General features: G+C 34.8%; 3 protein-coding genes across 3 annotated transcripts in view; 1 reads left to right on the top strand and 2 right to left on the bottom strand.

The window, feature by feature from the left end:
* Positions 1-5,327, bottom strand: part of LOC133325486 (serine protease inhibitor 88Ea-like) — a 9,097-nt gene extending 3,770 nt beyond the window's left edge. The window contains exon 1 of the mRNA XM_061534229.1: positions 5,250-5,327. Within this exon, the coding sequence (XP_061390213.1) occupies positions 5,250-5,327 (78 nt within the window). The remainder of the gene's footprint in view (positions 1-5,249) is intronic.
* Positions 5,328-19,506: 14,179 nt separating this feature from the next.
* On the bottom strand, positions 19,507-25,034 carry LOC133325485 (kelch domain-containing protein 10 homolog). Its single transcript, XM_061534228.1, has 3 exons — positions 24,221-25,034; positions 20,138-20,680; positions 19,507-20,075 (listed from the first exon to the last, which is right to left on the bottom strand). Exons 1-3 carry the CDS (start codon positions 25,001-25,003, stop codon positions 19,638-19,640), a joined length of 1,764 nt encoding a protein of 587 aa, XP_061390212.1. The 5' UTR covers positions 25,004-25,034; the 3' UTR covers positions 19,507-19,637.
* A 4,397-nt stretch (positions 25,035-29,431) lies between these two features.
* LOC133325490 (TRPL translocation defect protein 14) lies at positions 29,432-43,838 on the top strand. The gene is made up of 10 exons (XM_061534233.1): positions 29,432-29,513; positions 33,618-33,685; positions 34,881-34,918; positions 34,989-35,026; positions 41,868-41,996; positions 42,062-42,198; positions 42,479-42,692; positions 42,757-43,087; positions 43,155-43,336; positions 43,746-43,838. The coding sequence occupies exons 1-10, from the start codon at positions 29,462-29,464 to the stop codon at positions 43,826-43,828; spliced, it is 1,272 nt and encodes a 423-aa protein (XP_061390217.1). The 5' UTR covers positions 29,432-29,461; the 3' UTR covers positions 43,829-43,838.
* The last annotated feature ends 28,251 nt before the right edge of the window (positions 43,839-72,089 follow it).

The raw sequence follows: 72,089 nt of genomic DNA, 5'->3' as shown, positions 1-72,089 counted from the left end.
AAACATTAATATAATTAAGAAGATCCTGAAGAAAAATGATTTTCCGGACAAAACTATTGACAATCTCATGATACGAGCAAGAAAAGAAAAGACAAAGAAAACAAGCGACAACAGCGAGAAAATTTACAAAACTATGACATATACACGTGGGTTTTCAGAAAGATTAAAACATTCTAACATTTACGACAACACAAAATTTGAGCTGGCATTTAAAACTACAAACACGCTGAATAATCTTTTCAGCAAATTAAAAAGTAAAATACAAGACGAGGAGAAATCCAACGTAGTATACTGCATTAAATGTAAGGGAGACAAGTCCAACGTATGCCAAAAGGTATATGTTGGCACTACTAAGACAAAATTAAAGACAAGAATATCCGCACATAAATCGGATCAAAAAGCTCTGTACAAACCCATAGAGCAAAAAACAGCCCTTGCAGCACACTGCACAAAAACAGGACATACCCCAGATTTTAATGACATAAAAATTCTAACTCAAGAAAGTAATTATCAAAAAAGGTTTACTCTTGAGATGTTGCACATAATCAACACTCCACTTGACACTCGACTCAATTATAAAACCGACACAGACAACTGCGCTCAAATCTATAGACACACAGTAAACAAATACAAATCTGGTAGACTTTAGTTGAAGTAAGAACGTTGACTTAAAGAAAACATAACTTTCTTCAAGTAAGTTTATTTACATATTGTTATTGTTGTTTCAAAATCTGTTAAAATATATGTAATTGTAGTTCCCTGAGGATGATTGGAGAATCCAATAGAAATATTGGAAACAATAAACATTAAAAATCAAAATTAGAAACGATTTTTACTTTTAAAAAGCCTACAGCCGAACTAATACAACAAAGATAAAAAAAACATTTTTAATTTTTGCAATTTATATAATAGAATATATAAAAATAAAAAAAAATATATTAAAAAAATCTTTAAAATGCAAACACTTTTGACTTTTATTTTCTTTCTTTTGTATTTTGATTCGCAAATTTGGCAAAGAAAAATTTGCTAATGGAAAAGCAAGCGAAAATTTCAAAAGAAAAAACAAAAAATTTGCCAAATAAAAATCTGCCTGTGGAAAAGCAGACTAATGGAAAAGCAAGCGAAAATTTCAAAAGAGAAAACAAAAAATTTGCCAATTAAAAATCTGCCTGTGGAAAAGCAGACTAAAGGCTCTATTTGGTTTTAATACGCCACACAATGTTTGAATTATAGGGTTTTATTTTCTAGCGGTGGAAACTATTTTACTAAACGATTTTATCCCATAAATGATGTGTAATATCAGCTCTGCCCAGGTGTACCATGACCTATGCTGTGCAAAAATTTGGAGTTGAGACGATCTTGATTTTTTTATGGTTTGTTGGAACAACTAAATGAAATATTATATTCCATTGTTGTAGTATAGGAGTAAATACACAAAATAAAAATAAATGTTTTAAATTTTGTAAATTATTTTTTGAGTAATAACTGAATATTTTTTTTTATTTGTATGGGGTACCATGACTTTTGCTGCTCATTATATATAGGGGAGACTGGGGCACCTTCGGCAATCGCGTTTTCGATATGAAGCTCTCACCGTACATTACTAGTTTCGATACATAGGTATCAAATATCGAAATAAATAACTGACACAAAGTTTGAAATTTCAAGCTAATAAGCTTATTTAGATACATAGGTTTTTGTATATTTATAGATGTTTCTGTAATATTTTAATTCCATTTTGTAAGTATTTCGTGTATAAAACTTTTAAAATGTTTAAGACAGACAAAATGTTATTGACAGAGAGAATAGGGCAAATGTCGTAGTATTAGCAGCAGCAGTAGAAATTAAACTAAAAAAATTCTAGCTAATAAGCTTATTTAGACACATAGGTTTTTTGTATTTTTATAGATGTTTCTGTAATATTTCAATTCCATTTCGTAAGTATTTCGTGTATAAAGCTTTTAAAATGTTTAAGACAATATTATTAAAAAGTGGTTAACTACGATGTGTATTATTATAAAAATATTTAAAATATAATTTTTTCACAAATCTGATCGAAAAAATTAAAAAAAACTATAAAAAGTACATTCGGGGTGCATTCGGCATTTTAAAGTGGGGCACATTCGGCCATATACAGATTGTTCAATATTATTTCCTTAAAATGTTTTTGAAACTAATCCTTTAATATGGCTCGAAATTGCATATATAAGATCAAACGTGCTTGTATTGACGAAAATGCGATAGAAAACCCCTATTTCTGATGGTGTGTGCGACCTTGAGATGTAAACTCCCGCCGCTAGAAAATAAAAACCCTATAATTCAAACATTGTGTGGCGTATTAAAACCAATTAGAGCCTTTAGAGGATTAGAATTTCAACCAGACTGATAGTGATGACAATTACCCGGCTATGACTATGGTGCCGAATGTGCCCCATCAAATGCCGAAGCTACCCCGGGTTGGGGCACATTCGGCGAATTTGACGTTTTTTACAAAACTGTAAAATTTTTTAACTAATACTATTTTTTTATATCTTTTTGGTACTATATACTACTTTTTTATATCAGCCATAAAGTTGTTATATATAGAGATATAGAGCTCTAAAAAAGTGCCGAAGGTGTCCCAGTCTCCCCTATACACTGTCTCAAACAATTGTCCGTACTCCATACAACTGAAAATATATTTCATTATAATTCGAAAAATACTTACCCAAGTTAAATGTCGTAAATTTTTTTTATAAAGCCCAGCAAGTAGTTATAAAAATGCCAATTAATAGTAAATTAAAAAAAAAGATTCACTTTTATTTTGAACAAAAAAACTTAAAAATACTTCAATATATCAACTCAAAAAATTGTCCGTACTCCATAAAAAATTTACATATGTATTAATGAAATGTGTATTATATTGATGTATGATGTCCTTTATATTTAGTGTGGTATCCTTTAGCAGCGATTACGTCTCTTAAGCAATTTTTCATCGATAAGGCCAGTTTTTCTGTGGTTTCTGCACAAATAGCCCGCTATTCTTCAACGATAACATCTTTCAGCATTTTCTTATTAGTTATTTTATGTTGCCCAATTTTTTTTCTCAAATACCCCATAGATGTTCTATGGGATTTAAATCTGGGCTCTGGGGAACAAAAAACTTAAAAATAGCTCAATATATCAATCAAAAAATTGTCCGTACTCTATAAAAAAATGTACATATGTATTAATGAAATGTGTATTATATTGATGTATGATGTCCTTTATATTTAGTGTGGTATCCTTTAGCAGCGATTACGTCTCTTAAGCAATTTTCCATCGATAAGGCCAGTTTTTCTGTGGTTTCTGCACAAATAGTCCGCCATTCTTGAACGATAACATTTTTCAGCATTTTCTTATTAGTTATTTTATGTTGCCCAATTTTTTTTCTCAAATACCCCATAGATGTTCTATGGGATTTAAATCTGGGCTCTGGGGAACAAAAAACTTAAAAATAGCTCAATATATCAACTCAAAAAATTGTCCGTACTCTATAAAAAAATGTACATATGTATTAATGAAATGTGTATTATATTGATGTATGATGTCCTTTATATTTAGTGTGGTATCCTTTAGCAGCGATTACGTCTCTTAAGCAATTTTTCATCGATAAGGCCAGTTTTTCTGTGGTTTCTGCACAAATAGCCCGCTATTCTTCAACGATAACATCTTTCAGCATTTTCTTATTAGTTATTTTATGTTGCCCAATTTTTTTCTAAAAAAATAGATGTTCTATGGGATTTAAATCTGGGCTCTGGGGAGGATGAAATACCACTTCCTTGACGTTGTAGAGCACCATTCTCGCACAACCATGGAAGTGTGCTTTGGGTCGTTATCGTGCAGGAATCGATAATCGTCTGGTAAACCCAAATTAGTGGCGCTAGCTTTTAAATTTACTTTTAATATATTCAAATACCCAAATTAGTGGCACTACCTTTTAAATTTTCTTTTAAAATATTCAAATACCCACATTTGTCCATCGTGGTTTCCACAAACACGAGATTTCCCACACCTCCAGCTGCCATTGCTCCCCACACCATCACCGAGCCACCACCGTGCTTCTCTGTTGCTTTTATGTGCTTTAACTGCAACGCGATGTTTTTTCTTCTCCTCTTCCTGGGGCAATTAAGAGTGAACTTGTTTTTTTTTTATAATTTTGTATCACATATTGTACCGATGATTTTGGCCTAGAAATATTTTTAGCGATGTCAAGATAGCTTTTGCCTTCATTGTGCAGTTTAATAATCAATTCTTTGATGGCAATAGGAATCTTAGTATGATTTTTATTACTTGAACTCATATTAAAAAATTCTTAAAACGCACTATTCAGACAAACCACTTTACAAGTCTGGACAATTGTCTAATTTTACCTCAACTTCAAAAATTAATGATCCGTTATATTAGAGAAATCTATATTTCTCTATAGACAATGATCCGATTTCATAAAAACAACAAAAATGAAAGACTCGTTATATTAGATTGTGCCGTACGGACAAATTTTTGAATTTATTTTTGGACTTTTTTGTTTGTATTTTGTATAAAAAAGTAAACAATTGATATGGTTAAAAAACATATTTTTTTTTAAATTATAATGAAATATATTTTCAACTGTATGGGGTATGGACAATTGTTTGAGACAGTGTAATTTGGTTTAAGGAGAATGTACAAAACATTTCAAAATATGTAAACATCACTAGAATAAGACCTTTTGTGAGTGAGCTAAATATCGTATATAAGAAAACTGCCTTCAACTGGTCTATAGAAGATCGCAAATTCTTCTATAAAGACCTTTATACGTTTATCTGGTATATAAACAAAACCTTCAGTTAGTCCTTCAGATCCTTTGAAAGAAAGCCACCAGTTCTTTTTTATGAACACTTCCATCAATTGTATAAACGCTGTCGTCTCTTTTATAAGACCTTAAAGATGTATAAAAACACCGAGAATAACAAAAAAATTAGTAACATGAATGTTCATATCTTCATTTTTATGATGTTGAACGTCGTTGTAGGTTGAGGTCTTAATTGCTTCCAAAAAAAAATTAATTAATATTAAATGAAATTAATAATTATTCAGGTCTTACATTTATGTGCCAGTTTCCAGAAGATAATGAACGTTCGAGATTATATTCAGCTTCCGCACACTTGCAAAGAAGAAACCTTTGTTTACAATTTGGGAAATTATTTTTTTAATGACAAATTTGTATATTTGTTTTAACAAACACATACATATACGGTTCCTAGGGGAGTTGTCAATCTCCTACTAGGCGCGTCTTCCCGGGTGGCGGATGGGAAGGGGGTCTCCATGATGTGCAGAGAGAAACTGACCTAGGTATCCTAGATCAACTTCTCTCTGTGCCTTGTGGAAACCCTGGGGATCTTCGGATCCCCCGTGGACCAAAATGGATCGGGGTAGTGCCCTTAAATAAATTAACTAAGATGGGAAAACGTAGTAAAAAGAATAAAGTTACGGTGCAGGGAGTTAATAACCCAGTACCGGCGGCAATCGTTGGTGAGGTCACAAGCCACGTGTCGTCGAGATCAAGCGATTGTGATCCGGCTGTTCTAGGTGTGGATGCCTTGGCACCTACAGCCGTATCTGCTACAAGTGCATCAATTCCAAAACAAAACGTTGACGAACCGGCAATTCATTTGGCTAACGATAATGTCAAGACTGATGAAAATCAGTCCTTGGCTGACAGGACTGCAGTTCTGGGAGGGGACGACCTACACGGGACTCTACGCGCTATCCGCGATAGTCTAGAGGAACAAAGTAAGGAACTCTTCGACCAGCTAGACAAACTGGTACCGGAAGAGCAATGTGGGGACACTCTTCCGGAGGAGCTGCTATTAAATCTTACCCTAACTGATGATGAGCTGGACACCACGGTGATCCCAGCCAAGTCTACACAGGGGGATGGCCATAGCAGCAATGAAGGAAATGTGGACCCTATTGTCCAACCGACCTCCAGTCTGTCTTCAACAGGTCCTGTGTCTGCACCTGCCGACAGACTTCAGAGGCAATCCGCTACAGAGGTGATGTCCGACGATGGGGAATCTGTTGATCCCCCGGAAACGGACAGTGGCTCGAAGGTTGGGAAGGCCCGAGAAGTGACGGATGTGAAGCACTACAAACGTGCTGTTTCGTATCTTCGCAAATTCGTGGGGCGAGACACGAATTTGATCTCGGAGAGGGAGGTTCACCTCATCAAGGGTAAGATGAGATTTGTGAGGAAATTCGAGTGAATTTACCCTCACGCTCTCCATCGTGAACTCGAGATGGACAAGATCTCCCTCCCAAATAACACAGCTCGCACAAAAGTAGTAGAATCGGCGAAGCCCACTGTCTCTGACAAAGGTGCTAAGCCGATTTCTGACCCGAAGCCCAGTGCTGATCCGAACCCGAGTAAGAAAGCACAGGAAAAGGTTTCTGAGAGTATCCCCAAACAGAATGTCACCCATAAGGGTGATCAACCTGCAGAGGGCTCTGTCTCAAAACCCGATTCTGCGCCTAACGACAAGGGGGAGGCAAAGGCGCTGGCTGGATCCAATAGTGGTCGAAAAAGGAAGAAGGGAAAACCAGCGAAGGAACCATCGTCTCCTGGGAGAGCAGATGTCGCCCCACAGAATAAATCTGTGAAGCGTATCCGCTCCTCGGAGGGTCCTCAACCCTCACCCAAGAAGACGATGACTTCTCGTCTGGTATATCCATCTACCTCTTATGCGGCTTGTGTTGGACTACAAACTGCAGAGAAACGACCGAGTACGGAGAAGGCTTCAACCTCCTCTGGAAAGGCGACCTCCAAGGCTCGTAGTCAACAACGTAAGCCGTATGAAAGACCAACTAAGGTAGCCACCGATGAAGACCTTCTTGTGGCAATCATAGACAAAGCTGATCCTCAGGGTAGAATCAGTGAGAGTCATTGGTTGCTGTTTGAAGGAGCCCTTCGGTCGGCTATCGTCTGCGGGACGGACCAAGGGGACCGACAGTTTGGTAGTGCCTTCATGCAGAAGGGCGCCAAAGTCATTAACTGTTTAAACAAAAAATCCAAGGATTTCCTTGTGGAAACCGTTAGTGGCTTTGGCGCGCTCTGGGAAGGAGCTAACCTTGCAGCGGTCTCCCTAGCAGAAATCCCGACAAGACGGATCCTTTCGGCCTGGGTTCCCCCACCTTCTGTGGATAAGGAGCTCTTGCTGAAGATGCTGGCGCTACAAAACCCCAGCCTCACTACATCGAGTTGGATTGTGGTCAATCTAACTCCCTGTAACGAGGATGGTGGTATGGTGGCGAGAGTGGCGGTTGACCCACCAGGGGAGAAGTATCTCAGGGAGCGTGAGGGGAAACTGAACTTCGGTTCAGGATGGGTTCGGTTTCGACTGAACACATCCACCGAAACTCAGTAGGAGTGGGGAAGCGGCATAGGCTGCGCATAATGCAGATCAATCTACATCATTGCAAGGCCGCAGCCGCCGAACTACTCCTGTCCCTCACGAACTCGGAAGTGGACATTGCCTTAGTTCAGGAGCCATATATTTATAAAAATATGGTTTCTGGACTAAGGAATGCCAACTTTGATATCTTCGCCACGTCCACGGGGGACAAGGTGAGAACATGCATAGTAGGTAGGAAGAGCTTAAATTTAATCTTTCTGTCTAATTACAGCAATGGTGACATGTGCACTGTGAGGCTGGAGCACAAGACGGGGAAGGCCACCCTGCTCTCCTCAGTCTATATGCCCTTTGAGGAGAGGGACCCACCAGGCACATGTGTACGGAAGATGCTCGATGAAATGACGAGCACCTGCAATGTTATCTTAGGATGCGACGCAAATGCTCACCATTTTCAATGGGGTAGCAAGGACACAAACATACGAGGTGAGTCCGTTTTTGATTTCATTTTATCCTATGATTTACGTATATGTAATATGGGTAGTGATCCGACTTTTAAAGTTAGGGGTAGAGAGGAGGTCATTGACTTAACCCTCTCAAATCTAGACGACTCCGTCATCAGGAACTGGAGGGTATCTGATGAATGTTCCTTCTCGGATCATTTAAAGATTCTCTTCGAATACTCTTTTGACGGAGATAGACAACAGCTTTATCGGAATCCAAGGAGAACAAACTGGGAGAAATTCACGGGGCTAACGAACTCCCAGCTGACTCTTAACACAAACTTAGGAACAGCTGTGGAACTCAACGGGGCCGTGAAAAATCTAACGGACGTTCTCTTATGTTGCCATAAGGAATCCTGTCCGCTCACACATCCTGGGAAGAAATCTCGGCCAGTGTGGTGGAACAAAGAACTTGGTGAGCTCAGGAAAGCGACCAGACGACTGTATAACAGGGCGCATAAGTCTAAACTCGACACTGATTGGAACTCCTACAGAGTTAGTTTCAATAAATACAAGAGTGAGATAAAACGCGCGAAGAAAAAGTCATGGGTAAATTTCTGTGAGTCGATAGAAGGGGTCAACGACGCTGCTAGGTTTCGAAAACTACTATCCAAGGACCTGAAGTCCATCGGTAGTATTAAGAAGCAAGATGGAGTGTGGACGGACTCAGGTTCTGAGACTCTTAATCTCCTAGCCGAGACTCATTTCCCGGGTTGCAAAGACATGGGTACCATCGACGGTGATCGTGATGACACTCGGTCTTTTGCCACCCCGGATCTGGATCACATTAGCAGGGTGGTTAACAGAAATAAGATACGATGGGCGGTCAACACATTTAAGCCGTATAAATCGCCAGGACCGGATGGTATTCTTCCGGCGATGCTTCAATATGCCTCGCCAAGTATTTTTCTGATCCTTGAGAAGATTTACACTGCGTGTCTGAAACTCTCGTGTGTTCCGGATCTATGGAACGAGGTAAAGGTCACTTATATTCCCAAAGCAGGGAAACCAAGCCACTCTGCACCAAAAGACTATAGACCCATTAGCCTATCATCCTTTCTCCTCAAGACTCTCGAAAGACTGATCGACCTGGAGATAAGGAGTCGTATTAACACCACTTCTCTCAGCAACTCACAACACGCATACATAAAGGGCAAGTCTGTGGAATCTGCACTGCACGAAGTGGTGGGATATATTGAGAGGAACATGGAAAACTCAAATTTTACGCTGGACGCCTTCTTAGATATAGAGGGAGCCTTCAACAACGTTAAACTTGAATCCATAAACCACTCACTCAGGGAAGTCGGCATTCCTGATACTCTGACATATTGGATAAATAAAATGCTTAACGGCAGAATTATAAAGTGTGGGGGATACAAGAATCAGGAAAACAGTAACTAGAGGCACGCCTCAAGGAGGGGTGCTTTCACCGTTACTATGGCTACTGGTAATTAATATCATTTTGAGGGAATTGGACGGGGAATGTATCAAAGTTGTAGCTTACGCGGACGACGTTGTGATATTGATTTCCGGAAAATTTCCGTCTACAATCTCTGAGCTTATGCAAAGGGCCTTACTGACGCTGTCACGCTGGGCCAAGGCAAATGGTCTTGGTGTAAATCCAACGAAAACGGAACTGGTAATGTTTACTAGGAAGCGTAAGCTCGGTGTCTTTGTTCCACCAACATTGGATGGGGTGCAACTTCACCTATCTCCCGAAGCAAAGTACCTCGGCACAATCCTGGACTGTCAACTACGATGGAAAAGGAACGTTGAGGAGCGGGCGAAGAGAGGAAGGATTGCACTCTATGCATGCAAGAACTCTATTGGGAAAAGCTGGGGGCTTAAACCATCGACGATACACTGGTTGTATAACACTGTGGTGAAGCCCATCTTGTCCTATGGCTCTCTTGTTTGGTGGAATTGTCTGAGCCTCAAGTCGACATCTAGTAAACTAGACAAGGTACAAAGAGCTGCCGCAATTTTAGTTACAGGAGCCAGAAGGAGTACGCCACAAGCAGCTCTGAACGCAATGCTGTACTTCAAGCCCCTGGGCCTCAGCATTAAGTGTCAGGCTGCGCGTAGCGCCTTAAGGCTACACGAACAAAAACTCTGGCGGAACTGTACCTTTGGACATAGTAGTGTTCTAAACGAACCAGGTATAGCATTGGACCAACGTGCTAAACTAAGCGACTATATATCACCAATCCTTAGATTCGACGATGTAGATGTCGTTATCCCTAGTAGAGACGACTGGAAAAGAAGTAACCCTCCTCTGGACGGTCTGGCCTTCTATACAGACGGATCCAAGATGGAAGAAGGTACTGGGGCAGGCGTCTACTGTGAAAGGCTAGGCCTTGAGTTGACCTACAAGCTGGATAGTAATTGTAGTGTTTTCCAAGCTGAAATCTTCGCGATCTGGAAGGCAGCGGAATTGATAAAAAACCTGGATGCTGAGGTCGTTGAACCGGTGACTATCTTTGTGGATAGTCAAGCGGCTCTTAAAGCCATCAAATCTTGCTACATCAAATCCGAAGCCGTCCTCAAGTGTAGAACAGCTCTGGAAGAACTTAACCATAGCTATCGGTTGTGTTGGGTACCAGGACATTGTGGCATCTTGGGTAATGAAAGAGCGGACGAACTAGCTAGACGAGGATCTCAATCCACCGATCTAGAAACTGATGACTCACTTAAACCACCCATATGTCTTTTCTATAGAAACTTTGAGGCATTCTTTGACGAAACAGCCCGCGAACTTTGGCACAACGAACCTAGGTGCAACGTGTCAAGATCAATCTGGCCGACTCTGTCTACTAAAAGAACGCACTCACTATTGAACCTGAACAAAGCTGAAATTAGAGTGATGACGGGAATTATCACTGGTCACTGCAACATCAGGGCCCTTACTAGTAAATGGGATCTTGATGCAACTGATTACTGCAGACTCTGTGTTGACGAGGAGGAGACGGAGACAATTGAGCATCTCCTGTGTCACTGCCCAGCCTTGGCTTACAGGCGACACAGACTCATACTCTTCCGTCTCTCAGTTTCTTCTCATCAACCGAACCTGCTCTAATCTACAGCATAATTAGAAACATAAAATGGTTAGGAGCACATAACCTTGGCACGTAATGCTTTTTTCTGTCTGACTCATAGGACCATCGACCTTCAATCTTTCTCCATCCCCTTTAATTTACTACTCTTCTCTGTATCTTTTCTTGTGGATGATCACAACGGACCTAACCGGTCTTAGAGTGTTGCAGTCAAAATAAAAGTGAAGGGTTGTCAAAATAAAAAAATTGGTCATATGTGAGCATGAGGTTACCTTATTTGTTGTACCATGTATACGAACATGAAATGACAATTTTTTAAAACTATTTTTATATAAAATAAAAAAGAAGTAATGATAAATTGTGCTTTAAAAATATCTTTTTTTTTAATCTGAAAATTTTGTAACTGAATACAAAAATATGATTTTCAAATAACCTTAATTCCTATGATCTTGTTTTAGAATTTCCATTGTTTCATTTCCATATTGCATATTTTTTCTTTAAAAAATGTTTAATAAAATAAAAAAATAAATTTTATTTTGTAATGAAGTTCTTTACAATTGGTCTGTTCCCGTACTGCAAGAATCTACTAGTTTTTACTACGATAACGAATTTTCCTTTCTGATATCGAAGAAAATAGTAAAATCGAGTAGATTCTTGCAGTACGGGAACAGACCAATTGTAAAGAACTTCATTACAAAATAAAATTTATTTTTTTTTTATTTTATTAACTATTTTTTAAAGAAAAAATATGCAATATGGAAATGAAACAATGGAAATTCTAAAACAAGATCATAGGAATTAAGGTTATTTGAAAATCATATTTTTTTATTCAGTTACAAAATTTTCAGATTAAAAAAAAAGATATTTTTAAAGCACAATTTAAGAAGCTTCGATTGACTTTTTTATCTATCCATTGCCTTGGTGATTTGAATCTTTTAGTTCACTTTAAAATTCCGAATGTACCCCGAATGTACTTTTTATAGTTTTTTTCATTTTTTTCGATCAGATTTGTAAAAACTGTATATTTTTAAATATTTTTATAATAATACACATCGTATTTATCCACTTTTTAATAATATTGTCTTAAACGTTTTAAAAGATTTATACACGAAATACTTACGAAATGGAATTGAAATATTACAGAAACATCTATAAAAATACAAAAACCTATGTATCTAAATAAGCTTATTAGCTAGGAATTTCAAACTTTGTGTCAGTTATTTATTTCGATATTTGATACCTATGTATCGAAACTAGTGATGTACGGTGAGAGCTTCATATCGAAAACGCGATTGCCGAAGGTGCCCCAGTCTCCCCTATATATAGTGAGCAGCAAAAGTCATGGTACCCCATACAAATGAAAAATATTCAGCTATTACTCAAAAAATAATTTACAAAATTTAAAACATTTATTTTTATTTTGTGTATTCACTCCTATACTACAACAATGGTACACCTGGGCAGAGCTGATATTACACATCATTTATGGGATAAAATCGTTTAGTAAAATAGGTGGCAACTATTTAGAGTTTTGTCAGAGTTTTGTGTTAATTCGAATCTACACTAATTCAAGAATGTCCCTACAAAATTTCAAGTGAAAATCTCAAGAACTCTTGAAGATATAGCCGATTTATTGTGTCAGCATCAAGTGACGGCTAAAGGGCTTCTCAAACTTTAAAAGCGTTTTTCTCTTTTGCGAATGGCGGGCACGATAACTCAATAACTAATAACCCAATCGGTTCCAAATTTTTACACGTTTCTCTGTGAGTGTATTGCTATCGTATGAACTAGGATAAAGCCAATCGGTGAAGATCTTCCTTATTATTTAACCTGGTTTTTGGTCAAAAATCGGCGATTTTCCAAAAATAATTTTTCAAAGGTCCGCCATTTTGTTAATTTTAGAGCGAAGTCAATAATCCTAGTTCAGACATGTACTCTTTCTAACACCGTTGGAATTTTCGGATTCCGATGTTCCAGTGAGGAGTTATCATGTTCGCCATAAAAAATGAGGACTTTTCTTTGATCACAAAGAACAACAACAAAAAATTTTTGTAAATTATTTTTTTTCCTTTTTAAATCTTCAAATATATATGTGCAACGTCACAAATCTTAACAAGCATTGGTATCGATTTACCAGCTCGTTGAAAATCTTGAAAAATTAAAATCGAGAATGTCCGCCTACGGGGAGCAAAGCTGAATGCTATCGGACGCGTCCACAGGTTGCGGATAGTGGGAAGCCCAACACCATTCGTTGGGTAACTGTTAATAACCAATAAACAGTCGCGGACAATCAGCGGGCTCAGGGGGAGAGTCTCGGAGGAAATGACCGAGTGCCAATGATCCCTGAGTCGACGAGGCGAGAATGGCGCCCCCTCCCATATATCCATCTCAAGGTTTGGGACACTACCTTCTTAAAGTGTCCCCCCTAACGCTGGGATGTCATGCGACCTCGTGCCTATCAGCGTTCCACGGTTTGCAGTCAGGGTACCGACTGTATTAGAACGGAGCCTTGTTGATACCTGGGCGCCTCAACAAGTGTTTCAGGCTTAGTTGCCAAGTCCTTGCCATGGTAAGAGGCTATGCCATGGTCGACCTCAAATCCTCACATACAGCACTTTTTTATGGAGCCAATTTTTAAAACCCCCCCCCAAAAAAACAAAACAATGAATGCGATTTTTCGACTGATGTTGGTGTGGCTGCCTTGGCACCCTCAGTCCCGAATTCTACAAGGTCAGACATCAATGATTCCCCCCAAGTGTTGACGACCCAAGCAATCCCCCTGGACCTCTCTTTAGCCAATTGTCCATCTCTCGACGACGTAAATGCGAGCCTGGAGAGGCAGTCGAATCTTCTCCTCGACCTTCTAGAGGAAACCGGCTCCTTCCGCCTCAGTCAGGAGAGCATCCCAAATCAGCTCTGGGATGACTCTCTCTTGTCGGACGAGGATGACATCATGGAAACCACTGTGATTAGAACCACGGTGATAAACACGGTAGAAACCAGGCAAACCCTGGCGAGGTTGAAGACATCGACTCAACCTCCACGGCCTGCGGTGACGTCGCGAGGCTTCTCAGGCAGTTGGCTGTCGAGACAGATGCTGGCACCGATGAGGCTCCCATCGTTAAGATGGATGATTCATCGGTACCATTATCTGATAGACAAGCTGACGCTAAGGAGATCGCTGCCAAGAAAATGTATCGGAGAGCAGTAAATTTCTGCAAACGGTACCTTGGACGGGACAGCGACTCCATCACGGGGAAGGAGTTCCTGTTAATCAAGAGGAACCTCAAACTCATTAGGAAGTTCTCTAGGAACTATCCTGATGACATTGAGAGGGACTTCTTGATTGACAGGATCCCCCGACCCAGTACTAAGACCACGGCGGTAGTCCCTTCTAAGAAGGAGAAACCTGCTGATGGCCCCGGTACATCCAGGAAGCTGATGCCTGAGACGTCTAAGCCCTCAGCACCCCAAAGGGTAAACTGAGTACTGAGACGTCTCAGGCATCAGAATCCACAAAGACAGAAGGCAGGGGACTGTCGAAGTCGGCCCGAAAGAGAGCCCGTAAAAAGGCCTCCAAGAAGACCGATAAGGCACAACCGCCCTCTGTCAATCCACCTTCTGCCGAATTGCCAAAGCTGACAGCCAAGGCGGTGACAATTGGGCAGTCGCTAGTGGTCAAGCAGAAGGTAGCAAACGTGAAGCAGGTGCCTGCGTCTGCTGGGCATACCTCTGCAGTAGCTGCTACCCCGGGTGCCAAATCTCGGCCACAGCCCACGGCTGTCAAGAGAATGAGGTCCTCGGAGGAGCAACAACCTGCTGCAAAGAGGCCCACGCAGTCGTTGGCCGTACAGAGCTCTGCTTCTTTTGCTTCGGTGGTAGCGTCGAAGGAGAAACCTGCCAAGAGCAGCGATTTTGGGGTGAAACCCAAACACGCTGTCTCGAAGCAGGTAGCCCAGACACCTACAACTGAGCAAAGCGACTCTGCTGATCCGAAAGAGGTTCCGGAAGATCTGCGGGTAGCGATCATCTGTCAATCTTCACAGACGGGTCCAAGATGGAGGAAGGCACTTTACGTAGATAGTCAGGCGGCCCTGAAAGCGGTGAAGTCGCATACTATAAACTCGAAAGCAGTTCATGATTGTAAAACCGCTCTGAATGATATACGTCAAATAGTTGGGTTATGCTGGGTTCCAGGACATAACGATATTGAAGGGAATGAGATAGCCGACGAGCTTGCTCGAGGGGGTCACAGTCGTCCAGTCTTCTGATTGAGAGATCTGTGAAACCCCCTATTAGCTATTTCATTGGCAGAATCCGCGCGTTCCATTGCGAGGTAGTCGGCAACAGATGGCTAAGGGAACCTGCATGCAGAATCTCTAAATCTATCTGGCCAGAATTCTCTCGTAAAAGAACGTCTTCGCTGCTGGATCACAACAAGAGGGAGATTAAGATCGTTGTGGGGATCATTACTGGTCACTGCAAAGTTAGATCTCTCACTTCTAAGTGGGACTCCAGTGGAGAGGATTACTGTCGTCTATGTGAGGATGAAGAAGAAGTGGAAACAATTGAGCACATCTTTTGCAAATGTCCATCGCTGATCAGCAGAAGACATAAACAGTTTGGATGTTATGAAATTGATAATCTAGTCTTCTTCTCCAAAATAGACCCTAACCTAATTCTAGGCTTTGTCAAAAAATTGACTTGGCTAAAATAATGTCTCTTCCGCTCCCACCCATTCTGACTACCTCTCTCTCTACTCTTCACTATCTTTTCTTCTTTCTCTTTATAGGTACACCTATACATAAAGGATGTTCACAATGGACATAGTTTCCGAGTGGACGGTTGTTACAACAGCCGTACATCCCTAACCTAACCTATGGGGGGGTTCCCTTAAAACAATAATGGTACTTTCCACATTTCCAAAAGCATTTGCTTAGTGCAACAAGTGAAAGCGAAAATTTTTTAAATGCCTAGAAAAGAACTAAGTATTGAAGAGCGAAAAATAATAAATAATAACCATTAAATGGGAAAATCCTATTCCGAAATTGGTAAAATGATAAACAGAACCAAATCAGCAGTCCAAAAAGTGGTTAATTGATAAAAAAATACTCGCATTGTCCGCAAATAAACACTTGTTAACAAAACAAACAGAAAGAAGCGTGTCGATTTTGCAAATGATTATAAAAACAAGACGAATGAGTTCTGTGAAAAAGTTGTTTTCTCAATAGTATACATATTCAAATGCAATCGAAAGAAGCAAGAATTCTCATATTATTACCATCAGAAAGATACACTATGTGATATCTTGAAAATCGAATGAAACTGAATAAAACGTGCCCCAATCCTCCAAGCATCGAAAAATATGGAACACTATTATATATGTAATCAGATTTTCTGCTCAATAATTATCGCTAATATTAAACGGCATATACATTAGAACTTTTTTACCCGGTTAACCTACTTTATGAAGATTTATTTGACAAATATGCAAAGGAAATGACAATTGAAACCCACTGGGTTAACGAAATCCGGTTATGTGTAAACGTAGCCTTAAATTAGAATCAATTGTTTTAAATATCGTGCGTACCGTACCGTCAAAGCTCTATCTTAAAGAGTGGAGGGAAAAAAAGCTAAATTAACATTGGGCTACCGTTATGAGAAAGTCTTATAAATACAGTATTTTTCGGTTAATTGCACATCAAAATTTGCACAAATTTTTGTTCAATTAACCGAGGAACCAATTATCCGAACCCGCTTACTTTGAAATGCAATATTTTTGACCCATCATGTGGTTCAATTAAGCGTGGAAACCAATTAACCGTAGGTTCAATTAACCGAAAAATACTGTAAATATTGGGAAAAATGTATCAAATTCGAAAAACAATTTTTTTCCACGAATTCAAATATTAATAATTGTATAACCACTGAAACTTTAGAATGCAAAAATAGCAGGAAGACTCGCTAATGCCGCTTTATGTGTGCTCTAATAAAGGTACCAAGGTATTACAAAGATCTGTACATTCCACCTTATGGTGTAGGATAAAAATATTGCTAGGCAAGACAACGTTTGCCGGGCCCGCTAGTTCCTTGTATATTTTTAGGCAAGTTCCAGATAGAGGGCAATGTATTGATGCAGGAAGCTTAAATGTTCCCGGGGAACTTACCAAATCAATTTTTCTTTTATTATTCATTTTATTTTTAATATTAATTGTAATAAAAATAATTGTGTTCGTCCTTTGTTTGTTGTTTATTTTGGGGCAAATCAAATGTGTTCTTGAATCAGTTGTTTATTTGCTAAATCTTACTAAATATTGTCTGTTTACTTTTCTCAATATTATCGCAAAAGAGAGTAAAAGCGGCTAACTCTCTAAACTATAACTTACTGAATAAATGTTACTGGAAAAGTAACCAGACACACCTATTATGAAATCCCCAGTCAGTAAAATTTCCTTGTAACAACGTTACCTAAATCCGAGGGGGCGTAAAAAATATTCAACTTCCCAACTTTTGCAAAATGTTGTGTACGGCCGTATTACCCAAATACGTCGAATTCATATCTTCAAGCAAATAATACAAACACCAAAACAAAATAGAAAATGTATTAAATTAATCCTCGTATTTTTAGTTTCCATTCGAAATTTCAAATTTCCAGAATGTTTTGTTTTTGTTTGCAACGAAAGAAAAAAAACTAAAAATACGTTCTGTCAAAGTTGAAATTGTTCAACTTGAAATTTTGTACGTTCGACGTATTTTGGTAATATTTATACAAATACATGTATTCTACTTTTGTGGTGAAAAACGTCGAACGTATTTTTCCTTTTTAAATCTTCAAATATATATGTGCAACGTTACAAATCTTAACAAGCATTGGTATCGATTTACCAGCTCGTTGAAAATCTTGAAAAATTAAAATCAGGAATGGGGGGGGGGGTTCCCTTAAAACAATAATGGTACTTTCCACATTTCCAAAAGCATTTGCTTAGCGCAACAAGTGAAAGCAAAAATTTTTTAAATGCCTAGAAAAGAACTAAGTATTGAAGAGCGAAAAATAATAAATAATAACCATTAAATGGGAAAATCCTATTCCGAAATTGGTAAAATGATAAACAGAACCAAATCAGCAGTCCAAAAAGTGGTTAATTGATAAAAAAAAATACTCGCATTGTCCGCAAATAAACACTTGTTAACCAAACAAACAGAAAGAAGCGTGTCGATTTTGCAAATGATTATACAAAACAAGACGAATGAGTTCTGTGAAAAAGTTATTTTCTCAATAGTATACATATTCAAATGCAATCGAAAGAAGCAATAATTCTCATATTATTACCATCAGAAAGATACACTAAGTGATATCTTGAAAATCTAATGAAACTGAATAAAACGTGCCCCAATCCTCCAAGCATCGAAAAATATGGAACACTATTATATATGTAATCAGATTTTCTGCTCAATAATTTCAGTAAAATTTCCTTGTAACAACGTTACCTAAATCCGAGGGGGCGTAAAAAATATTCAACTTCGCCACTTTTGCAAAATGTTGTGTACGGCCGTATTACCCAAATACGTCGAATTCATATCTTCAAGCAAATAATACAAACACCAAAACAAAATAGAAAATGTATTAAATTAATCCACGTATTTTTAGTTTCCATTCGAAATTTCAAATTTCCAGAATGTTTTGTTTTTGTTTGCAACGAAAGAAAAAAACTAAAAATACGTTCTGTCAAAGTTGAAATTGTTCAACTTGAAATTTTGTACGTTCGACGTATTTTGGTAATATTTATACAAATACATGTATTCTACTTTTGTGGTGAAAAACGTCGAACGAGCTAGTTGAATTTTAGGTAAGGCTGTTAGAATTGGTAAACTCTCAGTACACAACTGTCAAATCTGCTCTCTTTGGTTGGTCTTTCGAGTAAACGAACAACAGTAAATAAAAATTTGTACCAAACTATTGAGTAAACCGACATTCCTATAGCTAAAATGTTATTTTACCTAACAATGAATAATGTACCAACACATACAAACTGTATAAAAACAAGTTACTAATTCTCAAGAACTTAAATTTTATTTAACAGAAAAAATCAGGTTAGTATTGAATCACAATATTTGATTCGAAGCAATTTTAGGCACAACTCCGATTGTTTATCTTCTTCTTTCTTTATGGTTAAAGTTCTCCTTAGCTCGAAGTATTTTTCGTGCTAAAGAATAATGTAACTCAAATTTAGAGCTAAATGAATTACTTTGTTACATTTTATGTACAACAATAATAACGTACATTCCTTGGTGTTTGTATTCAATTTTATCTCAACATTCCTTAATTCTGTCTTATATTTCAATCCTGTCAGCTCTACTCTGGAGTCTGTAGGTTATTTTTGAAATTTATTTTAAAAGTAGCAAAAATAAATTCATTTTATTTTTATAATTCTAATTAGTTAAAGTATCCAAAAAGTTTGTTTTTGCAAAATGACTGCTGTTGCAAATATAATATATATATTTTTTATAAATAAAAAGTGGATACTCCATTCTTTTATATTATCCTATAATATAAATTTCTTTAACGAAAATATAATTAAAATACATTTTTTTGTAAACAAATGGCAAATGATTCGCAATCAACTCTAAAGAAGCAAATAACAAACACCTGATGAATATAACGATTAAGGACTCTATTCGAGATGAGCACGCATTCTTTTTGTTAAGCCATTTAAGAAAGATGACGATGAGGGTTCATCAGATGCATGTTTGCGTATACGTTCTGGTAAGACGGGTAAACGGTTAACATAACGTTGAGGTATACCAGCATTCAATAAAGTAGAACGGTCAAATTTATGAAGATTATGGTTGTAGTAAGTGATGGCGTCCCAACAAATATCACTAAGCTTTGGAATTGTCATCCACATTTTGAAAAGGTGATTGCGACGTCTCATGTCCCTCTGAGCTTCGTTGTATTCGATTCCGCCAAAAATATACATGCACCCGTTGCCGGCATGTGCTGCTGAGTGGAAATAAAGCGGGCGTGGTAGTGTTGCGGTATGTATTTTATACCATTGCTTAGTCCGTAAATTTAACTTCCATATATCATCGAAATATGTGTTAAAATCTCCCTAAAGTCAGACAAATGATAATTATTACAAATTAAAAATCACCAATATGAACAAAAACATACCTGCAGACCTCCAGTAATGAATGCTTCAATATCACCATTGCTGGCTGTGTGCTGGACGCAGGACAAACATTTTCTTGCTTTTGGGTAACCGAGATCTTGGTTTGATGCTGCAGTTCGGTCTGGTAACGTATCAAAATAATCCCACCGATTGGTTTCCAAATTAAACGCCGGTATACGTTGCAGGTCGTAAACAGTGTGAGATGTACCTCCACCCAATACGTATATATGGTGACCATCGTACACCACTTCATGTCTATAACGTCCCTCAGGATCGTCTCTCATTTCCGGCCGACATATATACACATTCTCCCAAACTTTTGTTTGAAGGTTCAAACGAAATACATCACAGGAATAATCGAACCCCGTTGTCCCACCTATTGTATAAAGGTAATCATTATGTATCACAATACCAGGTCCATATTGGGCCGTTGGTAAGTCACCAGTGACTTTGAGAAGCATTACTTTGGGATTTTCTCCAGTTGTATAGACGTAGCAATCGTTTGAACATGTTTCTCCGAATGGGTAACCCGTACCGCCATGTGACTAAAATATTAAAAAATAATTATAAGCAAAATAAATATATATTGTGATAGCAGAAAAATTAATGATTCTCAAATAAGCACTCTTAAAAAACAGGTGGCAAATTATGACTGTCGATATCTTGTCAGGTTTTATTCGACAATAAATTTCGAGACGATCATACTAACTGTATGACACCATCCGATGGGAATTATTCATAATTTCTGTGAACAATTTTGAATCAATATTTTTAGAATTTTGATAGGAATTGAAGATTAATTTCTGTAATTACTTAATATTTCACTTTAATTTTTTTTTGTAAGTTAATTCAGAGTAGTTCCAATTCAAATGTTTTTTATCTATTACTTTTAATGAATAATTATGGAGCTTGAACTTATGTTACATGAAAAGAAATACTGTTGTTTAAAATATATATTTTTAAATGTTTAAGTTTATTTTGTAGTACACTGGCCACATAGGGCTTCTCGATTTGGCTTTAAAATGAATAAATTAAAAATTAAATTTAATTAAAAATAAAAAAAAACATTTGTTGTTGTAAATTGTAGTATAATACCTTATAAATGTTTGGTATGATGTTTGGTAGGCAACTATTTTGAATTGTAACGGATTTTGTAGCATATTTTAAGGAGGTGTCATTAGGTTTTTGTGCAAAAGGAGTTGATTTTGAAATTACCTCGATGTAGCATAGGATTTCGAGATATTCAGTGGATTTAATTTTGTAAGGTAAATCGTTGTAAATTGAGCTCGATTTAGCTACAATGTCTACAACTGATTACCACTGAGCAAATCGGAAGTTTAATTAAAAAACTAACAGGCCCCGGGTGTCAATGGCATAAGTAATAAATGCGTGAAAATGTTACCAATAAATTGAGTTAAATATATACCGAAAATAAAAACTGCATGTTTAAAACATTTCAATTTAAATCATGCAGACAATCAGCTTACTATCATCTGTCAGCAAAAATTTTGAAAAAATCATACAAGGAAAATTGAACGACGTTATTGAGGAGCACGATATATTGCCACAAGAACAATATGGGTTTCGAAGACATCTAAACACTTGTCATCCTCTCGTTAAAATACGGATTTTGGTTAAAAACAATTTTAACAATTCAGAATCTACAGGCATGTTGTTAGTAGATATTATTCTAGATGCTGAGATTTGGATTTCCACTGCAAGTTATTAAAATCGTGCCACTTAAAGGATAGATCATTCTGTGTATATATCAGAAATCTACATGAATGGCAAAAAAGGCACATTCGTGATTATCCCTGAAAACGACTAGTGTAGAGCCACGCACAATAAAAAAAGAATGATGCAAAGGCATGATTCATTCCAGAAAATGATTCGTTGAGCTTGTCGTTGCTTCCAACCCGTATGTATCATAAGATGCGCAAAGTGGAGTTATAGCATCCATAGTAAACATACTTCAAAAATTACTAACATGTTATATGCGTATATCTTCAGAACGGTTACAGATACCGTCTTCAAAATTTGTCAGAATAACGTGGGTGTAAATACACATCATATATACAAAAATGAGCATAGAAAAAAAGAAAAAAATATGTTTGTAGACTCAGAAGTTGCTGAACAGATTTTACTAAGATTCTCACAGAACGTTATGACGAACATAATCATACCTCAGAAATTTTGAACATGTAATATGTGTATATCTTCAGAATAGTTACAGATACCGACTTCAAAATATGTCTAAGTAACGTGGGTTTTACTTAGACATAACACCATGAGCACGGTACGATCAGAAGAAAATGCACTCCTCCTCCTTGCATTTAAATCTATACATAGAAAATAGAAAATATATTGCTTGTGGATTCAAGAACCTCTGAACAGATTATACCAACATCGTAAGTTATCAAACATGAATGCAGGAGAACTCATGGACATTTCACACATTTTTATAGTTTTAAGCGAGCATAGAAAATTGAGGATTTACCTAATTAATAAATTAAAATTGGCATATATTGCAACTGCATATCTTGTTCAAATATAAAGTTGATAACTTTAGTAGGGTCAGCGAAGCGCCACGGTTCCAGCTACTATTTTATAAAATTAAATAATCCACAACGACATGGAATTCGTGATATATTGATTTGGATACCAATCCCGAATATTTATCAGATTTTCTATGGCCAGAAAAAAAATCAATATTCTTTTGTCAACGATTTATGGAAAATGTAAGATTAGATTATCTCCCGCTAAGATTGATTAAGTCCATTGACCTTATCAATTTCAAATCTTTTATTAGAATTAAACGGGATATAAATACAACCATACACAATATAAAGAAATTACAAAAATGTGTATACTCGTGCGGCATATCTATCCCAACACGCACATTGGTCGCTCAGCCCATATGAACACGCTACATTAAATGTCGGAGAACTTCTAATTAGAAAACTCAATATGAAAAATGCAGCTGATATCGATGCTCACTTTCAAACGATCACAAAGCAATAAAGGCGTGTTCGTTGTCAGTATAAAAATAAACATTTGGCGTTTTATCTGTTCAAAAGATAGCACAGTTTGAAACTATAAACAAATACATACACATACAATATAGAAATATACGTGTGGTATATTTTAACTACCATCAATTAGATTCTATGGATTTCGTCCAAGCCGAATTTACATTGTAACAAAAATTGACGAATTCAAACAAAAATGAAAACAAAAGAAACAAGTTGTTGCATATATAGAGACATCCCATACTACATACGTACGTTATAAAAAATGTAAACAAATGTTATAAAAAAATGTGGACACAGGAAGTTCAACAGCATGAAATACAGCGATTAGAACGCTACATACATTAGACAAGAGTTGTATATGCGTATGTCATATTCAAAAGGCTGTCTTTGGTTCCCCCACTTCATATGTTGAGTGTGTATAAAAAAAGATGTTTGACGGGGTGGGATGGGTTTGTCCATTTATTACGTAGCTACACTGAGTCATTGGATGAACGTTTGTATAGAATTTACGTAGCAAAACATAAAAACAAAAATATAATCTCACGAACAAAGAAATAATGAGAAAACATAAGTCCATGTCAGCTGAAACGGGAATACTAAACAAAATGAAGTTTTGAAATTCATTGAATAGAGAGGTTATGTCAAAATATATAAATTAAAATGGATTATTAGGGAGAGTGTAAAGCGTTTCTTTGGATTTGTTTTATTTAAGAAATGTGCCCAATAAATATGAAGTCTTTCCTGTTGGATATCGATTAATATTCGTTTTGAATCATCAAACCAATAAAATGCCACAAAATATTTAATTGAATAAAACCAGAGAAATACTACGACGGCATAACGGTGCAGGCTGCAATACCCGCATATCAACAATTTACAATTTAGTAACGAAAATTACTTTCCGATGCCATTCGGAAATAAGCACAAAGTAAATTGGGAAATTATTTAAATAATAAGGGTTCAATGGCGACAACAAGCATTAGGATGCAAAAGATATTAGTTGACGTATTTTCCTAAAGAGATTTTAATTTGAATTTATATAAATGTACTTACAATTAATACGTTGTTATAAATGACCAAAGCATTCGAAGCTAATTCTCTTGGCATTTCCGAATTATCAGCATTTAAGAGTAGTTTCCAGCGACCTGTTGCAAAGTTGAAGGCCCATAATTCCTGAAATAGCATACAGGCGTCAAATCGTGTTACATTTGGCGTTCTATTTGGGTTATAGCCCCCTAGGGAGTACAGATGCGATTCAGAAGCTATGATACGGTGACCACTTCGGGCAATGGGGAATTCTCCGGCATCGTGATTAGCCTTATACTGACATCGAATTAGTCGAAGCGGTTGGAAACTGTATGTATGCTTAACACGTTCGCGGTATCGATATAACATTCTATGTAGCCGTTGCAATGAAACACTTTCATGATCAAAGTTCGAGTCATCGTCACAATCAATTTCATCAGAAGACCAAGAATCCTGAGGTACCAAGTCTTCCAATACATCATAATCGTCGCTACTTTCATCATCGTCATCGCCTTCGTCTGCACCATCGGCCCCATCACTGTCATTATCGCTGTCTTCTACTACATCCATCGCCACATATTCTTCTTGGCCACCTATCTCTTCCAATGCCAGGTTCTGTAACGGTTCATAGTCTTGTCCTCGCTCCTGATGTTGCCTTTGATGATCATCTTCTTGATCCATGTTGGTATTATTTCGCTCAATCACACCTCTAAAATATGTATATGTATGACTGATGAGTGTCTTATTGAATTCTTTCAGATTATTTAACAAATTCAGCATGAAAAGAACGACAAATTTAAGTATTTTCATAACAAAAGAATTTTCACAACAATTACTCGCACTTCTTCGAACAGAAAAACGCCGAAACTTTTAAATATATTTTCTATTGGCTTTTCAAGAAGGCAGCAACGTTTATTTTTTGTTTAGAAATTAGCCTTTTTAGTAGATCTTTTTCTATTTTCTAAAACGTATTAACATGACCAGCTGAGCACCACCACTACAACGACGTGTGTGGGGCTGTCAGTTTGACGTTATTGCATTACCTTGTTCACAGCTCTTTGTCAGCGTGTTTGTTATAATACTGATGTCCGTCAGAAATGTCCCCCTATAAGACTTTTCGAGTGTTTGTATTGCATTTCCACACACACAGTAATACAAATTATTTTGCGAAGATATTTCTTGCGTATTTTGAATATTTGCTGGTGGTAAAATAATTACTTTTTAATGTATCAACTTGACCTTACAATGGCGAGCACCAATAATTATCTAATGTGTTTTGCTATGTATATTCTTTCCGTAAACAAAAACACGTCACTACGTCACAAGATTAGAGAACTGAGCCGGGTGAAAGTGATTAACGCCGATGATGTGCTAGTAATCAAGTAATCGATTTTTCTTGTTAGATTTAGACGATACCGCCAAAAGTAATGTTTCTGGATTATAATTGGCCAGTTCCAGGACTCCAAAAAGTGCGTTTAGATTTATGAAATCCCTTGATCTCAAATGTCAACTACATATATAATTCACTGGATTTGTAAACATGATTAAGATGACGTTTACGCTATGGAATTGACGTTTGAAATAGGATGGATTTAGTAGTCTAATAGTGCATTTACATATGCACTTTATATGATGTAGATTTACGAAATCCTGATAATAAAGTCTGCTTTTCCACAGGCAAATTTTTATTTGGCAAATACTGAGTTTGTTGGCGAGAGGGGTGCGAGGAAGAAAAAACAAAAATTTGCCTGTTCAGAATTTGCCGTATTAATGGGCTATTCTTTCCGTAGTGTTTGTATGACCTCACATGAAATTTGAAAATCAATATTACATAAAGAAGAAAAAAGGTGCAATCGAACCAAATCTATTCGATTCCAAAGTCTTGTTTTCGATTCCATGGTATTCTTATATATATCTCATCTCAATGGCATTCCGCTATGCCTTTAATTTTCTATCTTTTTGTTCTTTATATCCAAATGTATTTAAAATTTTCATTTAGAATAGGTTTTGAAAAAAGCAAAACTACAAATTGCTATGACTTGCTATATGAATGTTACCAACAGCTTGATAAGGTTACCTGAGCGAGCGATTTTGAAATGTTTTGAAAAATATAAAAAATATATTCTAAAACTCCTTGTACATTAGAACTTTTTACCGGGTTAACCTACTTTATGAGGATTTATTTGACGTATATGCAAAGGAATTGACAATTGAAACCCACTGGGTTAACGAAATCCGGTTAAATGTAAACGTACTATAAATTCCATTTGTTTAAAGATGAATTGGTAAGGAGACATTTTTGTTTTGTGAATGAATATATCTTGATTTATATTTCAAGAAGAAAAGAAATCCCGACATTCCATTTATTTTTCGCGTTTTTGGTAAAATGTTAAAAATATACATATTCTTGCATTTGTTTTTATTTGTTTTGGCATTAGTTGAGTTTCTTTACTCGATATTTAGTTATATTTAGTTGAGTCCCTTTACTCCATATTTAGTAACAAACACAAAAATTATTTAAACAAAAAATTATTCAAAACATTTTTTTAATTTGCAAAATTTAATTTGAAATTAAATTGTATAAAAATTACAGAAAATTGAAGAAAATTCGTAAGTAATGCAAAGATTTATTAAATTAGAAACTAATTCTTTATATTTTTAACCCTTTGAGCCCCGAATTTTTTCCCGCAATCTTAGAACAAATTTCTGTTCACAGATTTAATGCAACTATCCTAAATAGGATAGGCACAAAATTTGACATCGATATATCCTTGCATTCGGGAGATACAGTACATTCTTTCGGAAAAATTAAAGTCCAATATCAAGAAAACCAAATGCAAAATCGTCAGAAAAATCATTTTAAATTATTCTCTGTATTCAATTTTACAAGAATCAAAAATAATTCTGAGGGTAGAATTTTTACAATTTGAATACGAAGCGATTTAAATAATTTGGACTGTATACACAAATTAGTACTGTACATAAATTTACCCTCTTCTCTATATTGAAAAGCTCATAACTTTACCAAATTTTTGAATTTTTTTGATTTTTCTTTTTATATGTGTCGTCCATAATTATGTCTTTACATATGAAATCCAAATAATACATATCTACTAGCTGCATATAAAATATAAGCTCTAAAACATTTTGTTGCCTGTGGGCAACATTGGGCCACAAAGGGTTAAACAAGTTCCAGGAAGAGGGCAATGTATCGAGGCAAGAAGCTTAAATGTTCCCGGGGAACATACCAAATCAATAGTTCTTATATTGTTCTTTTTTAATATTAAATGCAATACAAACAATTGTGTTCGTCCTTTCTTCGTCTGTTTGTTTATTTGGCGCAAATAAAAAGTTTTTCTTGAATCAACTGTTTTTTTGCTGAATCTTACTAAATGTTGTCTGTTTACTTTTCTCAGTATTTTCGCAAAAGAGAGTAAAAACGGCTTACTCGCTGAACTAGAACTTACTGAGTAAATGTTACTGCCAAAGTAACCAGACACACCTATTATAGTCCACAAGGTAGAGGTGTATATTCCCTGATACTCTTGTACCTTATAATTTTTCCATGATTGATACCATGATACAATTATACAAGGTAGGGTAGCTTTTGTCAAAAAGGAAGAAATACACCTCTAACTTATGGCCAATAATGTCAGAAAAACTGAATGGAATGTCAGGCTTTCTTTTCAAAATCGAGGATATGATTTACATATTGTTTCATTCACAAATCATACATTCCTTCTTACAAATGCTCTACAATTCATTTTCAAACAAATCGATTTTCGAATATATTTTGTTCTCTTTTTCAAACATTACACACTCAGTCACACATTTTGTATGTATGATTTTGGCATAACAAGCCACAGTATGAAAAAACTGTAATTTATAAGTTGTTATGGCCTACCTTGAATAATTGTACCATAATTGATACCATGGTATAATAAAAGAAGGTAACGCAAGTGTTGTTGTACAAAAAACGATACAACAACCACATGGAAATTTGTTGTTGTAAGTTCTACTAGTGTCAACACATTTGACAGAAAAATGTAAACAAACAAATTATTTTTATTTTGAAAATGAAATATTTTCGAATCCTCAAAATAAAAATTGAAAAACATGAATGAAAATCTATCAAATTTATATTTCTATCGCTTCCACATCTTTCATATAATTGAGCCATTGCCACTTATATGTGTAACACATATAAAAATGCAGGGAATTGCGAGTTATTCCATGAAGAAAGATTTGCTTCCCCAAACTTTCCCAGCAGGCAGATTGAGTAAATTGAATACGGGAATACATTTAATAAAGAACAATTACAAATGGTATGCGTTCACAATTTTCCTGTTGGGTGATTTTTAAAAACATCATTTGTCAAATTCATATTGACACTAGTATTACGTTGGAATCAAAGCAGCTGGGATTTGCTGTTACCTTTTATAATTGTACCATGAATTGATACGTTGAATTTGTAATAATTATGAGATCACGTTTTTCTTCCCATCCCTGGCGAATACCTTGTACTCGCATAGAAAACAAGTATCGAGTAGTCTACATTGAATAATCAACCTTCAAGTTTTGACACATCTTGCATCGAGCTATTCTATTCGATTTGTTAACGTGCAGATGTCGATTCAACCGCAGGAAAATATTGTTATTCGTTTTGTGATGGCTGACGGTTTGCAAAAAACTTTAAAAAGAAAATGTCACATTTAGAAAAGCGTTGACGTCGTCGAGTAAAATCAAAAAATTGTTAAATAGCTTAATTCAATATATCGTTATTGTGCGAGTGCTTGTTTTAAGTGTTAGTGCATCCCATATTCGTTAATTCTTTACATGTGGTCGGTCGGTCATGCGGTGTGGTCTATAATCTACGTATAAATTGCCAAACACACAAAATAAAACAAATGTTTGTCGGAAAAAAGTTATACAATTAACAAAAAATGGTGTAGTTTGTCCCGCGAACGTTTGACATGGAATATTAACAAGCAACGGTACATTTTTCTCTAACAAAAAGAAAAAAATCAGTCTACGTAACGTACTAACCTCAAAAGCTGCCCAGACAAAACCAAAGCGGAGATTAATCACAACACTACAACTTAGTATAACCTGAGAACGCGGGGCGGAAGTGAATTTATGATGATGGCAACAACAGAATCCAGCAAGAAAGAATCACAAGAAATGGCATCCAAAGAAAACGGCAACACAAATGGGCCCACCAAAGAAACAAGGCTAGAGAATCCCCAAAAAAGTCTCAAGCTTCAGAAAATGAGCAACGGGCAGTTGGAGAAGCGTGTCTACAAAATTGTTCTTACAGGAGGTAAGAGTTGCAATGTCTATTTTATTTTCAATTTTCCTCATAAGCGGATGTATTTGTGTGATACATAAGAAATTATCTGTTTACATAGTATATTCCTCGTTCTCTTTTGCATTACTGCAGCCAACCTTTTATTCATTCAATGCAGTTTTTCAATGTCAAGGTCATAGGCTGACTACTTGTTACACACAGTATCACTATTGTTGTGGTGTTTACATTTGTGAAATTTGTAGATGCAACAAATGAAATTATTCAGAATATAATATATCTTCAATGTATACAGTGAAATTTAATAAGATTTGTTTTGTACTTTCGCGCTATACATATGATTGTAGAACTGCTAAAAATAATACCGAGCATGATTAAAATTGAAGGTTTAGAAATTCTACAAACGTTTAAATTATAAAGGAATACATAAAATTGGTTCATCATTTTGTATTAAATTCGTATAATTGGTATATTGAGTAAAATAGTGTTTTTGGTACTAGTCTTGTATAGGACCCGGACACGGATTGTTTTCTTTTTTTATTTTCACACTGATTAAAACGATATTTTTTCTTGCGGAAAACAACATTAGCGGTAATTGATGTACTTTAACTCTTTGAGTGTTCAAGAAAATCAACAACAATACTTGCACGATCCCACGAACAACAAAAGTCCAACTCGGCAAGGGATTATTAACCCAGCGACCACTGTACCAAACGAAAGCAAATCATGTCGGTGGGATTTGTATCGCGACGTTGAACAATGTCTGCTTTAGATCTGTGCGTCATTTAGGCATTTGTTAATTGAGTAAAATAGTGTTTTTGGTACAAGTTTTAAAATTTAAACGCTGATTGTCTGAACGGCCTGATTATAACGATATATTTTTTCTTGAAAACAACAATAGCGGCAATTAGTGTTATTTAACCTTTTTTGGATTCAAGATAACAATACTTACGAAAAAATCACTTCAAATTATTTTTTAAGATATTTCTAACAATAATCGAAACTGATTTTGTTTATAAAAGTCATACAATCTGTGCCAAGGTGTAATTTTTGTTTAATTTCAAAACAACTTGATATATCGGCACTATAAGGATTTACGTATTTTAAATTTTCCGGCATTCTGGGTGCAATTTTCCATTATGTTGTAGTAAGTTTCATTAGTTTCGAAATTTTGTTTACTTCTCGATGGCATAAACAAATTTTGAATTATTTTGCATGGACATTGAGCAAATTAACAATTAAGTAAAATGGTGCTTTTTTGTGAATATCCGGCACTAGTTTCCAATTGTCGGCATGTCGTATTGTAATTGAAGAAATATTGTATATGAATGAATGTTTTTATTATTTTCTTTAATAAAAGTTTTTTTTTTAAATACATTTCTTTCTTAGTTGTTTTTTCTTAAAATACATTTCTATCTTTATTGCGCCAAAAAGTAAAATTAATTGATTTATTTTATGAAAATATTACAATTATAAATTTTGCTGCCGACTTTAGGATACAGCTATTCAATACTAGGCATGACTTATACACAACTCCCTAATATTGTGTAAACTCACTCAAAATTGATTTTTTCTAAATTAGTCGGCCTTAGGAGTACTTTTTTAATCTGTTTTCTCAATATTGAGCCAAAATGATCGAAAATGTGTTTGTTTTTCACCCATATGCCTACTATAGAAAAATCACAATTTTTTTGTTCCTAAGGACGGCATCCATAAAAATAAACTAATTACAAATATTTTCTAATAATTTTAAATTCTAACAACTATGAAAAAAAATCCGGCTGAAAAATATATAATTTAAATAAAGTTACGAGTCTTTCAAAATCAGCATGCTCGCAAATTTTTTCTTAAGAAACATACATAGTGGTCAAAAAATTTTACCAGAGGTCATTTACTCTTATTTTTTTCATGTAAAAATTACATTTGTTCTGTTAAGGGTCCCATACACTATACATCATGCCGTCATGCCGATGAACCCCTTTTTATATATGTGAGATTGACTAGTGTATGACAAACTCTTCAATCACTATTCCAAAAAATCGGTTTTTGGGACAAAAATAGCATTTTGAGTCGTAAATTCAGTTGTTTTTTTATTCCGTCACTATTTTATTAATTTTGTACACAAAATTATTTACTGACAACTTTCAAAATGATTATTATTCACCAGATTGATAGGGTTTCATTTTCAAAATCAAAACTATTTCGATTTTCTTCATGCCCCAGTAGATAGTGTCTTGCAGACAACATTAACGAATCGTGCAAGACAATGGCAATTCCTTGAAGACACTTTGCAGACAACAATGTGAGATCCTTGACGAAATTTTCACACAAGTGTCACAGTATTCATGCAAGACAACTTGGGCGACAAGGTAAGCGAAGTTGTCGTTGACGACAACTTCGGCGACAAAACTCCCTACTTTTCGTTGACGACTATGTCGTTTACACAGTCGTTGGCGACTGAATACCCATTGTCATCAATCATACCCCATTAAAAATTCAAATAAAAATATATATATATACATTTTCAATTTATATTTTTATAGCATGTAATTTATTATATAACATTGCATTTACGTTTATAATAATATAAATAAACACATTGCATTATAAGTTGTCGAGATGATTTTCTCCATTTTAACATCGTCTGTAAAGAAACAACAACATTAAAACGCTTTAAAATATGAAACATCTTTCAGATATTACTTACAATATTTCACCAATTGTCATTTATTTGCCCCATCCTAAGAGCAAAAGAAAGCATTTAAGAAATGATACAAATAATTATATATTCAGTTAAACTTACCTATTTTAACCGAGATTCTTAATTCTTATATATTTAAAGTTAACTTAAATTTCTTATATGTATGTTTTTTCAGAAACATTTTTCTCTTCGTTTCTGTCAATATTTCATAGTACACTCGATTCAGACTATTTTTGTTTTGTTTTCATATTTCGAGAAGAACGACATTTTCGACGACATATCATGTGTTTAGTCATGAATGAAAATTCCATAAATTTCGTCAACGTTTCGTCAATGAAATTGTCACGCAAGAGAGTATTTTCTACTGGGGCATTGTGTGTGTCACACATACATAAATAAACTTTCAAAAAATAACACATACTATGATAAATGCTGTACGGCATGATGTATAGTGTATGGAGTCCATTAGTGAAACTAGAAATTGAAACTCTGCTTTTGAACTTCTACAAAAAGGCATCCAAACTACCATGTTATGTCTTTTTTTTATTATTTTTGCCGTCACTGTACATATCCCATTTCAGTTATGCCGAACTTCTCACATAAACACTGAATGTTTATAGATTAGCAGTATTTGTCCGGCATTTAAGGTTTCCCTTATTGTTATATTCAATATCATGCCATGCATTGCATTGCATGCCATAGTAATAGTTGAATTTGAAGTAAAAACTAATTATAAAAATATTTACATTAATATTGTAATTTAGCATATATGGGGGTTTAAGTTTTCAAACTTCCCTTACTTAAATTGAAATAATCCTTGAATACTAAAACCTAATGTACATCATTTCGTTATTTAGTGTGATAATGCGTTTGCTAATTATTTATATTAATGCGCTTATATTTAATATCTTATGTGTTTTAACCATTTATGGTTATTATTTTTGTAATCAACAACACATATCAAAAGAAAAAAACTAAAGAAATAAAACTTTAGATCTATTCAATATATATTTGTATAGTACCCATCTGTGCGAACAGTCCAAGTTATTTATAGCGCTCTGTACTCTAAATGATTTTTTTTTTAATTTGGATAGAAATCCTAAATAATAATTTTATGTGATTTAAATTAAATTAATTAATTTTTGGAGTAGTTCATGTACTGTTGTTTATGATATGAGTTGTTGGACATTGTTTGTTGTTTATGGACATTTGGGCTAGGTTCTCGTTTATGAAATAAAATTAAATAAATAAATTGTTTGGAAATATCCTCGAAATTGTATGAACATATGGATTTTTACAATTATATAATCATCTAAATTTTTGTAGAGTTGGTCCATCAAATAAAAAAGTAACTTCTTAAAAAATTAGAATTTTTAACACCATACAACGATATTAAATTTTTTACTTTTCCTTTCTAGGTCCTTGTGGTGGCAAAACAACTGGCCAATCTCGTCTGTGCACATTTTTCGAAAATCTCGGTTGGAAGGTATGTAGCATAAACACTTAAGAGTGAATTTTTTAATTACAAAATACATGTTTATTGAATTAAAAACGCTAATATTGAATCCCAAATAAAATGAGTATAATTACGACTATAAACTTTCGACCGTAGTATTTACATTTACGACACAGTAACATAACATAAATATTCATTTTTGGATTAGTTTATATTACTATTTAAAGTACTTTAGTGTTGCAAATTTTATGCAACGCGCGCGTGTCAATCGTATGTATTGATATTGTCATCTTAAGAATTCCTATTTTAGTATTTCCATATACTGAAATTAAATAAACTATATATCCATATGATGATTCACATGTGATATAATTTCTATATAACCATTCATATGCAATTATTAGGACAGGGCGTCTCTTAACCCTACGGTCAATAGCCAAAAAAGTATACGTAGATCAATAACCGTGGTACATTTGTACCCATCCAAAGATAGCTCTGTAACTCATTAAAAAATTGGACTATCGTGTCCCTGTATACCAAGGGAAAACCAGGGTAGTTTCTGACTTCCACGAGTCGTCCTAATGGCCCCTTGTTGTCTAGGGCCACAAAAATTTGCAGAGGGGTTGAGGAACACCTAAATAAGATCCCAATAAAAAAATAACTAAAAAGCTTAACCCTTTCGAAAGCTATAACGAATTTACTATGATTGTTTTAGATAGATTATCATTTAAGCACGGATTTAAGTATATATTATTTTAATGTATATATAATTTTGAGTTCCTACATCTAGATCAGATCCGTATAACTAATTTCAAACAAGAAACCTCACGATAGTCCAATTTTTAATGAGCTATCTTTGGATGGGTACAAATGTACCACGGTTATTGATCTACGTAGGTAATAACTTTAAAAAATTATAAAAATTATATATATGGAAAATATTTATAATTTTTTTCTTCGTTTATGTGTGAAAATACCTCATGAATGATTCCTCAAAATTTGATCCAAATATCTCCATAATTAAAAATTTTATAGCATTTTTATTCAAAAAAAGGTACAAATGTATCCGGTTATTGACCGTAGGGTTATGTACATTGATTGTTAAAAATGCAACAGGAAAATACTACAACATGTGTATTTTAGAAATATCGTTGCGCGAAAATTTTTATTAGTTTTTTTTTAAACTTTATATAATATTTATGCACTTTATAATTAATATTTTCAGGTGTTCAGAGTACCTGAAACTGCTACTGTCCTACTCAGGTAATATTTCATTTTAATTAATTTGGTGCTAACTTTGCTAAATTGCACATATTTCACATTATGCTTACAGTGGTGGTGTCAAGTTTTCCGATCTCACTGAAAAAGAAGGTAAATCGTTAATGTTCATTTTTTGTTTATAGAAAATATTGTTTACAAATTAATGTTCTTCATACGAACGCTTCAAATAATTCAATATAGAATACAAGAAGTCAGAGACGCAACTGCAAATTTAATAATTAAAGAAAAATATGTAGTCATCCCGCTGAACGTACACATCTACATAATAACAACAAAATTTTACTGTTTTAATTTTGTTTTTATAACAAGCCAATTTCCAGTGCTTTAAAAAGTTATTTACCTTTTTCTTATCTTTCCAAATAATTGTTAGTAAAATTTGTCAATTGTGATATTTGTCTTCTTCTAATTCACTTTGCGTGTTTGCGTATAATTTAATTAAGTTTGATTTGTTTGACTAAATATATACAAATTGACATTTGCCGTTTTTTTATATGACATAACCTATTACAAAAATTGTCTGTGGAAGTACAATCGAATAAAGGGGTAGGTATTGCTATATCAAAATGTGACTTGGCGTAATGTACTCAAGTAGTACGAAATAAATGTAAAACTTTCGTTATGATTGGGACATACAATTTCATTCGTTCGTCACCCATTTTCTTGTTGTGTGGTATTTTATTTAGAAACAAGAACGAAATGGGGCTATTTCTTATCGGACTATCTCTTTAACCAGGCACGAGGACAGTGTCACGAAATTAATTTCCATCATGATTATAAGAATAGGTTAGTGTGTATTTGTGTACACGTCCAAAATGGAAATGATAAGAACGTTTTTGGCAATATAAAGTGACTGGTTCGTGTCACATGTTTTATATTTCTTATATTTTGCTATTGTCTGATAATTGTTTAAGATATCGATTGCGTTTTTTTGTATTAACATTCTTGGGTAATAATTTTACGTATTTAGCACCTTCAACACCATCAACCTTTACGTACAAAAATCTTCCTTTTGCCGCACCGGAGCACAGTCTTATAGATCTGACGGCATCTTGTCCGCGATGTTTGGCGAACGCTGCCTCAAAACCAAATGGCAGCGAAGGTGAGTGTACTAACGCTCTACACAGAGGAAAGGCATACGTTTGTGTTACTGCAATTTGCACTTTTGTTCCCAAACATCTGTTATATTGTAATATCTTCACAAAACTACAGATAATGCTTTCGTACTTTTGTCAATTTGTCTACGTTCACATTTATATTCATGTATGTATACATACCAATGCGCAGACCGCTATTTTGTTCACATTTTATATGTAAAGCACTGCTACATAATGCATGAAAGCAATATTTATTTTTTGAATTATGACATCCAAACACGAGACTTTTTTGTAGCAACTCATTTTTTAATTTCGCTAGAAAAGTATATTATTAATTATTGTTTGGAATCAATACCAACTTTTTTATATAAGTAGAGGTTTGATAATAAGGCATTCGAGTTCGTTCGTTTCGTATTTTACAGAAACGAACTTTTAGATTTTCTTTTAAAAAATAAGAAATCCGCATGTCCCAGCTTCATATATCATGAAACATAAATAACTTGTATTGGCAATACGCAGAATTCGCAAGAGCACATACTGACATACTAACATATCTACATTAGGGTTATGTTTTGTTTTTTTCAAAAATAATTTGCAGCATCGGGAATAAATGAGAATTTGCCTATTAATGACAAAAATTGTAATTTAGTTTTCTTAAAAAAGGTTAATTTTTATTTTTAATCATACATACCCAAGTTGGAAAAAAGTAACAATTTTTATAACTTATGAGAACAAAATTAGAAATTGGTCATAGAAATCAATGAATATGTGACGGGAGCTGATACCGTTTTCCAATTAAATCCATTTCGTGAGATACAGATTGCTATGTCACTTTTAAATGATTTCGTGGGTGAGTTTTTTTTTAATAGAATCACCTAATCATTAAGATTTTATCTAATCTTTCGTAAAAACACATTAAAATATAATACAGGGATAAAGGTTGCAAAACCGTCATAACCCTAATGTACGTATTACGAGTACATTTGTTACATGACTGTAAATGTTAAAAACTATATATTAATTTTATTTAAGTTTATAATATACTGTTAATTGTTATACTTTGTTGTCAAAAATATCGCGTGAAATTTAGATTTACAATTTTCATCGTCGTTACGAAATTTAATTGGATATAAGCTATTAATTTAATGTCACATTTGCTTTATATTTTATACACATATACATTTTTCCATTATACATTCATATACAAACATTAATAAGTAATCGAGCACAAAATATAGGACGGGAGCATTATTTCTGTATTTTCTTATCTTAGCTATCTTTTGAAACGAAAACATAAACACACAGAGAACACAATGTGAATAGCGCAAATTTATTTTTATATACGTTGTTGTGTACAAAATTAGAAAACCTTCTAGAATTTGCCATATACATATCGAGTATTTACAGGAATTAGGTTGAATTTACTGTTCGTATAATATGGTTGGGTTAAAATATAAAAAAAAACACAGACACAAATTGATTTAATTTTAATATATCAAATTTTTATTTCAATAATTTATCTTCTTAATCAACCCAATGATTTGAAACTTATATATGTATGTGCACACATACCAAGACGTACATATATTTACGTCTAAATATTTTAAAGTATGTATCGCATAGAATATATGTCTTTCGTTTGCAAACAAGTAGAAGGCGGCAAATACTCGGTAAACAAATGCCAACAACAACATTATTTGAATGTACAGTAAAACAAGTTTATAATAAACTCTTTGGGACCGAGAATTTAGTGTAATATTCATAATGAGAAAATAAAATTATGTATAGCAATGGCGATTTCGGTGGAGCTATAAAGTCTCAAATTAATTCTGAACATGTGTATCTCGTATACAAATACAAGTAAACATAATCATATTAATGTTTACAAATGGTATAAACTTAAATTAGCATATTTCGTTTTTAAACTAGTAATATGAATATTTAATATTGTATCAATTTGAATAAACTTCGTCGTAATTATTTTATTGGTCATCGACCTATACTAAATTTGCATACACTCAGTGAATGGCAAAATATCAGATGTTGGAATTAGTTCCAATTTGGAAAAATGAACAAAGAATGAAATTCCAATCACATCGTATATTAACAAACTTATGATATTCTTGTTTTCAAATAACATTGAATAACGGCAATCGATTCCTTTAGCGTTTTTGGATAAGAGTTGTCTTACACATATTTGTCATTATACAGTAATATAGTATTTATTTTTTACATTTGTTTAGTAATCATCTTGTAGATATTCGATATAACGTCGTAATTGTTTAATCTAATTAGGACAAAGTGTCAAGTTATCGTCTGTTCTGCTATGTAATCGGTCATAACAAGCCATAATAAGATTAAAGGAAACAAAAACAAAATAGCTAATTTATACCACTAGGAAACGTATTCCAATACAGTTTATACGGTCAAAACGACGAAATTGGTCGCTATGCGCAATGGAGCCAATTTAGCACTTTTAGTGTCTGTCTGTACATTATAATTTGTAAACACGATACACGTCACAGTTATGAACCAATTGACATACAATTTTGCATGTAGTACCGGTTCTGACCCCTATTGCTTTTCGTAACGATGAAATGGACCAAAAACTTTATTTTGTCTGTTTTTCTGGCCGCTATAGAGTCTACAATTATTACCCGAAAAGCACGAAACTTTACATGGGGAAGGGATTTAGCAAGCAATAGACATCGCTGTTTTGATGAAGATCGGTCAATATTTAGCAAGTCAAAATGACCAATACTTTTATGTGCAAAATTCATCATTACAGTATTCGAGAGCAAAATCTTTTAGAATTTACGGAAGAAATATGATTATGATCAAAATTTCAACCCCACACTGTGATAAGACTTGGCATTCCATTTCCATTAATTTTTCGCGATAATTTTTTAATTTATAATATCAACACAAAGGAATACTAAGAGGTCTATTATATATGTATTGTTTGATTAGATTCTATGCAATAAAGAATTCATAACTAGAACTTAATCGAAAAAGAAATTAAATCAAAATATAATATTTATAAGTGGCTCCCAGGCATATGAATATTGTATATAAAAATTTAAAAAAAAAAATAAATAAAATCATGGGATAACCCTATAAGCGATCAGCCTTTTTTATTTATCTCGTTAGTTTTTGCTTAAATTTATGATAAGAGTATGAAAATAGTTTAAGACTGTTGGAACGATAGTTCCAAATAAGATAGACTCTAACAAGATATGAATGTTCATAAATTGAAGAGTGAACCAAAGGAATATCGATTTAAATATTGCGCTTAAAACAAATAATAGAGTACACATATCGTATTATTTTCCTGAATATTCCTTCTATTTCATCAATATGACCAAGTTCCTGAATAAATTTCAATGCCGTAATAATTAATATCATCATTAAGGAAAAAGCCAGTCGAATCCTCACAAATCTGGGGGTACATGCTCTGAGGATATACCGTCTTCTCAATATCAGACAAATTTTGTTTGAGGGTGCTTTTATATGAAATTTAAAATTAAGATTGGAGTCCAGTATAACTCCAAGATATTTCAGGGAATCAGTAAATTCAATTCGAACATTATTGACATACAGTACAGGATAAAGTATCTGACGATTTCTGGAATGGAAAAATTATACATTTTGTTTTAAACGGATTAATTTGAAGTTGATTACGAACCATTTGATTAGATATATTATATAAGTGGGAGTTTATGCTATATTCAGAAGAACCAGATTCAAATAAAGGAAAATGTCATCTGCAAAGACAAAGGGCTTATAAATCTGACTTTGTTAATTTCGTCAAGTTACCTTCCCTCTTGTTATTGTACCATGGTTCATAGTATAGGTATATCTATGCCTTGTTTTCAATCTCGCATCTTAAAATTACAACTTTTCTAGAGATATAAACTTTTCTAGAGATTTAATAAAAATTAAATGATTTTAATTAATAATATCATTGGCAAACTATCATGATATGAATGGTAGTCAGCTGGAATCAGTTGGTGATAGTAGAGACCTGTAGTAAAATGCCATTATTGTGCAGACTTGTTGTCTCAATTTACAGTTAGCAAACATGTGTCATTTAAAGGTCAAAAATTAATAACGGGTGGGTCACCTTTTCAGTGCCTGGACGAATTGCTTATGAATAATTGATGAATACTCCTATGCATTCGTTCGTCTTTTACATTGTGTCTACTCCAGTTAATTCCCTGACGTTTACGTGTTTTTTAATACAAAAGAAGATGCTTTGTCGGACAAATCGGAGTTAGTTTTGGGATGGTATTCATTTTTAATTGCTGAACAATCTGATCGGAATTCACTAATACAAAATGGGATGTAAACATGATTGTAAATACACAATCACAGAGTTATTAAGAGAAACACCAAGTGTTATACCTAACTCGCGGAAGGCGTCGTTTTAACGCTCAATCAAGAACGTAAACATGTCTTTATACTCGATATTGATTGTTTTACGATATGTTATTGAACATACGTCATTAAAAAAACTTACTTTCACATGAATGAATTATTAAGACTGATTTCGTTCAATGAAATTCACGTGTCTTAATTTATTAATATTGTGCAGTTGTTGTCAATTAAAGATTGTTTCTACGTTTATTTTTGCGTGTTGCGTAGTTCCATTTATTGATACTAAATTACTCAATGAGAAAAAGAATGTATATAAAGACGCATGAACTTTTAAAATAAAAGGAATAATTATTTACAACATATGTTGTATTTTTTCTACTGGAATATACATTACTTTGAATTTTCCATTAGAACCACACTGAGGGTCATTACTATGATTTCTTAAGTTAATAAATTGGTTGAAATCAATTTCAATACATAAAAAGAGTTAAAAGGTCATTAAGATCGGCCGGACCAAACTCTTCCACCTTCATGGAGATATTGAAAATATCTTAAATCAAGTCTTTCAGGCGAAAACGAAATAACAAATTCTGAGACCCCCTGGTTGGTTGGACTAGGACCTTGCATATAACGAAAATAAAGCTTGGCTGTCTGAAATCCTCAAAATACCGGTAGTGGGGTTACCACCAGTCAAGTCAATTTGATTGAAAAACGTTTCTAATTTCCCCAAAATACCGAATTTTTGGGGGAACAGTTTCATGGGGTCTACCCCTATACATGGATCATTATTTAAACATTTTTTGTTTGTAGGATTTCGAAAACGTGCCCACCATTCTCACACTACATAATAATATTTGGGTTCACCGTTATATGGAGACTATGATTTCGAAAACGTGCCCACACTACTTAATAATATTTGGGTTCACCGTTATATGGAGACTATCCAAATGAGTGGTCCAATATGGATATTTTTGGTAGAAAGAGATGCTACTCAATAAGCATTCGCAGTAGCAAATTAATGCCAAATTGGCAGAACTCTCCAAAATACCGAAAAATTCGGGGGCTATCCTAAAAAGTGGGACTGTATTGATAATTTCCAATAACAAGATTTACTACACAATGAGGACTCAAAATACCGAATTACAGTCAATTCAGGTGAAAAATGTGTCAGAAAAAAAAAACATTTCTATGCTATATATATATATATTGCGTTCGCTGTAAAATTGGTCGATTGTAACTAGTTGTTAACCAATTATAAAATATTCTTTTTATTTTGGTCTTCGTCATAATGACAAATACAGGAAAATTTCAAGCATAAGCAAGCAGTGTCATTGTCAAGAAAAGCTTTGTTGTATTCTAACATTGAATTATGTGTTCATTGTTTTTATTTGGCGGCATTATAACATTTTAACTCCTTTATTTTATTAATATTTTTGCAATTGATCTTAATTTCTTTGTAGCATACAAATTTCAAGAAAACTTGATACGTACAATGATACAGATTGAAAATACATATTTTGAATTAGGCAAATCCAGTACCCGTAACTGTTTGATTATATGTGATCGGGGAGTAATGGATGCAAGTGCATGTAAGTCCTATTATAATGTCCCACTATAGGCACATCTAAATGATTATGTCTACTAATAATTGCAGATATTTCCAAAGAAAAGTGGGAGAAAATGATGGCGTCCAACAATTGGAATCCTATTGAAATGCGAGACAACCGTTACAATCAAATTTTGCACTTGGTGTCAGCAGCTAATGGTGCAGAAGAGTTTTACACCACCGAAGTAAGTATTACTATGAGACACATGACCGAAAATTCAATGAGAAATAGATTGTAGTTGGAGGCGCCATACTCATTTAAATATAATGTTAGCAATATTGTTTTGAATTAAATAATTTTGTTCTTTTGTTTTCAAAGAAAATGAAAAAGCTATTTAAGGTAATAACAATGAATTAAAAAGGATTATCCTTAGTTACGCTTTATTGCTAGCATCTTTGGGCATTGAATTTAGTTTAAATAAATGTTTAGGCTGGAGATTAATGTTTTTTGTATCTTTTTTAAAGGAACACGCGTGTCGGTCCGAAGGCGTCGAATTGGCTCGTGAACTTGATTATAAATCGGCCGCAGCTTGGGTTGGACATCCTTATTTCGATGTTATTGATAACTCTACAAATTTCGAGACAAAAATGAATCGCATGATAGAAAGCGTTTGTCAAAAACTAGGTATTGATATAGGTGATCGTCTACAAGCGACCTCTAGAAAACTCAAATTTTTGGGTAAGTCACAAACTCGGCAACGACAGCGACAAATTGGTATATTAACTGAATTATTATTTTACAGTTGCCACCTTGCCACCCGATTCGGAATTTCCTCCGTTCCAAGATTTCGATGTTGAACATCACTACTTACAGTCTTCTGGGCCTAAAGTCCAGGCAAGACTTCGTAAGCGCGGACAGAATAATCACTGGAGCTATATACACACAATCCGTCGACCAAATGTACATGGTCAATCTCGTATCGAGGTAAAAACACAATTGACTCAGCGTGATTACATAAATTTATTAGCTCAGCGTGATGATGCTCACTTTACGATTTACAAGAAGCGTCGCTGTTTCTTAGTCAATAATCAATATTTCCAATTGGACATATATAAGGAACCCAGTCACCCAAGGTAAGAGACCTCAGAGTATTGACATGTTTTATGACACTTACTATTAAATGTGTAATACTTGTTACAGGTGCAAGGGATTAATTCTCTTGGAAACGTATTCTTCACTATCTGGCGAGGCTTTACTAAATTGTCTGCCAAAATTCTTAAACATAGTGAAGGAGGTTACAGGCGATCCAGATTATTCCATGTTTAATTTATCCTTGAAAGAGGATTGGAGTATCACGAAAAAATTTTGCCATTCTTTACATGGTAAGGAAAATTGCAATCATGTTAATGGACAAAACGGTGCATCCTCGTAAATGTTAATTTATTTACATGTAAAATAACAAACTATCATGCTATTATTAGTATATCAACGAGGCGGCGAGTTTGTTTTTTTTTTTCTTTGTATGAGCTAAAACTTGTTTCTTTACATACCTCATTTTACGAACTCAATGAAATGTGTTTTGTATTATTTATTACTTTTTGTATGCAGAAGCTATTAGACTTGTTAGTCACAAAGAGTACTTAACTACTAATCCAAACTTATTACTGTAAAATTTAAAATGTTTAAAATTTCAGCTCTGTGATTTAACTAACAAATTTCTTCGGTATTTCGTTTCTGTTCTCAATATACATTTGGGTCCATTATTCTTATATTTTTGTATTTTTATTATAGAGGACTGTTCCGGTTACAAATCAAAGCAGCCTAGCGGAGTTTCGAATAAACAATTGGTTCTTAACGGTCATGCCAAGGGTTAGTTTTAACTTAGACTTATAATTAATAGTTTAACAAATGAATGCAATTTGCGATAGAAGTATATGACATGCAAAACTGAACTTATTAGATCAATTTAGGCTTAATTCTTTGTTTAGTAATTGAGGAGGCTCGAGCTAAGTACTTAAACTAAAACTTGATGAAGAACAATGTTTTTTTACATCCATTTGATTTAAATAACATAACAATGGTTTGACCTCATCCTCTCTTTTAGTTTAATAAAATTTCTATATTTTAATGTAAAACGAATGACAGACCTATACATTTTTATTTTTAAAAACTAGTGTATCTCCATCTTGTTCTTTGTAATAATATCGAGTGAAGTTTAGTTAACTTTTCGTACTTATATGAACGGATTCTGTTAAAATTTTGTTGAGTCGTGCAACGCCTTAGCCATTTTGTAGTGGTCTACTTAATATTTATAAAAAACCACCATTATGTTATTAATCTAAATTAACTGATTACCTAAAAGAATGAAAAATACATTTGTAATTTATGAGTCTTGTATTTTAGATATTTCATTTTACCTCGTAATAAAGCCAAATTAAAAAAGCTAAAAATATATTGTATTTTTATTATTTTATTACCGAGTCGAATGAAATTAAAATCATCATCATCAGGCACCAACGAATTTCTCGTTGGTAACGTATGCACTCCGAAAACTCATAAAAAGTAGATGTTGGTGTAATAGGTTGGCTGTTGTTGAAAGTTCCTTCCTCAAAATATTTATAGAAAATACGGAAGAAGGTAAATGAAAATATATTAACTATTAACCCTTTGAGCCCCGATTTTTTCCGCAATCTTAGAACAAATTCCTGTTCACAGATTTAATGCAACTATCCTAAATAGGATATGCCCAAAATTTGACATCGCTACACCCTTGCATTCGGGAGATACAGTACATTCTTTTGAAAAAATTAAAGTCCAATATCATAAAAACCAAATGCAAAATCGACAGAAAAATTATTTTATTTTAAATTATTCTCTATATTCATTTTTACAAGAATCAAAAATAATTCTGATGGCAGAACTCGTACAATTTGAATAAGAAGCGATTTAAATAATTTGGACTGTATACATAAATTAGTACACACAAATTTACCCTCTTCTCTACATTAAAAATCTCATAACTTTACCAAAATTGTGATTCTTTTCTTTTAATATGTGTCGAGAGGGCTTTGCTGGCAGAGATATCAGCTCGGAATGATTGACCGTATCAAACGCCTTGGAAAGATCTAAAGATCTATTGTTCCAAGCTTCTTTAACATGAACATGGATATACCGTTTGGACCAAGGGCTTTGGATGGTTTGGATTTGGAGATAATTGCCTCTACCTCGCTGGATGTAAATGATAGTTGCTGCAAGTCTCATTTAAGATTCTTGGATTTCCGGATAACTGCTCGCTTGGTTCTGTTCTACGAAGATGGATGCTCAATGAATTGGCGGCAGAACTGCAATGCACATATTTTTGGCATCAGAATGTTGGATGTTATTGAAGGAAATAGTAGGGAGATTTTTATTTCTTTTGGAACCAGATAGACTCTTAATTGTAGACCATAGCTGATTGGAATTTATATTCCAGTGGTTAAGGTGGTCTAACCATTTACAGCACCTGTGCTCAAGGACTAGAGCATCTACTTCAGCGCTAAGCTACGGGATTTTGTCGTCAGCGGAGTTGGTCGCGTTCTGTGCCAATGTGGATGCGCTGGATAGATAATTTGGTCTCATTAGAGGAATTCTGCCCGCAGTTGTGAAGCGTTTTGCCGCTTTTAGAATAGTTTCACGGAAAATCTTATAACCTTTTCTGGCACATACGGGTGGCGGCATAGGACTTCAGGAGTCTTCAATGAATTTTGTGAAGCCGTGCCAGTTGTTTTATTATAATTCATGAAAGTACGCTGATCGGGCTCCACGAAATCGCTGGGTTTCTCTACAGTGACCAGAATGGGAATATGGTCTGAATTTAAAGCGACCTTGGTTTGCCAGGAAGTGCAGGGAAGGAGCGATGGAAATGTCCGGAGAGATAGAATACCTGGCACTGACACTGGTAGAGGATTCCTCATTGATGGAAGCGAAATCGGACTCGTCTATCTGGTTTACAATAAGAATACCGCGAGGATCATTAGGAAGTTGAGAATACCATATCTCATGATGAGCGTTGAAATCACCAAGGACAATTTTATTATCTCCCTGCAGCAGATGGATGATGCTTGGATGATAACTGGCCACAATGCTGTTGACGGGCGGAATATATACATTAACAAAAGTCAGAATCGTCGGAATGAACTGAAATGCTCAAAACCTCCAGGAAAGGATCAGACTGGAAAAGAGACGGAGGGGAAGTAAGGGTATATGTATATGACATCTCGCTGGATTATGAATGCGAGACCCCTACCATGGTCTCTGTCTCGCCGAATGATGTTGTAATTCCCGGAGTAGGAATTACAACATCATTCGGAACAACTTCTGGTCAGCTTCGCAGCAATGAGGATATTGTTTTCATGAACAAAACCAGACATCAAGACATCTTCTGCCAAAAATAAAATAAATATACGCAACAAGTGTTTGTGTTTATTCGACATTTTTTCAACACAAAACTAAAAACGCGAAAAATGAATGAAAGGTTATGATTTCTTTCCAAAATCCAGTAGGGAATACTATGAAATATTTTTTTCATCCATAACAAAGTAATTACTACCAGACTAACTTGTTAAAATCATAATTTTCATTTCAATTAAACTTGAATATATTTCAATTTATTTTGAATTTATTTGACATAGTATTCAAAACAATACACACACATACACATAATATGTATTTTGATTTGATGGAACAAGCCATGGTATAATTATTACAAAGCCATAGAAACCGTAAAGACTCGACAAAATGCATTTTGATAAAATAGTTTATGAAAAAATATCCAGGGGGAATCAGGCATAACAGAGGCATGTTAACAATAAAAACGCAAATACGCGATAATGTGTCTATAAAATGTAAATAAAATTAGAGATCTGTATTCAAAAAATGTGTTTTTATTTTATAAGCTTGCGATATAGCGTTTAAAACGTTTAATATTGCTTGCTCTGTTGTTATGATATCGCACTATGTCGCGAGTTCATATAAACAGCGGCCAAAAATAGAAGGAGTTATCGTAAGTTAGTGAAATTTGGTACATGTGCTTATTATTGGCCTAAAGAGCAACTGACAAAAAATTGGGTAGGTCGGACCAAGATTTGGTATACCTCCCATATAATGGGTCTTGAGAATGCCACCCTTTTTTTGGCCTATAAAATCTTTAATATTCAAACAAATTCAATGAAAATTGGCAATTTACATTTAATTAGGCCTATAAAGCAACTGACCAAAAACTGGGTAGATCGGACCAAGATTTGAACTTTCCACAAAGGTAATTCATGTGCGACCTCTAAATTTAGATTATAAAATTATGTCTCAAATGATCTGATAAACAAGTATAATCTTCAAACTGACAATTTATTTAAAAGCTATATTTTAAAACCAATTCTCCCATATCTCCGCTTCGAATAACGTTTTTACTACTTAATTGCATATTTTATGTAAAATATTGTATTATTACTATATTCTGAATCCATTTTCTCCTTCCTATTTGACCCTCAATAACTTATTTAATTGTATACATAACATATCAAAACATTCGCTTCTAATCATTTCGTGAATATGCCATATTTTTTCATAAGGTGGTCACCAAAAAAGTTAAATAACTCTTATGACCGCAGGACTCCGCAGCTAATTTTTTTTATTCCTTAAATAACACACTTTTCACCACTCAAATAAAAAAAAATTAGAGCTAACCTTTTTTAAACTTTTTTTTTCTGCTCCACTAATTTCAAAATTTGTTTTACAAATTTGATGAACTAAGTACTACAAGTGTGGACGACTGTATACACCATATGATATCTATATACATACAAACTAAAGCGAATCCTAGTTTTTACATCCACAGCAACCAAAATAAACACTTTTATAATAACCGTTAATTTGATTATTCAAATATTTGAGCATCAGAAAAACACACCCATTTTTCGAAAATATGGTAAACAATCAGTTTATAAATAATTATCAGATTTGAACCTTTGTAGAGACAAAACTACTGGACATATCGATTTAAAATTTCATATTTATTCTAATTGGAGTATTTTCTATCAATCCTCATCAAAAAATTTGTCCTCCAAGGTACTTGGTTTTGACCATTTTTGGCCGCGGTCGTGACACTGTGTATCGTAACAACAGAGGAAAAGCCATCTATTGGAAATTGTGGACGTATCGACGTTTTTTTTTTTTTATTTTATTATTTTATTGTCACGAAAAAGCCATCTGGCCAATAAATATCGCAACATGCCAAAACTACAAAAGTGTACTTCACATTATAAAACGTATCTTATAGCTATACAGTATATATCTTAATATAAATTATGAATTCTAAGTAACAAACTTTAAAGCATATTTAAATTAATTTTACAACTAAACAGTTCATATACTAACATAATATATGGATTTTAATTAACAAACTACAAAGCAGAAAAGGCTCCCCAGCCATGTAAAAATAAAGCAGTAAAGACTATTGTTGGTAATATCTAAGCAAAAGAACTGAATAAAGTCGCATCTACCAAACAAATTAAAAAATACATTAGTCCAGCATGTAATTAACAGCAAAATCTTCAAACTTGCGTTGAAATACACTGCGCGAAAAAGAAAAATGTCGTAGTTCAACAGGAAGTTGATTCCACAAACGTGACGAACGAATAATAAAAGATCTTTCATATAAACAAGTGGAATAGCGCGGGAAAATTAACTGTAATTCCCGGTGTAGGAATTACAACATCATTCGGAACAACTTCTGGTCAGCTTCGCAGCAATGAGGATATTGTTTTCATGAACAAAACCAGACATCAAGACATCTTCTGCCAAAAATAAAATAAATATACGCAACAAGTGTTTGTGTTTATTCGACATTTTTTCAACACAAAACTAAAAACGCGAAAAATGAATGAAAGGTTATGATTTCTTTCCAAAATCCAGTAGGGAATACTATGAAATATTTTTTTCATCCATAACAAAGTAATTACTACCAGACTAACTTGTTAAAATCATAATTTTCATTTCAATTAAACTCGAATATATTTCAATTTATTTTGAATTTATTTGACATAGTATTCAAAACAATACACAAAATATGTATTTTGATTTGATGGAACAAGCCATGGTATAATTATTACAAAGACATAGAAACCGTAAAGACTCGACAAAATGCATTTTGATAAAATAGTTTATGAAAAAATATCCAGGGGGAATCAGGCATAAAAACGCAAATACGCGATAATGTGTCTACAAAATGTAAATAAAATTAGAGATCTGTATTCAAAAAATGTGTTTTTATACCCTCCACCATAGTATGGAGGGTATATTAATTTTGTCATTCCGTTTGTAACTCATCGAAATATTCATTTCCGACTCTATAAAGTATATATATTCTTGATCAGGGTAAAATTCTAAGACGATCTAGCCATGTCCGTCCGTCTGTCCGTCCGTCCGTCTGTTGTAATCACGCTATCTTCTGAAGGAATTGAGATAGGATGCTGAAATTTTGCATAGGGTTGTCTTTTGTCTGCAGGCAGGTCAAGTTCGAAGATAGGATATATCGGTCCACGTTTAGACATAGCTCCCATATAACAGTACCCCCCAATTTTCGGTATTTTGAGGTTCTTGGGCGCGTTTTTCAACCGAATACGCTGAAATTTGGTACATTGGGTTCTTATTGGGCACTTAATGTCCCCACAAAAAATTATAAATATAGGTCCACTTTTTCTGGTAGCCCCCATATAACGGTACCCCCCAATTTTCGGTATTTTGGGGTTCTTGAGCGCATTTTTCAACCGAATACGCTGAAATTGGGTACATTGAATTCTTAATAGGTTCCAAATCTCTCCACAAAAAATTATGAATATAGGTAAATTTTTTCTGATAGCCCCCATATAAGGCTACCCCCCAATTTTCGGTATTTTGGGGTTCTTGAGCGCGTTTTTCTACCGAATACGCTGAAATTTGGTACATTGAGTTCTTAATAGGTTCCAAATCTTTCCACAAAAAAATTATAAATATAGGTTAATTTTTTTCGGCTAGCCCCCATATAAGGCTACCCCCCAATTTTCGGTATTTTGGGGTTCTTGAGCGCGTTTTTCAACCGAATACGCTGAAATTTGGTACATTGAGTTCTTAATAGGTTCCTAATCTTTCCACAAAAAATTTTGAATATAGGTCAATTTTTTCGGCTAGCCCCCATATAAGGGTACCCCCCAATTTTCGGTATTTTGGGGTTCTTGAGCGCGTTTTGCAACCGAATTTGCTGCAATTTGGTATTTTGTAGTCGTAGATGGTAACAAATGTCCCTACCAAAAATTATTAATATTCGCCCCTCCCCCCCCCTTTTTGGGGTAGTCCCCATATAACCCCCTTTTTATACCCTCCACCATAGTATGGAGGGTATATTAATTTTGTCATTCCGTTTGTAACTCATCGAAATATTCATTTCCGACCCTATAAAGTATATATATTCTTGATCAGGGTAAAATTCTAAGACGATCTAGCCATGTCCGTCCGTCCGTCCGTCTGTTGTAATCACGCTATCTTCTGAAGGAATTGAGATAGGATGCTGAAATTTTGCATAGGGTTGTCTTTTGTCTGCAGGCAGGTCAAGTTCGAAGATAGGATATATCGGTCCACGTTTAGACATAGCTCCCATATAACAGTAGCCCCCAATTTTCGGTATTTTGAGGTTCTTGGGCGCGTTTTTCAACCGAATACGCTGAAATTTGGTACATTGGGTTCTTATTGGGTACTTAATGTCCCCACAAAAAATTATAAATATAGGTCCACTTTTTCTGGTAGCCCCCATATAACGGTACCTCCTAATTTTCAGTATTTTGGGGGTTTTGATTGTATTTTTCCACCGAATTGGCTATAATTTAGTATTTCGAGTTCTTAATATGTACCAAATCTCTCCACAAAAAATTATAAACATATGTTAATTTTTTCGGATATCCCCCATATAAGGGTACCCCCCAATTTTCGGAATTTTGGGGTTCTTGAGCGCGTTTTTCAACCGAATACGCTGAAATTTGGTACATTGGGTTCCTAATAGGTTCCAAATCTCTCCACCAAAAATTATGAATATTGGTCCATTTTTTCGGATAGCCCCCATATAAGGGTACCCCCAATTTTCGGTATTTGGGGGTTCTTGAGCGCATTTTTCAACCGAATTTGCTGCAATTTGGTAATTTGTAGTCGTATATGGTAACAAATCTCTCTACCAAAATTTTTTAATATTCACCCCCTTTTTGGGGTAGTCCCCATATAAACCCCTTTTTTTATACCCTCCACCATAGTATGGAGGGTATATTAATTTTGTCATTCCGTTTGTAACTCATCGAAATATTCATTTCCGACCCTATAAAGTATATATATTCTTGATCAGGGTAAAATTCTAAGACGATCTAGCCATGTCCGTCCGTCCGTCTGTTGTAATCACGCTATCTTCTGAAGGAATTGAGATAAGATGCTGAAATTTTGCATAGGGTTGTCTTTTGTCTGCAGGCAGGTCAAGTTCGAAGATAGGATATATCGGTCCACGTTTAGACATAGCTCCCATATAACAGTACCCCCCAATTTTCGGTATTTTGAGGTTCTTGGGCGCGTTTTTCAACCGAATACGCTGAAATTTGGTACATTGGGTTCTTATTGGGTACTTAATGTCCCCACAAAAAATTATAAATATAGGTCCACTTTTTCTGGTAGCCCCCATATAACGGTACCTCCTAATTTTCAGTATTTTGGGGGTTTTGATTGTATTTTTCCACCGAATTGGCTATAATTTAGTATTTCGAGTTCTTAATATGTACCAAATCTCTCCACAAAAAATTATAAACATATGTGAATTTTTTCGGATATCCCCCATATAAGGGTACCCCCCAATTTTCGGAATTTTGGGGTTCTTGAGCGCGTTTTTCAACCGAATACGCTGAAATTTGGTACATTGGGTTCCTAATAGGTTCCAAATCTCTCCACCAAAAAGTATGAATATTGGTCCATTTTTTCGGATAGCCCCCATATAAGGGTACCCCCAATTTTCGGTATTTGGGGGTTCTTGAGCGCATTTTTCAACCGAATTTGCTGCAATTTGGTAATTTGTAGTCGTATATGGTAACAAATCTCTCTACCAAAAATTTTTAATATTCACCCCCTTTTTGGGGTAGTCCCCATATAACCCCCTTTTTTTTATTATTTATATTAAAATAGTTATCTGATTTGTTGCGCGTTTTGAGTTTGGTTCTTAGACCCTTTTGTAATCATTTCAACTGCGGAGGATAGAGAGACAAAAAATTAGAACGTAAGGTTCGGTAGTGAACTATAGCCGCATTTAGACCTAGCCCCTGATTGGAGGTTCCAGAAGGAGTGGACCGATATTCCACATCTTCGAATTTGAACTAAGCTTGGAAGAAATAATAAGATGGGGAAAGTTCGGATGAAATCTAAATTTTCTGAAACGGATTTGGTCCAAAGAAACATGGGGTCTAGAACCAATATTTCGACGAGGCACATTTTCATCGTGTTAAAGTGTATACACCCTCATTAGCCATAAGGCTGAGGGTATAATTATCCTTTAAAAATTTCGAAAATTTTTATTATGGTTTACATAATCCGTTTTTAGAAATGTCTGTATAGGTCCACTTTTTGGTATGTTTCCTATATTTTCATTTATAGTACCTGTCAATATAACTATGGTGGAGGGTATCCAAAGTTCGGCCCGGCCGAACTTAACGCTTTTTTACTTGTTATTTTATAAGCTTGCGATATAGCGTTTAAAACGTTTAATATTGTTTGCTCTGTTGTTATGATATCGTAACAACAGAGGAAAAGCCATCTATTGGAAATTGTGGACGTATCGACGTTTTTTTTATTTTATTGCCACGAAAAAGTCATCTGGCCAATAAATATCGCAATATGGCCAATATATAGTAGTTCAACAGGAAGTTGATTCCACAAACGTGACGAACGAATAATAAAAGATCTTTCATATAAACAAGTGGAATAGCGCGGGAAAATTAACTGAGTGTTCCTGGTAGATCTAGAGAAAACAAGTCGATCACGCAGGACACCGGGAAGATCTAAAGTGACAGATTTATATAGAAATGAAATAACTCTTTTCTTTACGAAAACATAAAACGGTACTCCTAGAAATTCAGCCGCATAAGCTGAAACATGATCTGATCGACGTAAATTGTAAACGTACCTTACAACCATATTGAACAATTTTTCTATTTTGTTAAAATGCTCATGTGTGGTGCCAGATACAACTTCTATACCATAAGAAATAAGCGATATTAACAGAGAATAAGTAAGATTTCTCTTTACAAATCGTGGCAAATAGAATTCAGTTGAGTATAATTTTCGAAGAATATTCATTACTCTAGGGTGTAGAGCATCAATATGAGCAGAAAAATCAAGTTTGCTATCAACAATAACTCCTAAGCTCTGTATGCGATCAACGAACTCAATAATTAATCCATTAACACGTATATCTATACTATTGAGGCGACATAAAGGACCATATCCCATTGCTTATGTCTTTGTAACATTTATTACTAGGTTATTATTACATAACCAACGCGATACTGCGGAAAAGGTATTGTTAATGTTAATAGGGAACTAGATTCGACATTAAAAAATAAGTGAATATCATCGGCATATAAAAACGGTCGACATCCGCTATTATGTAAACAGTTACCAATGTCATTCACGTATAAAACAAAAAGAAGGGGACCTAAAATTGAACCTTGGGGTACACCACTGTATATATTAAGTTTATTAGAAGTCTTGCCATTTAATGAAACATACTGGGAACGCCCAGACAAATAGGAGAGAATTAAATTACAAGCTGTATTATCAAAAGCATAATTAGATCGTAGTTTTTGAATTAGTCTCGAATAATCTACACAATCAAATGCCTTGGATAAGTCCAGGCCCACGAGAACACCACTTTCACCTCCATCAATTGTCTCTCTGATAAGATCAGTTAAGTCTACTAGGAGAGATGTAGTACTGAGCCCACGCCTGAAACCATATTGGTATTCATTTATATATTTCCGCTCATCAATAAATTCTTGAAAATGCTTATTGGTCTCATATTTTCTATAGTCGGTGTTTCTTTAACTTTGGGAATGGGGACTACTCTAACAACTTTCCACGCTTGCGGAAAGACCGATGTAGTAAACATAGTGTTAAAAAAGTAGGTCAAATGCCTAGATATGTATGGGTAAATCAGTTTTAAAAATTTAATAGGTATACCATCTATACCCACAGATTGGGACTTAACCCGCTGAAAAGCTTTAAAAACATCAATTTCAAAAACACAATTAAATGATAAAGTATATTCTTGTCTATCAATATGCATTGCTAATACTGTTGTTCTCAGTAAAATATGAATTTAAAACATCAACATCTAAATCAGTTGTAAAGTTAGTGTCACTACCAACGATGCCGCCGGAACGAAGCTGTCTCCAAATCTGTGTCGCGTTTAACCCATTAAAATATTTGACGTAATATTTCTTACGTTCATTTCTAAGAACACTCTTAGCTTTGTTCCTAAGAGTGCGATACATAGCCTTATTCTGCTGCGTAGGATATTTTAAATAGTTCCTGTAGGCAATATCTCGCAATGAACTTGAAAGTATTATAGGTCTACTGTTTAACCATGGTTTCATGCAAGACACTATTGTCAAGGACAGTCTGGATGTTGAGTGGGTAGACCTTCTTAACTAAGACACTTTTGGTTATATTATCAAAAGAAATTATGTTTATTAAATTTATAAAAAAAGAACATAGAATATTTTAAACCACAAAACGGATAATTCATTAAGGATGGTGCTTTTGCGCGGAGCTTCTCGTTTAATGGTTTCGACGGACTTGAGCAGACTAACTTCTTTTCGTCATTCCTCTTCTAATTCTCGCTTGCTTTCAAATTCAACCAAAGAAGAAGGGTGAAGGATCTAGAGATGCCATACAGAGATTTTAAGTAGGGGTTGCCGTGCGTGACAACTCGGCCAATCCTGACGGAAAATCGTCCTCGATTTGAGTTTCGTCGTCGCTATCGGTAACGTCTATTTCGGGGTATAATCCACACCAAGGTTTGAGTTTATCGGATGCATATACGGAGCAAAATTTCCTTGTCGTCGTCTGGAGTCCAGGTATATCTTCAATAAGGTATCGATCATTCTGTAGTACCTTTGATATTACATACGGCCCTTTGTACTTCGGTTCAAGTTTCCGCGATTCACCTGTCGCTCCTGGTTCATTTCGGATTACTACGAGATCATTTTCGGCATATTTACGTGGGGTAGAGTGTTTGCTGTCAAATCGGAGTTTCCATTTTTGTCGTTGTTTTGCTATATTCTCCTGAGCGATCATTTGTTTCTCTTCGGGTGGTCTTTCATCTTCGTTTGGATCCATGTCATTTTGAATAGCATTAACTAGGTGGTTCTGGACTACGTCGTTAATTTTAAAATTGAAAACTAATTCGTTTGGAGTAAAACCTGTGGTCGAATTGACTTGAGAATTTGATATCCATTGAAGTTCGTTTAGTCTCGTATCCCAGCTCTTCGGGTCATCTGTTGTCGTTCTCAGGTAGTTCAAGATAACAGCGTTTGCCCTTTCAACTTGACCGTTTGCGCGAGGGGTACGTACAGCAGTTTTAATATGTCACGGGAGCGGTTTTTTGTTGATTTAACGGCTTTAACAATCGAAAATTTTGAAAATGCGTCAGATATCGCCAAAATATGAGTATTTCCTCTTTTAGATCGTATAAACGGTCCTAAATGGTCTATGTGGATCAAGTAAAATGGTATCGGTTCTGGCGGATCAAAATGCATACTGCCTTCCGGTTTACCTCCTTGATTACGATTATAACAACAGGTTATACATGACTGTATGTATTCCTTTACATATTTTCTCATCTTTGGAAACCAAAATAGTTTTTGGATCCGTTGGAATGTCTTCTCAGTAGCAAAATGTCCTAAGTCGTCGTGGAAATATTTAACTAGTCTCCATCTTACTGCTTTCGGCAGAACAAATCGTAGTTGAGTACCCATTTTACGATACAATCGATGATTACATATCTCATAGTCGGCACGCATCTGACTTTCTTCTGGCGATGTCAATTTTCCTGATAATACGGCCATAATATGATTTATTCTCTTATCTTGTAACTGCATTGTCAAAACCCAATCATTAATGTCTTCGTCGATCGTAAAATCAAATCCGGCAGATTTCACGTCTTTAGATGGTTCGTCTGGCATTCGACTTAAAGCATCAACGTGAGCTAATCGATTACCTGGTCTATGTATGGGTTCAAAATCATATTCTAGTAGCTTCATCCACCATCTAGCAATTCTCGATTTTAACTCTTTCCTTTCGCGCACTTTTGCTATTGCTGAACAATCCGTTATAAGTCGAAAATGCTTTCCCAACAAATATATTCTAAAACGCTCTAACGATTCAACGACTGCCAACACTTCCAGCTCATAACTATGGTACCGCTGTTCATCTTCCGTGCAATGTCGACTAAAATAGAAAACAGGTTGGTACTGCTTTCCGTCGGTTGATTGAAGTAAAATTCCGGCTAATCCTATCGCACTAGCGTCGGTATGTAGTTCGTGAACTGCATTTGGGTCATATAAAATCAATTCGGGCGCATGAATTAATTTTTCCTTCAACATTTCGAATGCCGTTTGTTGTGGTTCTTCCCATTTAAAATTCTCTCTTTCGGTTTTATGCGTCAATAGAGTTAAGGGTTTCGCAATTAATGAATAATCCGGTACAAATTTTCGAAAAAATCCTGTTAGTCCGAGGAATCTTCTTATTTCAGTCACATTAATAGGTTCTTTAAAGTTTTTAATGGCTCTTATTTTCTGTTCTCCTGGCTTAATACCATCGCCGTTCACAATGTGACCTAAATAACAAATTTCTCTCTGCAGGAAACTACATTTATCAAGACGCAATGTCAATCCATACTCTCCTAATTTCTTCAAAAACTTTTCGACCAATTTAAGATTTTCGGCTATTGTCTTACTCGGAATGATAAGATCACCTAGGTACGCTAAGATTTCTCCTCTATTCATTTCCCTTTTAATCTGATCAATCATCCTTTGGAAACACGCAGGGGCGTTTACTAATCCGAATGGCATGCGATTATATTCGTAGTGACCGTCCGTTGTTACAAATGCGGTATACTTTTTCGATGATTCTTCTATTTCTAATTGATGATAACCCATTTTCATATCGAGCGTTGTAAATATCTGGTTTCCGGCTAATTGCGCAAATTGTTCTTCCAAAGCGGGCATAGGATAAGGTGTTTTTACTGTTTTACTATTTAATAATCTGTAATCAACGCATAATCGACTTTCGCCATTCTTTTTCTCCACCAAAACTACTGGGGAGGCATACGGAGAATTTGAATATCGAATAATTTCGTATTTCAGCAACTCATTTACGATATCAGATACTATAGCTCGTTTTGCGAAGGGTATACGATATGGTTTCAAGCATATTGGCTCATCTGTTTTTAGCTGTATTGTCATCTTGGCTATTGTACATCTACCCAATTCTGCAATATTGAAGGCGAAACACTTACGGTTACTGGATATTATCGTTTTGAGATTGGATAATTCGTCTGGGTTTACCCCGTCACTTATATTGATTTTATCATCAGCTTCTAGCCAGCATTCATCACCTTTATTTACGAATTTATTTCCTTCGCGGCACAAAATATCTCGTCCAAGCAAAACGTCTTCGGGTAAGAGTTCGTCTTTAACTACAAAGAGATCTGAGTTCAATACACGACCATCGATATCGAGTGACGTATTAACTTTTTCGGTGCATACATATTTTCCACCTGCAAAACCGGTTAATGGTCTAGAACATTTTTTTACATTGTTCATTTTGTTTACAAGAGATGCACGAATCAAACTTATTGGACTTCCCGAATCAATCAGCGAGGAATGTTCGTTGCCATTCACTGTAACCATTTTAACGAAATTGTCATTTGGATCTTTCACCGCTATTTTATTTACATTTATATTTGTCTCGCTTTTACGTTGTCTGTAACAGTTTTCACTCTTATGATTTGTTTTGTTGCAATGCACACATCTCTCTTTTCTCTGTGCTTCCGGACATTTTATCGAAATGTGTCCTTTCTGACGACAATTATAACACTCAATATCACGAGCACTAGGTTTCTCTTCTTTCTGTTTACTTTCCTTATTATATTGATAATTCGTTATGTTTCTATTTTCGTTTTTAAATTTCCCGTTACTGTCCGTGTTTCTATTCCGATTGTACGTGTGTTCATTTTTAATGGTATTATATTCACAGTACATATTTATGTCTTTTAGCAAATCATTTAATTTTTGGTAATTCTTACAAATCACTTTTCTCAGATCGCTATCGTTGATGCCGTTAATTATGTGATGAGCAATGTCTTCTTCTCGTAGACATCCTCGGTTTCCGATTGCCATCATTTTATAAAAATATTCTTGTGGAGTTTCGTTTGCAAGTCGGTGCGAATTTGAAAGTTTTATATGAACACTTGCCGCATTCTCCTCACAAGGAAAATCAAGTAAAAATTTGTTCTTAAACTGTTCCCACGTCACAAAGATTTCCTGTGAGTCAATCCACAATTCCGCTGAACCTATCAGCTTTTGTTGAACCACGAATAATATTGCTTTATCGGACCACTTATATGTTGATTTTAGCATTTCTATACGATTTATAAACTGTTTTGAATTCAACGATGTACCAACCAATGGGTTAAATTCTGGCAATAAAGAGGCAACATCACGAATATTGTCATTTGAGTTTTCGACCGTACTGTTTTGGATTTGTAAAACATTATTTAACGATTGTGTCGAGGGACACTCACTTTTGTTCACATCATTTTGATTTTTCATGTTCGTTTGAACTACTGAAATAAGATCTTTCATCATATTTGCTAACACTTGCATTTGGTTTTGCAACATCTTGGCACTGTCGTCAGCCATTACGTCGGATGTTGCAGAATTATATTCTGAACTTTCAGTAGAAAGCAAAATTTCGTCACTTTTTACTGCTTCGGTTAATCGTTGGGCTAATTCAGCTTTTATACCCGAACACGGCAACTCTCGTTCTCGTAGGAGGTCTTTTAATTGTTCGACTTTTAATTCGTTTATTTTTATCATTTTCAATTTTTGTTTATAACGTCTTTTTCCTATAATTTATATTTTGCCCTCGTCAAAGAATTTTACGATATTCTTATTGCGTTTCTTTTCTATATTTCTTAACGGTACAACTATTCTTTTCTCGTTCCTTAGTTTCGATTTTTTTTATGGTTCGTACTTGCACATAACACAACAAAAAAACGTCAGTTGAGTCAACGGCGATACAAACACAGCACTATTTACACAAACAACATTTAACACATATTAGTGCATCGTCGAGTCTGTTCGATCAAACCTATTCGTTGTTTGCAACATCTAACGGTAGCATCCATCGTTTATTGTGCGGTAATGATCATTAACTCATTTTTGAAACGTTAAAAGTTCTTGGATTTTCGTTTTCTTTTCCACACACGAGAAGTTTTTTTTTTACATAAAACACACAAACATTCACTTTATGATTTTTTTTACGATACGAGTTCTTCTCTTACAACAATTCGACATGCAAGAGTATTCCACTTCTGAAATAATATGTCAAGGACAGTCTGGATGTTGAGTGGGTAGACCTTCTTAACTAAGACACTTTTGGTTATATTATCAAAAGAAATTATGTTTATTAAATTTATAAAAAAAAGAACATAGAATATTTTAAAACACAAAACGGATAATTCATTAAGGATGGTGCTTTTGCGCGGAGCTTCTCGTTTAATGGTTTCGACGGACTTGAGCAGACTAACTTCTTTTCGTCATTCCTCTTCTAATTCTCGCTTGCTTACAACCTCAACCAAAGAAGAAGGGTGAAGGATCTAGAGATGCCATACAGAGATTTTAAGTAGGGGTTGCCGTGCGTGACACTGTACGTTTTTTAACAATAGGGACGAAAGAAAATAGATTCGCAATAAGGAAATCAAGAAATGAATGCTGTGTATCAACATCAGATGTTCTATAAATAGTACCAAAATCAACTATATAATTATGTAAACTGTCCCAATCAATATATTTGTAGTCACGGTACTCAAAAAAGTGTTGTGTGGAAGTAATATTAACATCGATGGCACCGAAGATTAAGGAATGATGTGAAATAGAAGGAACTTGTACTTGATCGTTGAAAACGAAAGAGCATGATTGGCTATAAGCAAAATAGTCAATTGAGGAAACAGAGTCCGTAGCGATATTCAAATGCGAAGGCAACGAGTTATGACCAATAGAAAGACCTAGACGGAGGCAAATACTACTCATTTCAGAAGATTTGGAAATGACGAATAGGTTGCAATTAAAGTCGCCGGCAATAACAATATACTCGTATTGAGATAAAATCTGTTGGTGTGTCTCCACTTTCATAGTGAGAGTCGGGTGTATTCATGTTTTTCTATATAAAAGAAAATCTTTTTTGAAATAAAAAAGGCACTTGATGATAGATTAATATGTTATTATTGCGTATAATTGGTTTAAAATCACAAATTTAAAATAAAACGCCTTTAAAAACAAATTTTTAATGGATACTAAGGTTTGTGTTGCATTTTCTTCAACTGGATTGCACGCTTGACACAAACAGCTGATTTGAAGTAAGGCCGAAGAAGATAGGGTTACCAAATGATCCACATAAATCAATCAACAAATTAATTATATTACAGAGTCTTCCATACATATATTTTATGTTGCGAATAATAAAATATTAAAAAAAAATAATAAAATTACCGTTAGAACTTACGAAATTACAAAAAATAACAGAAACAATGTTAAAACGAATACAGTTTATATTGTATGGCAACACTATTACTGCAAAGTACAATGTCGGCGTTTATTTTTGTCGCAGTTCGAAAATTTGAATTCACGTGAGATGCAGAACAGGAGGTAACTTCTGAGGTGAAGTGTATGTGTGAAGTGAAAGGAACACACCGTGAGTTCCAGAACATACCCGAATGTTTTACCAGTTTTGTGGGTTGAGGAACGATTTTCGAGTAAAAAGTTGCAAAACATTACCTCAAGCTGCCCTACGCTGTATTATTGTACCATGGAACAAGCCACCTTAAGAAAAAATTGTAATCAGTTGGTAGCTAATCAGTTGTAATAATTATACCATGGTTTTAACTAACTAGAGTTAAGTCTAATATGGGATGATTTTCCTATCTCGGGAAGTATACATTTCCCCGCAAAAAATTATGTTGTCGTCGTGATCGGGATACTAAGAGATATCTATAGCGAAAATTTCAGAATTTTCTGAAAGGTGGTCATAAAGGAAATATAATGCATATAAATGCATGACGTCCGACATCTCTATGCACCAATTCGCACATACATCAAAATCGAACGTCACGCAAGAGAAAAATCAACAAAATTTGATTTTGCTTCATGCATCACTAACACCACAAAATGCATTTTGACCGTGCGCGGGGAACTTAAAATAATAAAAGTAGAACTGCGTCCAAAATCAAGTTTGACTCTGACATTCCTTTATAAATTGGAATTTCATACAACCTTAAAATTACAAAATTACTTCGAAAACAGCAAATTTTGACAAATTTAAGAGATTCAAAACAAAAACGATGTTTTCTTCTCCTATTTGGCCTAGCATTAATAGGCCTATAGGCCTAGCAGATATAGTAACTGTCATGTAATTGTCTTTTCCTATATTTTGATTTTTGGCGAATGAATCTGCTCTGCTTCCCATTTGAATCATGTCGGATGATTTTTTTCTAATCAAATGTCTCCAGGCATTTGTATTGCATTTTGACTCCCTTATATTTATTTGATGCCATGGGATAAGTCTGAGGATTAACATTTGGATTTCTTATCGAAGAATTTTTGGATACACTCCACGAACTTAACGATTGAGGATAGGGGGAAGCCCAATACTATTCATTGGGTAACTATGAATAATAAACAGTCGCGGAAAATCAGCGGGTTCAGGGGGAAAGTCTCGGAGGAAATGACAGAGTGCCTATTATCCCTGAGCTGACGAGGCGAGAGTGGCGCCCCTAAATAACCATCTCAATGGTCTGGGTCACTACCTCCTAAAGTGACCGTCCTAACGCTGGGGTATATGGTATGCGATTTTTCGACTGATGCTGGTGTGGCTGCCTTGCTTGCCTCAGTGTCGAACTCTACAAGGTCAGACTTCAATGAACCCCACACATGTTGACGACCCAAGCCAATCCTTTGGACCTTTCTTTTGCCTCAAGTCCTTTTACTCTCGACGACGTGAACGAAAGCCTGGAGAGGCAGACTGATCTCCTCCTCAACTTATTATTGGAAACCGGATCCTTCCGCCTTAGTCAGGAGACCATCCTGAATCAACTCTGGGATGACTCCCCCTTGTAAGACGAGGAAGACATCATGGAAACTACAGTGATTAGCACTACGGTGACGAACGCGGTAGCTATCCTGGTCTCTCCTCCGAAGTAAGGTGAGTCCTCCCAGATGATGAGTAGGTATGTTAACCCTGGTGAGATTGAGGATTCGAACTCCATCTCCATGGCCTTTAGTGACGTCGCGAGAATTCTCAGGCAGTTGGCTGTCGAATCGGAGACTGGAACTGATGTTACTCCCGTCGTTAAGATAGATGAATCATCAGCACCAGAAACCAGTCAACGGCAAGGAGATCGCTGCCAAGAAGATGTATTGGAGAGCGGTTAACTACTGCAACCGATTCATCGGATGGGACAGTGACTCCATCACGGAAAAGGAGTTCCTTTCGATCAAGAGGAACCTCGAATTCATTCGGAAGTTCTCCAGGAACTATCCGAAAGATATTGCGAGGGACTTCTTGATTGAAAGGATTCCTATACGTAGTGCGAAGACCACAAGGGTAATCACTTCAAAGAAGGAGAAAACTGTCGGGGATCCTAGCACATATAGGAAGCTGGTGCCTGAGACGTCTAGCCCTCAGTACCTCCCAAGGGTAAACTGAGTACTGAGACGTCTCAGACACCATCATCCAAGAAGATGGAGGGTAAGGGACTGTTTCTGGTAATCCCCACTCTACCGAATTGTCCAAACCGATATCCAAGGTTGTGACAATTAGGCAGTAGTTGGTGGATACGCCTGCATCGGCTGGGCCTATCTCTGCGGTGATTGCGAACCCGGGATGCCTCGAAGGAAAGGAACGGCGGTGTATTCGCAAAGTTCGCTACCGACTCTGCTGGTGAGCAATATTTGAGGAAGAACAATGGGGAGTTGTTTTATGGGATGGGGAAAATTTATTTCCGTCTCCTGTCATTGAAACAATAGGCAGACAGACAACAACACGCATAAATATGGTGCAGATTAATCTGCATCGATGTAGAGCAGCAGCTGCTGAACAGCTTCTCACTCTATGCTTCTCATTCTATGAACTGGGAAGTATCTGAGAAATGCTCCGAAAAGGAGATTCCTACATCCAGAGGTAAACAGAAGCTTTATAGGAATCCAAATTCAATGCCAAAACAACATCCTCAATTCTGGGTCATAAAGATCTCATAATGGTTGAGGATGTTGAGGAAGCTGTGAACAATGTCACGGTCACTCTTCTGAGGAGCTATAAGGCTTCATGTCCTTTAACATAACCTGGGAAAAGATCTCAGTCAGTATTGTCACAAAACCTTACATTCTTGAGGAAGCCTGCAAGGAAAGCATACAATACAGCATGGCATAACTATTCAAGGCAGTCTCATTTGAGAAATTGATAATGGTAACCCTTTTTAATATGGAATTAACAGCCTTAGTCCTGATTTAGTTTAGGCGAGTTTACTTGCGGCAATTTTTATCGTTCCCTTTTGAAATTGCTTCATGCGTCTATACAAAGCAATTTTCAAAACTTTTTTTTATATATTTTGTGCATGTTTTTTATGTTCGAAAATGTTCTGGATTGGTATTTCAAATTACTGACACTACAAACAAAATACACAAAACGAATTGCCAGAAAATTGTCGGTACGAGCAAGTTTTTCCAATTTCTATTCCCCTTGCCCCTCTCTCCAGCAAACAAAAACTTGCGCAAGTAAACTCGCCTAATCTAAATTGGGACTTACCTAAAATTCAACTAGCTCGTTCGTCGTTTTTCACCATAAAAGTAGAACACATGTATTTATATGAATGTTACCGAAATACGTCGAACTTACAAAATTTCAAGTTGAACAATTTCAACTTTGACAGAACGTATTGTGACAGCCACCTTTGGGCTGGGTATGAATACCCACACATAATTATGCATTGGCCACATTTGAAAACTATCGCTCAGTCGATTATATTTTTTGGGTCACAAAAAAACCACAAACAAATTACAATGAATTTTATTTATTTGGTTGAACTTATCGCTTCCATCAAGAAGTTGTAAAAAAGTAAAAGCAAAACAAAATAATAAAAACATCTGTTCGTGTCTACCAGTGTTGTAAAGGGATTCAATTTCATGTTGCGAAGTTACACCATGGTGTAACTACCAATGACTTTCAAACTGTGCCTGATCATAAATTGTACGATCAATCCTCAAACCAAATATGTACAATTTATCGAATGAATCAAATTTTGATTTTTTTTATTAAATAATAAAAATAATAATGAATACAATTTATAATGTAGTAAACTACTTGAATACTATTTTGGTATACACAATATACATGATTACTGCTGAAAACATTCTTACAAGTGATGTAAATTAGCGCCATCTGGAGATTGAACCCAGAACAAAGGATGAAAAATATCGAGATCCACCATGGTTGATATTTGAGTGACAGTATATCACTATATTTCCACCATGTGCATTCTGACCTTCATTGAAAGTGACATTGAAGTTACGATTTAGAAAGTCATAGACTGTCAGAGTGAAGGTGATATACTAAAAACCACCACGAAGTACATAATAGCCGTTAAATAAATACAAAAATTCTGTAAAATAAATGGTGAACCAGTGAAATTATATACTGATTTTAATTAAAATCAATTAAAAATACCATCTAAGAGTAGTCATAGCTGACGTTGACAAAATATTTTTGATATTAAAAAAAATTTTACACTCGGGTAAGAATTGTAATAAGTTCGTTAAATATATATATATTCCTTAAAACGTATTATTTCATCCTTCTTAAAGGATATTGTGGTGAAACCAGGATATCTTTTTATCAGGAACAAGCAGTCCTCAGGTTGGTATATATATATTGCAAACCAACTTCACCTGTGGATGGTGAAACCACTTTATCCCGGGATTCTCAATAAATGAGAAAGATTCTATTATCTAATTCAAAAACCAAGAAAAACCAGATTAAAAGGCTACATTTTTTTTTGATAAAAAAAAATTGATACGAGTGAGTACGACAGTCAAAAAAAAATATAAAATTATGAAAAAGCATTCTGCATAAAAACATATATATATTAAATGAGAAAAAAATAATATTTGTATTCGAATTGATATGTTTAAAAAAATATAACCAAATTCTACACACCTCACGTGTGTAACAGTCTTTAGATTTAAAAGCGGAAATGGTACTTAGGTGTTTGGCTACGGCTTAGCTCGCCGGATGGGGAGGTTCTTCTTCCGCTGAACTGTACATTTAAAAAAATATGTACCATTTTTATAACGGAATTTAAATATTCAAAAAGGTTTATCAAAAAAAAGAAATCAAATTTTATAGACGGATGCATTTTAACAAACATTACCTTCTTACCCTTCAATTCAAATTAAGGTTCTGTAGATTTCAAATTTACATGAGGTTAGGTGTTATACCTCTTTGGCTACCCTCCCCTTATGACTTTTTACAGTCATCCTATGGTATTTCCTTGCCAAAAATAATATATTGGGAAATACCCCTTAAATTAACACTATAGACTATGCAACCACTATTCAGCCCATTTTTCAATTAGTTAACACATTATTATTATTTTTAACATAGTTCACAAATATATTTTAATATTTATAATTTTCATTTTGTTAGTAATTAATTTCTAATTTACAGGGTTTTACGATAAAAATATTATTCCTTTTAAAATAATAACCAAATTATTAATAATAATAGATTTCATAAATATGTATGGCATGTATTTATAAATTGTTAATTTTAATTCTTATATATTTCCAAATCTTATTCTCATTTTATTTTTTTTTATTTACTCCTTAATTTCTTTGTAAATTTTTCTTTTTAATTTTTTTATACATTTCGAGGTACCTTTTTAATTGTAATTTTTGGACACAATGATTATTTGCGCCTAAACATATTCTTCAAAGTCAAGTATATTATTTTTAGGTTATGACAGTGGCTATCAAACTGCAAATAATTACAACCACGTGTAAACGTAATATGGAATATAAAAAAAAACAATTTTTAAACAATTATGGTCTCGAAATGGTTCCTTGCCTTAATTGTTTTACTTATTTTTGTGATTTTTCAGGTAATTGGCTAATTTCATATTAAAAAAAGGCTTAATATGTAAAATTTGTCCCTTTATAATTTTATGTTGTTCTTTAAAGGTTTGTGTACTCACTTCCCTGCCTTTTTTTAAATCACCGGATTGCCAAACCATGTGGTGTAATTTTGGTGATGATGGGTTTCTGTGGTGTATTGTATGGTCAAAATCGAAGAATGATCACCCGGGATAAAATATCTCCCTCAATATGTTGACTGTTGGTGGGACACTTGTATATAACGATTTGTCATCTAAGCTGTTGTGAGGGTTAATCCTTTGGTGATCATCAATGGATTGTTTGTCCACAATATCGTGTAGAGATGATGGAATTATATAATTATATAATTCACTATAAAACTATTTTAAGAATTTTTTTTTATTTAAATTTTTATGGTGACTTAAATGTTTGTCACCTCACCACTTGGAAACTGAATCACGGTCAAAAAAGATAAAGTCATTTTAGAAACTTCAAGGTGACATTTGTCAAGGTCAGTATCCACATGGAGTTGAAGTTTCAGGGTTGAAATTATATTCTCCTTGCAACTATGGTGGAACCTGAACCTGGCGAGTATAGTTTTAAATATATGGTATAGATGGTGTTAGCATACAATTTTTAAATTTTAGGTATGTTCACCTTTGACGATCTCTATCACAAATAAAAGTTGGTTGATCTATTACAATGGAATATCAGTACACATATTTTACTATCAGCACACACAAGCTAATCAATTTGAAATAAATAATAATTTATAAATGATTTGTGTAGCTGTCACACTTTAAAGGTCGATATCTTGTGGTGTTAGGAATATATATATATATATATATATAGTTGTATCTATTTACTCGATATGTGGTAACAATGTTACTAAATATTATCTGTTATCCAAATATCCATTAAAAGGGAGTCAAGTGAGCGAGCAAGTTTGACAGTTCAGCAATTGCAAACTTACTGGAGTTCACTGAAAGAATTGTATGCAGTTAGATATTGCAAAGATTTCTTTTTTTTTATCAGCTGTCTTGTGACCTATCGCCAAGAATTTTGTGCAAGATTTCAAACATTTTAATTTCGAAAGTACAATTATAAACAATTTGGAAAGTGGAAGCAAATTCGCGAATCTGCTGATTATTTGCTGAATCATACTGAATGTTGTCTGTTTACTATCACATGACACACACTCAACAATCGCCACCATTCAATAACCTAAGGCGGTGTACACTCTATCACTTTTGAATGACATTTTGCTTGTTCGATAGTGTGACCGTTCACGTCCGTCATACATCAGGCAACCACGAAAATATTCATGTAATCGATAAAAAAAAAGCTTACAGTCAATAATGATAGTGTGTACTAACCTTAAGATGCCCAAATGTCCTCTTAAGCACAATAGAAACAACAGAGCAAACATGTGTAACTATTTGGACTAGTTCCGTTCAGTTCGTAGCAGAAAATGTATCAGCTGATTGTTATTCTCCCATTCTCCATCTTTTCGTTACATATGGAACGTTTTTAAATTAAGCTGGTTCATTCGTACACCGAATGATCAGAACGAACTACACAATACTAATAAAGAATTGTTTGTTTCGAACAGTTGTGTGTTAAGAAAAACAAAAATAAGAAATTACTGAAAAAAACATTAAAATTGTGTTTCAAACCACAACAAATTCAATCTGAGGTTGCAGTTGATGATTTCCTCTATATTGGCTTGTGGCGCGTTATGCTGAATTTAATGCCAATACATCAGCCATACCAGAATTGGTGGCTGTCACAAAGCCGGCTCTTTTTGCGTAACCTGAGAAGCAACAAAGAGTTGGGAATTATCTTCTTTTAATCATATGTAAGTAATTTTTTTGTTTAGACCTTATTTCTTTATACAAATGTTTGTTTACCATTTTATTACAGGTATTTTGTTCAGCTAGGTTGTACATTTTGTGTTGCTATGCAACAAGAACATCAATATGTATTGTTTTGTGTATTTATTATATTACTTGTGCGAATTTTTTAACCGTGACACACAAAGGATTATACAAGTATTGCCACATACATCAAATGAAGTACCTGGAAATACATAATAAGAAAATATTTTTCCAATCAATACCTTTCCTTATATAAAATCTTAAAATTGTGCTGATTTTTCAGGTATATTGCTGTATGTTGACGCAATAAATATTTTATTGGGGAAATTGGAAACAACACTGTTATTCCTGAAAATGCACTAATGAATTTATGAGCTATAAGATGTCTGGGCATTATATTCAGATAAGTGTTTATGACATTTTTACCTAATATGTTTGTATTTATGCCTTTTTTTATTTTCAGGTCCATTCAATTTGTTATTCAACTTTATTAATGTGTTTTTTATTTCAGGTCAATAAACCAATCACACATCTGACAAAAATATGGCTGACAATGGATAATTTTTCTATCTCATGTGATTTTTTTGATATGACATTGGTGAGAAAAACATTAACATTAGCTATAAGTTTCAGTACTAACATTACTGTTTTAAATGTTGACCATGAATTACGCCAATTAGATTTCCCTTTAAGTTTTCGACTTCATATTGACAGTTTCCTAATACTTTTCTGATACGGCATTTTAGCCATGGTTTACACAGTTTGGCATTGATACCTTTTGCAAAATCACTTTGCACAAAGTTTTTTCTATAAACTTCTTGTCCAGGCTTGAAGGATACAATTCTAGACCGTTTGTTGTATGACGATTTATTTCGCTCATATGCAGAGTGTATTCTTTTGTTTATATTTTTGTATAGAATTTGCATTTTGTCAGCCTTAGGTAAGACATTTAGATCGCCATCTTCCAAAGCCTGTAATTTTCTTAATATTTTGTATGCGTCTGCGTGAGTTATCATGTGATAGCCTGTAAGGGCAAAATATGGAGATGTACCTGTTGAGGCATGTATTGTCGATCGCAAGGCACACTCGATTTTGGATAAATTTTCATCCCATTTAGAATGATCTGCTTGTAGGTAGCTGCGAATACTGCTTAATATTGTTTGATTTACTCGCTCACTTGCATTTGCTTGTGGCGAATGTATGGCAGTACGTATATGTCTTATGCCAAATAATTTTAGGAGATCTTTGAACGCTTCAGAGGTGAATTGCTTGCCATTGTCTGAATGTATACATTCAGGTACACCGAATTTGTAAAATATTTCGTCTACAAGGAATTTGTTAACGTGTGCAGTGGTTGCTTTTGTCATAGGTTTTAGTAGTACAAATTTTGTTTTATGATCCAAAACAATAAAAATGTGAGTTTTACCAGACTTTGATCTAGGATATGGTCCTAAAAAGTCTATGTAGATCTTCTGAAAAGGTCGCTGTGTAATAACTTCACATCCCATGGGTGGTCTTAAAATTTGCTTTGGATGCTTTACCTCTTTGCACATTTCACAATTCTTTACAAATTCGCTTATTTGATTGACCATAGATGGCCAATAGAAATATTGTCTAATGTTGTGTATTGTTTTCGCAATACCACCATGGCAAATGTTTTTGTGTGTTTTGTCTATTATGTCGTTTGTTAGAGTACCTGGAAGCCAGATTTTCCAACAATCTTCCTCGTTTTCTACTTCTGAACGGTTGAATTTCACTCGCTTGTAGACAATTCCTTCGCTGACTTTGAGGTCAGGTAAACTATTTTGGTTTTGTTCTATTGTTTCGATCAATGTGAGATAGTTAGGAGTTTTGAATTCATCTGAATTTAAATTTATGAATGATGAAGTGATTAGGGAAACTTCTTCCAAACGTGACAACATGTCTGGGACTATGTTTTTAATTCCTTTTCGATGCTCTATCTTGAATTTGTATCCTTGGAGTTTAAGGCTCCACCTAGCCAGTCTTCCATTTAAGTCCTTTTGTTTCATTAACCATTGTAGGCAAGAATGGTCCGTGATGACAGTGAAGTCCATCAATTCAATATATTGCCTGAACCTTTCAATAGCAAGTACGACTGCAAGGCATTCTTTTTCCGTTGTCGAGTAATTACGTTGTGCACTGTTCAGTTTCTTTGAAAAGTATTCGATAGGGTGTTCACCGTCATCATCATCTTTTTGAAACAAAACAGCACCAACTCCGACGTTTGATGCGTCGCATTGGACAAAAAATGGTCTATAGAAGTCTGGACTCCAAAGTACAGGACTTGATACTAAACAATGTTTCAGTTTCTCAAAGGAATCTATAGCTTGTGGAGTCATGGTGAATTTTGGGGATTTTTTTAGAGTGTCTGTTAGTGCAGCTGTTAGGGTTGAAAAGTCGTGGATAAACCGGCGATACCACCCGACAGTTCCAAGAAATCTTCTAACGTCCTTTTGAGATTTGGGAGGTTTAATACTTATTATAGCCTCAATCTTATTTGGATCAGGTTTCAATTTACCAGCACCTACAATGTAACCTAAGTATCTTAATTCTTTGTAACAGAATTTAGATTTTTGTATGTTAATTGTAAGGCCAGCTTTTGTTAGTTTATCACCAACGATTTTTAACATTTCTAGATGTTCTTTAAAACATTGCGACACAATCAAAAGATCGTCCAGGTACACAAACACACGGTCTTTCAACTCTGAAGGAATTACTTTGTCCATGAGTCGACACATCCTTTGAGCAGCGTTGCACAGTCCAAAAGGCATCACCTTAAATTGGTAGTGAGGTCTTCCTTGGACTGTAAACGCTGTCAAAGGGCGACTTGATTCCTCCAGAGGAATTTGCCAAAATGCGTCCTTTAGATCAATTGCGGAAATATAGTGAGTGTCACCTAATCTAGACAGAAGTCCATCTATGTTAGGTAAAGGGTACGCATCTTTGCGTGTGACTTTATTAAGTTCCCTTGCATCTAAACATAGGCGGTTTTTGTTGGGCTTTATAACTAGAGTAACTCTATTATTCCAATCAGAATTTTCAGCTGTTTCTATTACGTCTAGTTCTAGCATTCGGTCTAACTCATCATACATTAACTTTTGTACTGCAGGACTGACAGGATAGTACCTCATCTTCTTAGGAGCTGCATTTCCTATATCAATTTTGTGTTCTTCTAGATGAGTTTTTCCTAATCCGAATTTCGTGTAACATCGAAATGCCAATTTCACGTTTTCTAAAAGTATGTTTTCTTCATGCGACAACTTGTGGATGTTTAAGTCATCTTCTTCAGTAGTATCACAAAACAATTCGCTGACTTCTGGCTCAAAAGAAATTTTTATATTTAGGCATTTCCAAAAATCATAACCTAAGATTAGGGTTTGCTTAAGATTTGGAACGAGGTAAAATGTCATTTCATTTATTTTGTTCCCACATTGTACATTTACTTTGATTTTGCCAATAATTTGTTGTATTTTTCCATCGGCTGTTCTAATATTTGATTTAAAATTCAAAATATTAGCCTTTATCCTTTCTACGTTTTCAAAGCAATTTTGGCCTAAACAACTGATAGAAGCACCACTGTCCATTAGACCAGTAAAATCAAAACCATTAAGTTTTACATTCAAGTATGGTCTAATGTCATTATCAAGTTCTAGACATGCTGATGCAATTTCTCTTCTTTCAGCTTTTCGTTTTTTATAGCCATTTCTTGCCTTTTTTAC

Source organism: Musca vetustissima, unplaced genomic scaffold (assembly GCF_032173495.1).
Source record: "Musca vetustissima isolate MV318-11 ecotype Yass unplaced genomic scaffold, APGP_CSIRO_Mvet_v1 utg10292, whole genome shotgun sequence".
NCBI classification, from domain to species: domain Eukaryota; kingdom Metazoa; phylum Arthropoda; class Insecta; order Diptera; family Muscidae; genus Musca; species Musca vetustissima.
This window is presented reverse-complemented; position numbering and strand designations above follow the sequence as displayed.

Bases quoted from the DNA above. Each gene is read 5' to 3' on its own strand.
- LOC133325485 (XM_061534228.1), bottom strand. From the start codon at position 25,003: ATGAAAATACTTAAATTTGTCGTTCTTTTCATGCTGAATTTGTTAAAT. The intron at 20,681-24,220 runs GTAAGTACATTT...TTAATATTTTAG, and splicing joins TTTATAACAACGTATTAATT to TCACATGGCGGTACGGGTTA. The intron at 20,076-20,137 runs GTATGTTTTTGT...GTCTGACTTTAG, and splicing joins TCATTACTGGAGGTCTGCAG to GGAGATTTTAACACATATTT.
- LOC133325490 (XM_061534233.1), top strand. From the start codon at position 29,462: ATGAGCAACGGGCAGTTGGAGAAGCGTGTCTACAAAATTGTTCTTACA. The intron at 35,027-41,867 runs GTAAATCGTTAA...ATTTCTTTGTAG, and splicing joins CGATCTCACTGAAAAAGAAG to CATACAAATTTCAAGAAAAC. The intron at 43,088-43,154 runs GTAAGAGACCTC...TACTTGTTACAG, and splicing joins AAGGAACCCAGTCACCCAAG to GTGCAAGGGATTAATTCTCT.